Raw genomic sequence first — 72,089 nt, 5'->3', positions numbered from 1 at the left:
CTCTAGTCCTATCTCCTCCAGGGCCAAGACTCCCCTGGGGATTCATTTAAACCTGGTGGATTCAGCACAGACAGGTCCAGTCCCCTCCTTCCAGGATGAGCATGTGTCCCTGTGTAAGCCCAAGGTTCCAAACAGCCAGCTCATGCACTAAGGACAGGTCCCGGTCCCACAGCCTGGATGCCTACCAAATAGTTCAAGCTATTCAATTGTCTCATTTATCCAGAGGGCCTGATCCAGCTGGGGGCTCCACAGCCTTTGGTTAATAATTCATATGCTTCCATGTGTTTGGCTATTTGTCCCTGTGCTTTTTCCAATCTTGGTCTCAACAATTCACACTCTTACAGTCCCAACTATTTCTCGACAGTTGGACACCTGGAGCTCCACCTGGGGCCTGGCTGAAGATCTCTGCATCCACTTTCATCAGTTATTGGATGTGAATTCCACACAACAGTTAGGGTGTTTGGCCATCTGATCACCAGACTAGGTCATGTCAGTCTTTCTCTCAACCATTGCCAGTAGTCTACAGTGGATGTATCATTGTGGATTTCTGGGGACCTCTTTAGCATTTTGCTTCTTCCTGTTCTCATGTGGTCTTCATTTATCATGGTCTGCTATGCCTTGTTCTCCCTTTCTGTTCTTGATCCAGCTGGGATCTCCTGCTCCCCTAAGCTCTCTTTCCCTCAAAACTTGCCCTTCATTACTCCCAGTCTCTTCCAGGTTGTTCATGTAGATCTCATCCATTTCTCTGTCATTGGGTGATCCCTGGGCCTTTCCCAGCGTCCCGTTTTCCAGGTAGCCTCCCTGGAGTTGTGAGTAGCAGTCCAGTCATCTTTGTGTTACATCTAGTATCCTCCTATGAGTGAGTACATACCATGTTTGTCCTTCTGAGTCTGGGTTACCTCACTCAGGATGATTTTTTCTAGATCCTTCCATTTGCCTGCAAACCTCATGATGTCATTGTTTTTCACTGTGGAGTGATACTCCATTGTGTATATGTACCATATTTTCTTTATCCATTCTTCAGTTGAAGAGCATCTAGATTGTTTCCAGGTTCTGGCTATTACAAATAATGCTGGTAGGAACATAGCTGAGCAAATGCCCTTGTGGTATGATTGAACATTCCTTGGGTATATGCACAAGAGTGCTACAGCTGGGTCTTGGGGGAGATGGATTCCCAATTTTCTAATGAAGCACCATATTGATTTCCAAAGTGGCTGTACAAGCTTGCATTCCCACCAAGAGTGGGGGAGAGTTCCCCTTGCTCCACATCCTCTCCTGCATAAGCTGTCTTCTGTGTTTTGGATCTTAGCCATTCTGACAGGTATAAGGTAGTATCTCAGAGTCGTTTTGATTTGCATTTCCTGGATAATTAGGGAAGTTGAGCAATTCCTTAAATATCTTTCAGCCATTTGAGTTTCCTCTGTTGAGAATTCTCTGTTTAGTTCTATAGCCCATTTCTTAATTGGACTGTTGGGTATTTTGTTGTCTAATTTCTTGAGTTCTTTACATATTCTGGATATCAGCCCTCTGTCAGATGTGTGGTTGGTGAAGAGCTTTTCCCATTCTGTAGGCTGTCGCTTTGTCTTGTTGACCATGTCCTTTGCTCTACAAAAGCTTCTCAGTTTTAACATTTCCCATTGATTGATTGTTTCTCTCAGTGTCTGTGCTACTGGTGTGATATTTAGAAAGTGATCTCTGGTGCCAATGCATTCAAGAATACTTCCTAATTTCTCTTATATGAAGTACAGAGAAATTGTATTTATGTTGAGGTCTTTGACCCACTTTGACTTAAATTTTGTGCATGATGACACATATGGATCTATTTGCAGCCTTCTAAATGTTGACATCCAATTATTCCAGCACCTTTTGTTGAAGATGCTTTCTTTTTTCCATTGTACATTTTTGGCTTGTTTGTCAAAAATTATATGTTCATAGGTGTGCAGGTTAATGTCAGGGTCTTCAATTTGATTCCATTGGTCCACATGTTTTTTATGACAGTTTCTAGCTATTTTTATTACGGTAGCTCTATAACAGAGCTTAAGATCAGGGATTGTGATGCCTCCAGAGGTTGGTTTATTGTACATGATTCTTTTGGCTATCCTGAGTTTTTTGTTTTTCTACATGAAGTTGAGTATTATTCTTTCCAGATCTGTGAAGAATTGTGTTGGTAATTTGATGGGGATTGTGTTGAATCTGTAGATTCCTTTTGGTAAGATCACCATTAATACTATGTTAATCCTGCCTATCCATGAGCATGGGAGATCTTTCCATTTTCTGACATCTTGTTCAATTTCTTTTTCAGGGACTTAAAGTTCTTGTCATATAGGTAGGTCCTTCACTTGCTTACTTAGAGTTACCCCCAAGGTATTTTGTATCATTTGTGACTGTTGAAAAGTGTGATGTGTCTCAGATTTTCTTCTCAGCCTGTTTGTCAATTGTATATAGGAGGGCTACTGATTTTTTTGAGTTAATCTTGTATCCTGTTATGTTGCTGAAAGTGTTTTTAAGCTGTATGAGTTCCTTGGTCTAATTTGTGGGGTCACTCATGCATACTATCATGTCGTCTGCCAATAGCAAATGCTTGACTTCTTTCCAATTTGTATCCCCCTGATCTTCTTGTGTTGTCTTATTCTCTGGCTTGAACTTCAAGTACTATATTGAATAAATATGGACTGCAGAGAGCCTTTCCTTGTTCATGAATTTATTGGAATCTCTTTGAATTTCTCTCCATTTAATTTGATGTTGGCTGTTGGCTTGCTGTAGATTGCCTTTATTATGTTTAGTTATATTCCCTGTTTTCCTGCTCTAAGACCTTTATCATGAAGGGATGTTGGATTTTGTCAAATACCTTTTCTACATCTAGTGAGATGATCATGTGTTTTTTTTTTCCTTTGAGTTTGTTTATATGGTGTATTACATTGATGGACTTTTGTATGTTGAACCACCCTTGCATCCCTGGGATGAAGTCTACTTGATCATGGTGGATAATTGTTTTGATGTGTTCTTGGAATCTGTTTGCCAGTATTTTATGGAGTATTTTTAGATCAATGTTCATGAGGGAGATCAGTCTGTAGTTCTCTTTCTTAGTTGCATCTTTGTTTGGTTTAGGAATCAGGGTAATTGTAGCCTCATGGAAGGAGTTTGGTAATATTCCTTCTGCTGATATTGTGTGGAACAATTTAAAGACTCTGGGTATTAAGTCTTCTTTGAAGATCTGGTAGAATTCTGCAGTGAAACCATCTAGTCCTGGTCTTTTTTTGGTTGGAAGACTTGTAATGACTGATTCTATTTCCTTAGGGGTTATTGGACTATTTAAATTGTTTATCTAGTCTTGATTTAACTTAGGTATGTGGTACCTATACAGAAAATTATCCATTTCTTTTGGATTTTCCATTTTTGTGGAGTAGAGGTTTTTATTTATGACCTGATAATTCCCTGGATTTCTTCATTGTCTGTTGTTATGCCCCCCTTTTTATTTCTAATATTGTTAATTTGGATGCTCTCTCTCTCTGTCTTTTGGTTAGTTTGGATAAGGGCTTGTCTACCTTGTTTATCTTCTCGAAGAACCAACTCTTTGTTTCATCAATCCTTTCTTTTGTTTTCTTTTTTCAATTTTATTGATGTCTGCTCTCAATTTGATAACTTCCTGGCATCTGTTCCTCCTGGGAGACTTTGCTTCTTTCTGTTCTAGAGCTTTCAGCTGGGCTGTTAAGTCACTAGTGTGAGATTTCTCCAACTTCTTTAGGTGGGCATTTAGTGCTATGAATTTCCCTCTTACCACTGCTTTCATAGTGTCCCATAAGTGTGGGTATGTGGTGTATTCATTTTCATTGATCTCTAGGAAGTCTTTAATTTCTTTCTTTTTTAATTCATTAACACATTGGTGATTCTGTTGAGTGTTATTCAGTTTCCATGAGATTGTAGGTTTTCTGTAGTTTTTTTTTTTTGTTGTTGTTGAAATCTAACTTTTTAAACTATGGTTGTCTGATAGAATGCAGGAGGTTATTACACTTGTTTTGTATTAGTTTAGATTTGCTTAATAAATCGTTAAGACCGAAATTCCTGTCTGGACCAGAGGTGAGTGCCTGGGCTCACACCCAGAGAGGCACACACCTAGGTTCCAACCCTGGGCACTCACCTCTGGCCACCAGCCATCCAGGGAAGTCCTGCTCAACTTGGCACCAGTTTCTGACCATTTGGCAGAACCTGTGAGCAAGCTCCCCTTTTCTAAGACAGCAGGGAGACCCTGTAGTCTCCACACCCTGCCCCCACACCCATCTGCCTGAGACCCCAGCCACTTCCTGAGTCTCAGAGACCAGTGCCCAGATCCCATCTGCCTGGAAGTCCCATCTGAACCAGGGAGACCCCAGCCACTTCCAGAGACTTAGAAACCAGCCCCCAGTTTCCATCCTTCCCTGGAACTCCCATCTGGACTCGAGCCTCTAGCTACAATCTGCCCTGAAACTCCCATCTGGACCAGAGCTTTCATCCTGCCTGGAACTCCCATCTTGACAAGAGGAGCTCCCATCTGGACAAAATAAGAAGACCCCAGGGACTTTCTGAGACTCAGAGTCCAGAACCCATCTCCCATTCTGCCAGCAACCTCATCTGGACCATAGCTCCCATCTGGCCCAGAGCTTCTATCTGGACCAGAGAGAGGCTCCCTAAAAATCTGTCAGTCTGTCTGGACCAAGTGCACTGATAAGACCAAGAATGTATCCAGGAGGAGATGGGCAGACATAAAGAAGTACATACAACAAAATAAAGAGCAATACAGTATCACCAGAACCTAGCCCTTCTCCAACAGCAAGACATGAACATCACATAATGGAAGAAGCAGAAGAAAACAACTTTATAAGTAACATCACGAAGAGGCTAGGGCCTTATATAGAAGAAATCAAAAATGAAGTGGAGGAACAGACAAAGAAAAAATGGGAAGAATGCTATAAAAAACTAGAGGAAAGGACAATTAAAGCAGAAGAAAACAGTAAGTCCTTGAAAGAAAATCATGAAAAAGCAAGGGAGACAGTCAAAGACCTGAAGAGGGAAATAGAAAAAATGAAGAAGCCACTAGCAGAAGGAATGTTGGAAATAGAAAATTTGAGTAAACAAACAGGAACTTCAGAGGCAAGTATAACCAACAGAATGCAAGAGATGGAAGAGAGGATCTCTGGTGTTGAAGATATGGTAGAAGAAATAGGTTCATCAGTCAAAGAAAACACTAAAGCCAACAAAGTCATGACCCAAAATGTCCAGGAAATTTGGGACACCATGAAAAGACCAAACCTATGAATAATAGGGATAGAGGAAGGAGAAGAATACCAACTCAAAGGCACAGAAAGTATATTTAACAAGGTCATAGAAGAAAACTTTCCCAACTTAAAGAAGGAAATGCCTATGAAGATACAAGAAGCCTATAGAACACCAAACAGACTAAACCCCCCCCCCAAAATCCCCTTGCCACATAATAATTAAACAACTAAATGTACAAAATAAAAAAGAATATTAAGAGCAGCAAAGGAAAAAGGCCAAGTGACTTATAAAGGCAAACCCATCAGAATAACACCTGATTTCTCAAAGGAGACTTTGAAAGCAGGAAGGACCTGGACTGATATAATGCAGACACTAAGAGACCATGGATGCCAGCCTAGATTAATATACCCACCAAAACTCTCAATCATCATAGATGGAGTGAACAAGACCTTCCAAGACAAAACCAGATTTAAACAATACTTATCCACAAACCCAGCCCTACAGAAAGCACTAGAAGGAAAATTCCAACCTAAGGAAGGCAGATACACCCATGAAAACACAGGCAATAGATAACACCACAGCAGAAAACCTCAAAGAAGAGAAGTACACACACACTACCACCAAAACAAACAAACAAACAAACAAACAAACACAAATAAAAAGACATAGACTAACAGAATGGATATGAAAACACGACCTGACTTTCTGTGGCATACAAGAAACACCCCTGAAATTCAAAGATAGACACCTCCTAAGAATAAAAGGCTGGGAAAAGACTTTCCAATCAAATGGTCTTAAGAAGCAAGCTGATGTAGCCATCCTAATATCCAGCAAAATAGACTTCAAACTAAAATCAATCAAAAGTGATCAAGAAGTACATTACATACTCATTGCAGGGAAGATCCCCTAAGATGAAGTTTCAGTTCTGAATATTTATGCCCCAAACACAAGGGCACCAACATATGTAAAAGAAACATTACTAAAGCTTAAATCACATATAAAACCCCACACATTAATAGTGGGAGACTTCAACACTCCAACTTTCACCTCTGGACAGATCGGCCAAAGTGAAACTTAACAGAGACATAATGGACTTAACTGATGTTATGGCTTAAATGGACTTAATCGATATCTACAGAACATTCCACCTGAACAAAAAAGAATATGCCTTCTTCTCAGCACCCCATGGAACCTTATCTAAAATTGACCACATACTTGGCCACAAAGCAAATTGCAACAGATACAAAACAATTGGAATAACCTCCAGTGTTCTATCAGTCCCCCATGGTCTAAAGTTAGATTTCAACAACAAGAAAACCTACAGAAAACCTACAATCTCATGGAAACTGAATAATGCTCAATTGAATCACCAATGGGTTAAGGAAGAAATAAAGAAAGAAATTAAAGACTTCCTAGAGATCAATGAAAATGAATACACCACATACCCAAACTTATGGGACACTATGAAAGCAGTGCCAAGAGTGAAATTCATAGCACTAAATGCCCACATAAATAAGTTGGAGAAATCTCACACTAGTGACTTAACAGCACAGCTGAACCTCTAGAACAAGAAGAAGCAAAGTCTCTCAGGAGGAACAGGCACCAGGAAATTAACAAATTGAGAGCTGAAATCAATAAAATAGAAATAAATAGAGCAATCTCTTTCTAAAGAAGAAAGGGTGATAGTATTGATAATGATAGGATGAAAGGGTAGATTATTAAACCTACTTTTAAAGATCAACTTGTTTAAAAATGTTTTATATTGCTATGGAGTTTTGTTAATTGATACAAATTTAAAGTTAATTTTATTTTACTGTATGTTTATTTTTACTCTTTTTAAAGATATTATGTTTATACATCTCATTTAAATTGTAATGGAACAATTAGTCTTCTATGATAGTCTAACTTATAGTGATGTTAAGTTTTCTAGGTATGCATAGATATATTTCAGATAGATAGCTGATCTTCAAACACCTCAAAGACCTACAGAATACGGCATTTTAAATGTTTTTAAAAATTTAGACTTTCTGGACAGTGAGACATGTCTGCTCCTGGTAGCACGAAGTTACTTAAGAGAGGAAGATGGGCATTGAAGACACTCTATATGGAGTTTATCTTCTTCTTGGCAAAAATAGCCATTTGGGCAACAAACTTTTCTTGCCCGGACTGCTTGAAAAAATTTATCGACTGGACATACATGACCCATAAGAAGATGACCACTGAACTTTGCTTGGTGAAATGGTCCTTAGGTTCCTACTTCACAGAGGGAACTGCCAGACATTCTACAGGACAGAGAAAGAAATGCCTGAGAGACTCTAACCCTGTGGGCTTAAGACTGCTGCCCCAACTTTACAAAGGAACATTTATTGGTGAAATTAGGTGACTGTCCAGGCTGCCAGCTGTCTCTGTCTACCCTGCAAGACTCTTGAAAGTTGCTTGCATCCTTCTCCCATTTCTCAGATAATAGTATATCCTTCTGGGGTCTTTGATGTAGTTGAAGCTAGATAGTTACAATTTTCCTTAGTTATGATAAAAGATAAGTTAGATATGAAACCTTAGACTCACAAATATAAGATAGATAGGGTATCTTCTTTAGTTTTGCCAAATAGACTTCTTATTATAAATAGACTAGATATTATAACTATAATTCTTGCTTGATAATTCTTTTGTTATCTGTGATTTTACTATGTGAAAGTTAAAACCTTGCTTTTTGAAAAAAAAAAGGGGGGGGAAGTGCTGTGGGATGTTCTGTATGTCAAATGTTTTGCTCTGATTGGTTAATAAATAAAACACTGGTTGGCCAGTAGCCAGGCAGGAAGTATATGTGGGATAAGCAGAGAGGAATATTCTGGGAAGTGGAAGGCTGAGGCAGAAAGACACTGCCAGCCACCTCCATGACAAGCAAGATGTAAGGTACTGGTAAGCCACAATTCATGTGGCAAAGTATAGATTAATAGAAAATGTGTTAATTTAAGATAGAAGAAGTAGATAACAAGAAGTCTGCCATGTCCTTACAGTTTATAAGTAATATAAGCATCTGAGTGATTATTTTATTAGTGGGTTGTGGGACTGCTGGGGCTTGGCGGGAGATGGAGAGAAGAACTCCAGCTACAGCTACACTTGTGTACATTCCCACAAACAGTGCAGAAACATTCACCTTTTCCTCCATCCTTGCCAACATTTATTGTCTTTTTTTCTAGAGAAGGCTGTTACTGAGTCTCACAGAAACATTGATTTGCAATTACCTGTTGGCTAGAGACATATAATAATTTCTTCAATGTTTTCATAATATTTTTATATATTTAATATAATTACACCATTTCCCATCTTCCTCACATACACCTCATTGGTCCTTTCAAACTCATGACCACTTTTTATTTAATGATTGTTACATATACATGTGTATATATATATTCTTAAATAAATAAATACAGTCTGCTCACAGGAGTGGGCAGAGCATTGGAGAAGTCCCCTGAGGTACACAGTGATGCATCCTCTGTAGACTGCTGGCAGTGGTTGAGAGAATGCCTGATATGACCTAGTCTGGTGATCAGAATGCCAAACACCCTGACGGTCGGGCTGGAACTCTCATCCAGTGACTGATGGAAGTGGATGCAGAAATCCTGACCCAGGCCCCAGGTAGAGCTCTGTGTGTCCTGTTGTCAAGAAGGAGGAGGGACTGTGGGAGCATGAATTGTTGAGCCCAGGATTGGAAAAATCATGGGGACAAAAGACCAGACGAATGGAAGCACATGAATTGTGAACCAAAGGCTGTGGAGCCCCCAGCTGGATCAGGCCCTCTGGATAAGTAAGACAGTTAAGTGGCTTGGACTTTTTTTTAATGTTACCTGCATGTATGTATAGGGTTGGCCACTTGGTATTGAATAGCTAGTTGGGGCTCTCTCATCTGTAGTTCCTAGCTACAAGTTTTCAGATATAAAGATGTAACCTGGAGTTACTCCAGAAACCAGGAAAGTCAATGAGGACCATGGAATTTCCAAGGAGCAATAGAGAGGGAAATAATGGGGTATGGGGTATAAGTGATTTGAAGAAGAAAAATTTTTAAAAATGAGGGACTAGAATTAGGGAGAGGGAAGATGACTTCAATATTCATTAGCTATGAGTGTTTCATCTTTAAAATTATATATTGTTATGCTTTGTGATTCTACTGTAATCATATTCTTTTCCCCCTTTTGACCCTCTAACCCCTCTCATGTATTACTTTTGCTCTCTTTCAAATTCATGGTCTCTTTTTTTCTGTAATTGTTGTTATGCACATATACAGAGAGATACATTCCTAAACTCAATCTATACAAATGTATTTTTAAGTATATGTTTTCAGGGTTTACCCTTTTGTATTATATAACCAATTGATGATCTCTTTCTCAGGTTAGACTATTTTTCCTGCTCTCAGCATTTCTTAGTTGCCAATAGTCCTTTGCCTAGAACTGAGGTCTCATGAGCTTTCTTTCATTTTAGCAGGTTTATAGATATCATCCCTGTTCAGGTTATGGTTAGACAGCCACGTTAGTGAGACTTCACTGGTGTAGCATTTCTAACATTTGTAGAAGACACAATCTCCCAGCAAACTTATTGCTCATCTAGGTGTTACAGTCTTTCTACATGATCCTACCCAATGATCCCCAAGCCTTAGGAACAGGAGCTGTATTGTATAGGTATCCATCAGGCCTGGGCTTCACACTCTGAATTCTGATTAGTTGTGGTTCTCTGTATTGGTCTCTGCCTGTTGCAAAGAGAGGTCTCCCTGATGAGTTGTGAGAACTGCACTTAATCTGTCAGTATAAGGATGAATATTTAAATGTAGTTGGAGATTATAAAGGCTGGCTTAGTAAAATGGCTCTTGTAAGTTCTCCTCTGAAATCTAAGTCTTCACTAACTCTGGGTAGTTGGCTAGGTTTCCAGTACTAGGCATGATCTCCCTCTTCTTGATCAGGTCTCAGTCCAATTAGAGAGTGGTTAATTACTGTCAAGGTTATTTGTGCCACTGCTGTACCCTTAGGGTTATTGTGCTATGCTGGTCATTGGTGTTTCATAAGCATCATAGCTGGATAGGACTGTTTCTTGCTTCTCTCCTTCAGAAGTTTGCAGGATACCTTCTGGTGCCATAAATCTAGTCCTCAGGGAGAAAGGTTTCAGGTCAACTCCAGTTCAGGAACATCTAGGTCCTGAGTCCTAAGAAAGTGGTGTCTATAGCAATGGGGATTTGCCTTCTAACTCTAGTCCCCAGTTAGGGTTGGGACTTCATGAGGCCCCTCCTTCAGACATGCTGGGATTTTGGTTCATTTGATCTTCTGTAGCTCATGTGAATGTAGTCACAGACACTGTGAGTTCACGTTGCAACAAATACAGTCCTTTGGTAATGGTATTAGTTCATCCTTGAGAGTAAACCAAACATTTACTCTTTGTCAACTTTCCTCTCTTTCTTAATCAAGGTTTGTAAATTTCTTTTATTCCAAGCAGTTTTTGTATTTTAACGACAATAAGTATTTAAAATTACATTTCCTCCACTTTATATGTGAAATAATTTTAGAAATGTATTAATCTTTTAAAGCAAATTTCCCTTTTTTGTTCCAGTATTTTCAGTCCATATAAAAGACTGGGTGACTATTTACATAGTTTGCCTCTACCAGAATTATCTACTTTGAAATAAAGGTCTTTTAGAGTCACTGCTTGCCAATAAAAAGACATGTGGCTTGTCCTTTCATCTTCAATATCTGCATGAGCAATGTTGCCAGATTGTTTCAAAAGAAAATAATGACATTGGAAAGGACGAACACTTATTAACCACACAGTACTTGGCATGACATTACACAGCATAAGTTTCTAGGTATGGAGAAAGCTTCTGTACAGATTCCCTCAGAACACGGCCGCTTCCTGTGACAGGACAATTTAAATTTCAGACTCTTTTGAAAATCATTCAGGAGAAAATATCTCTATCTTGCAAGGTTAGTAAAACCTTCCTCCTTCATCTTCCTTTGATGAAAAGACGATTTACCTATGTGCTAATTTCAGTTTTAGTGGGACACTGTTGAATTGAGGTTTGACTGCCTGTCTCTCTTTTCAAGATTTATTTATTTTTATTTTGTGCAGATGAATGTTTTTCCTGAATGTTTGCCAATGTGCTGCATGTATGACAGGTGTCTGTGAAGGCCACAAGAGGACTCTGGATCCCCCGGAACTGGAACTGTAAGCCATTTGATGGGAAATGAAGCCATATTCTCAACATGAACATCAAGTACTCTTAAGTGTTGTGCTATCTTTCCATCTCTGTAATTGTCTGCCTCTTATACCTCAATCCTTATATGATGGTGCCTGGTCATTTCACATGTACACACACAGGTCTTATAAAAAGATGCTTGCTGACATTGTGATGCTCCTGTGATGGAAGAGGATAGGAACCCTGTGAAGAGGTACCACTACCTACTCATCTGTCTCTAGTTTTGCTTCACCTAGCATATTCTACTAAAGTAAATCTGTCACCTTCAGAATAAAGCTGCAGTCTTTATCACTTTTTCTTCTCAAGATTTTGATTACTTTTACTTTCATTTAAGTGTTAATGTCTGTATATGTGCATGCACGCATGAGTGCATGTAGCTTTAGAGACCAGGAAAATGGGATCTTCTGGAGTTACAGTTACACATGGTTGTGGGCTACCCAAAAATGATGTTTGGAACTTGACTTAGATCCTCTGGAAGACCATTGAGTGCTCTTTTACACTGAGCATATCTCCAGCATCTGCAATACTTCTTTGCCACAGTCTAGAACTGGATTTCCAACAGTCATATATCCTTCCACTTGTGGTGTCATCAGTTGACCACCTTTGTGGATGACACAGCAATCATGGGGATGTGGCATTTTTCGTTACTCTTCTCTTTCTACATAAGTAAATGATTGTTGGAATTTCCAAAGGACATTTTGTATACTACCCAGGCAAATTAGTGATGCCCTGGCTTTACTGTAGTATCACCCATCTCCAGAGATTGGCACTTCCTCTGGTGCCCACAGCTGAAAGAGTCACTAAAGTATCTCCAGACCCAGTATGTGTGCAATAGTGGGATGGCCTGCAGTTTCAGCAGTGCGTGCATATTTAGTACAGGAGGTGGAAATTAGAATGTTTTCTTTTTCTCCTTTAAGACATTTGGTTTACAATTCCTCAAGTCAGCCTGTAGTAATCAGCATGGGTTCCATTTTAAAAGAAAAAAATTTCTACTTAGCAAAGAAGTAATGACATGATATGACAATAGGTAGGCTGTTGATCAGGGTAATTGGAGCAAGAGATGTAATTATAAACATGAAGTCTTATCAGCAATGTTTTAAAATTTTTATTCACTTGTAATTCTTTAACAGCTTCATCCATCTGTATAATTCATTTTAATCCTCCTTTCCCTCATTATACTATCTCAATACTCTTTATGCTCCTATTGTAACCATTCTTCTCAGTAAGTCCCTCTCCTACATTCAGATGTGTGTGTGTATGTGTGTGTGTGTGTGTGTGTGTGTGTGTGTGTGTGTGTGTGTGAGAGAGAGAGAGAGAGAGAGAGAGAGAGAAGGGAGAGAACAAGAGAGAGAGAGTTTAAAACAGCTGTCTGTATGAGAATGGATGGGAAGTTTATTTATTGGAGCATGAGCAACTTAAAAGCTGCTGTATCACTAAAGAAAATGACATCCCTTCTGTTAGCCAACATTAACTGTCAATAATCCCTCAGGGAATGGTGGGGATTCAGGAACCATTTGCCTTTCCATGATGAAATGTTGATGGGCTCAATCTTGTGTAGGTCAGTATCAAATCAACACAGCTGCCAGAAGTCCCTGAGTGCATTGGCTATGTCACGTCTGGAAGCCAGCCTTTCACAGTGTCCTTCTCCAGTGTCTAATTCTTCAATTCTACTGCCCCTCTCCTGCCATGTTCCCTTCACCTGGGGAACAGAGTGTGTATGGAGGGGATCTAGAAACCTCATTTACGATTAAGAGCTCTAAAAATAATTTATCTTCTATTCTTACAAGCAACAATTTAATAAGAATAGGTAGAATTAATTGAGGACTTACAGTGTATCCGACATTATGTTACAAGCTTCACATGTATTCCTGACTTTAGTTCTCTCAATAACCTTGTGAGTCTTTGTCACCTTTATTGTCTGAATTTTAATCACGAGAAAACTGAGGATTTAATGAAGGTGCATGACATATGTGATGATTATGATATGAAGGCATTAGCCATGTCTGAGTGAAAATCGTCGTCCTAACAGCAGCTGTTCATTAAAATAATAATTGACATGTTGTTCTGATTTTATAAGTCAAGCTCCATGATGTGGACTTGTTTATTCCAAATGTGATATGGCATCCATTGTTAGAGAATTCACCTTAATACACTTAAATAAAACTTTTATTTTACTAACTCTTTAGTATAGTAGAGATGCAAGGACATTTATACCATACACCTATGTGGCTTGCACTAGTTTCAAATAATTATGTTGTCAGTAATCTTTTGTGCAAGTCAGGAAAATGGCCATCTCTAGGTCTAAATACCCTTTCTAAGCAAGCCACCAGATAGGGCTTTTGTTAAAACTTGCATTTTACTCTTCATATAGCTATTGAGGAAAGTAGAATGTGGCTGATGAATTCTTAAGTACCCACATCCATTGTTTTGAAGTGGAAACTTTAATTTTGATGTAAACTTCAGAGAAATGGAATTAGCGCATTTATTTACTCCCTATCAAATTCGCCCTTCACTTGTTCACCCTGCCCAGACAAGCAGAAAAGACTCACTATTTACAAAAGATAATAACCTGGCAGGGCCAACTTACTGCTATCTCGGGTCTCTGAGGTGTCAGTGATGCATTGTGCTGATCTTCTCAGGGTCCATTGCCCTTTATGGGAAGCTCTTGGAGAGAGATTGCTTATCCCAACTGGAATGTCTCTCCAAAGCCCTCTCATAATGTTGTTCAGAGCAGAACCTGGGTGCTCTGCACTTGTATACTTTAATCTCTGCTTCAACAACAACAATTGCACTTTCTACCACTCCTTCACCTTTAACACTCACAGTTTTCTTAACCATCAAATGGAGATATCACTAGCTTTTATCTCATATGATGACAAATACTGAACATATTCACAGGCAGTTGGCAAGCACTCAAAAATAATTTAAAAGATAATCTCCAATCTCCCTGGGTCACAAAACAAAAGCAACATGAAAAGGCAATACAGGCATTGGAGGAAAAGGATAATTAGAATGCATTATATATGTAAATCATGAGGAATACATTTAATTAAAATATTTAAAAAGCAAAGAATAGGTATCATTATTGTAAAATATGTTTCTCTTCTCCAACAGACTCAAGAATTTGCCATAGACTCATGAATAATAGTGGTTAAATTAGTAGCTGTGATTCCTGATGAATCAAAGCTTGACTGATGAAATATAAGACCAAGTTTCAGGCAGAGACAACTGAAAATACAAACAAGACAAGATAGTCCAGAATATTCTCCATATTTATATGTATTCCTGACTTTATTTCTCTCAATAACCTTGTGAGAAATTCATCTGTCATGAGGGCAATATCATGCAGCAATAGGGAAATTACAGAGCATTGACACAATGTTTATTTGAAAACTTCCAGATAGCTAGAAATCATGTGCATGTCATTTCTCAAGATATGGTCTGTGGGACACCTTCAAGGGCTTTTTTGAGGAAAGTGGCAGAAAAATTAAAAATAAACACAGAATTCTAAGATCCTCGCCAGACCAAAACTACTGCTGTGGCATCATCTCTGTAGTTAAGGCCCCACTGCTCTAAGTTATTTAATAAGCTTCAAGATGGATTCTTCCTAACTAAGGCCTGAGACTCACTGAGGAGTTCATTTGTTATTCTGCCTGTTGGACAGGCTGATCTGAGCCCTGGGAGAAGTAATTAATTACCTCCATCTATAATCAATATAGCAGTAATAAAGATGTATTTTTGCATGGCTCTTTGCCCTAGTATAGACTTTGTTGAGAAAAGAAACTATATATATTACATATTTGATTTGATTTTTATCTGTTAGAGTTCCAGATCTTCTCAGTTACAAGTCCCCTCATTATTCTATTCAATGTTATATACCTAGTTTGCTTCCTAAAATGCACAAGATGGTATGTTTTCTGCTCCTCATTCTGTTTATCTGTCTTGGCCTCAGTCTAAGCTGCAATACAGGTGTATCACATACATAAACATCCCCTCAGGGTATATGTTGTTTACCTCCAATCTGGATGTCTCCTCCTTATTTTTCTACTTTAATCTATATAATTGATATAGAAAATGTTGTATTTCCTTATGAAATTTTTAGGCATCATTGTGCTATTATTGCTGATCCTAATCTTCCCCTTCTCCCCCATCTGCTTGCTCCACCATGTTGCTTCCAGTCTGCATAGCCTCTTTGAAAGTCTCCTGTCGTGTATACTATTCCACGCCTCTCCTCCTAACATCTGTCCCACCTCTTTCTTAGTCCTACTTTCAGTTCTGTGACCCCAACTAAAAGAAAGGACCATATCTGAGAGAGTTAATGTCATATTTCCCAGCCCCATCCTTTTCTTTGCAAATTTCATTTTTTATTACCAAATTACATTCCATAAGAATACTCCAGTTTTTTTTTTAATTCTTCATCAGCTGATGGCCATCTAAGCTGACTTTATTTCCTTATTATTGTGAATACTGAAACAATGAATATTTCAAAAATTTCCTGGGGTGGGATATGAAGTCTTGGCCTGTGTTAGCATTCCTGGTTCATATAAAAGGATCCTTTCCTAGTATTTGTGAGAAATTTCAGCTTGATTTTCTTAGTAGCTACATCAGTTTACATAACTACCTACAGTGTACAGGGTTCTCTTTTCCTCACCAGCATTTGTTGTCATTTTTTGGCTTGGTAATAGCCATTCTTACTGGAGTGAGAAGGACAAAAGAAAGCATCTTCAACAAGCAGTACTGGCAAAACTGGATGACAACATGTAGAAGGCTGCAAACAGGTCCATATCTGTCACCATGTACAAACTTAAGTCCAAGTGGATCAAAGACCACAACATAAATCCAGTTACTCTGAACCTGATAGAAGAGAAAGTAGGAAGTACTCTTGAATGCATTGGCACTGGAGATCCCTTTCTAAATATAACACCAGTAGCACAGACACTGAAAGAAACAATCAATCAATCTCAGTTGAAACTGAGAAGCTTTTGTAGAGCAAAGGATACAATCAACAAGACAAAGCGACAGCCTACAGAATGGGAAAAGGTCTTCACCATCTTCCACAGAGGAAATTCAAATGGCTGAAAGACATTTAAGGAATTTCTCAACATCCCTAATTATCCAGGAAATGCAAATCAAAATGACTCCGAGGTACCACCTTACACTTGTCAGAATGGCTAAGATCAAAAACACAGAAGACAGCTTAGGCTGGAGAGGATGTGGAGCAAGGGGAACTCTCCTCCACTGCTGGTGGGAATGCAAGCTTGTACAGCCACTTTGGAAATCAAAATGGCACTTCCTTAGAAAACTGGGAATCCATCTCCCCCAATACCCAGCTGTAGTATTCTTGGGCATATACCCAAGGAATGCTCAATCATACCACAAGGGCATTTGCTCAGCTATGTTCATATCAGCATTGCTTGTAATAGCCAGAACCTGGAAACAACCTAGATGCCCTTCAACTGAAGAATGGATAAAGAAAATATGGTACATATACACAATGGAGTACTACCGAGCAGAGAAAAACAATGACATCATGAGGTTTGCAGGCAAATGGATAGATCTAGAAAAAATCATCCTGAGTGAGGTAACCCAGACTCAGAAGGACAAACATGGTATGTACTCACTCATAGTAGGATACAAGATGTATAACAAACATGACTAGACTGCTATACAACTCCAGTGAGGCTACCTAGAAAATGGGACCCTAGAAAAGATCCAATGACAGATTAATGGATGAGATCTACATGAACAACATGGACGATAGTGGGAGAAATGAAGGACAAGTTTTGAGGGAAGGGAGGCTTGGGGGAGCAGGAGATCCCAGCTGGTTTGGTTCAGGAACAGAAAGGGAGAACAATGAATGGTTTGCCATGATGGATGAGGACCACATGAGAACAGGAGTGGGCAGACTGCTGGAGAGGTCCCCTTATGTCCACCATGATGCATACTCTATGGACTGCTGGCAGTGGTCGAGAGAAAGCCTGATCTGACCTAGTCTGGTGATAAGATGGCCAAACACCCTGACGGTCGGGCTAGAACTCTCATCCAGTAACTGATGGAAGTGGATGCAGAGATCCTCAGCCAGGCTCCAGGTGGTGCTCTGTGTGTCCAGTTGTTGAGAAGGAGGAGGGACTGTGGGAGCATGAATTGTTGAGCCCAGGATTGGAAAAAGCATGGGGACGAAAGTCCAGATGAATGGAAGCACATGAATTGTGAACCAAAGGCTGTGGAGCCCCCAGCTGGATCAGGCCCTCTGGATAAGTGAGACAGTTGAGTGGCTTGGACTGTTTGGGAGGCATCCAGGCTGTGGGACCGGGACCTGTCTTTAGTGCATGAGCTGGCTGTTTGGAACCTGGGGCTTACACAGGGACATTTTGCTCAGCCTGGAAGGAGGGGACTGGACCTGCCTGTACTGAATCCACCAAGTTTAAATGTATCCTCAGGGGAGTCTTGGCCTTGGAAGAGATGGGAATGGAGGGGAGGCGTTGGGGGCAAGGGGGGAAGGATGCGGGAGGGGGGAGAACAGGGGAACCCATGGCTGATGTGTAAAATTAAAACACAAATATAATAAAAAAATAAGTTTCTGTCTGTTTACTTGGTTGGGCCTGGTGGGTGACATAGATTTGTCCTGACTGTTGGCCAGGCAGAAAAACTCCAACAACAGTGATACTTAGGAAGGTGTCCTAATTTTTGTTTAGATTTTCATTATTATCAATTTAAAATTTCTTTTTCCTATTTCTTTTGGTCGTTGTTGTTTTCTGACATTTTCTCATTCTGTAGACCACTGTGGCCTAGACCTCACTATGTAGGCTTCATATTCATGTAATCCTCTTGCCACCTGAGAGCTAGAATTAAAGGCCCAAGCTATCAGACTAAGCTTGTTGCTTTATATATGTATGTATTTATTTTTTAAATACTGTGTATATGTATGTATCCTGCACAAGGTTTGAAATTGTCTATTACTATAATGACGAATTCCACTCCCAATTGCTTATATTTTGCTCATTGATATTCCAAATTCTTTAGCTTTGATAAAACATTTAATCTTAAAATAAATGTTTGATGGTTTTCACTATACTTTGAAAGATGAAATTAAACTGTACAGTAGTTAAGTTTCTTATCAAAATTCAAGTGGTATATAAGTAATACAACTTCATTTAGAGATGCAGACAAACCAGATTATCCCAATTAATCTAACTTTGCACAAGAGAAATACTTTCTTCCAAGTATTTGTGGACCATGTGATTAGCCTTTTAAGTGATATTCATATTGCTTGGTACCTCTTATGTGTGCCCCTAAGAAGCTTATTATTGTTGATTTTGTTGGTTGGTCTATGAATTGCTTGACTATGTTTTTCTTGAAAAATAGTTTTTTTCCATTTACTATTTTAAATACTGTTATTTGAAAGATATAATACCTACAGTAAATAGACAGCCATTTGGAGAAAATGTAACACAAGCACAGTAACAAACAAAGCATGTATATGTGTGTGCATAGGAATTGTGAAAATATTCAATAGACATAAATATTGCCCAGTGATATTTTGAAAACTAAGGCTAGAGGTCATTAACTCAAGGCAAGACTTCAATATTCTGTTGTGAGATGAGAAACAATAGAAACAATCATTGTGTGGTGGTAGGAAATATATACACCTAGCTATTTAGCAGACACAAATATGTCATAACACAAATTTAGGTTACAACTGCAACTAACTTCCTGTCACCTATTGTGAACTATTAATTAGACCTGTCAGGTGAAGACAATAGTTGTATGACATTTGAAAATTCAGTCCACAGTCTAGACATGGTTCTGTATCTTAAAATCACAAATATACTACTTTTTATTGTTGTTTTATCTAGCCACGTTGTCATTTTAAAATGCATATCCTTAATTAGTTTTATTTTATTTATATTAGCGAGTATTTTGCTTGCATATATGTCTATGCACCACATTTAGGATTGGTGTCCACAGAGGGCAGAAAAAGTCATTGGGCCCCTAAAACTAAAGTTATAGATTGTTAGTAAGCCTACATGCATGTGCTGGAAATCAAATCTTGGTTTGCTTGAAGAGCAGCTAGTACTCTTAACGGCTGAGCCATATATCTCCAGCCTTTCATATTTTTTAAAAATGGAATTAAGCATATTATCAGTTGCTTTTATATGATGAAAAATATATATTAATTGTTTTACATTGGGCAATGTTTATTTTATTGCTTATTTGCATGGTATCTTTATGAACATATGTACATCCTCTGTCTGAAACTATGTTTATGTTATACTTCTTCCAAATAACTGTATTTGTGCTCTGTCTGAGTCAATCAGAATAAGGGTTACTGTGGAAAAATATTAAATGGTTAGGAGACCAATAAAAAATAAGAATTTATATTTATTTTTAAATAAAATAAAAATGATGGTGCCAACCATATTTGGGGACCTTGAAATGGCTTGTGAAGAAAAATGTTTTCTAGGAGACAAATTGAATCTAACCTACAGAAGTAATCTCTTGACTTGAGGATTCATGCTTCATTCAGTAATACATCTTGGAGTATTATTTCCTGAATGGTAAAGGTAAGAAGAAATATAAAAATAAGTGGATTACTAGCTCCCAGATATCACATGTTCCCTGCTATGATTCCTATGATACCATGACTAAGGATGCAAGTGAATCAATCACCAATTGATGTTGGCCTTGGCAAGGAAATTAATATTTCTCATGACACATCAATTATATAGAAATGCTACTTTTGTTTGAAGTGGAACTAGAAAAGGATGCAACTGAAGAAGCTAGTAAGCCTTTTACTTCACTATGTTGTATATGATGGGTGATACTTACAAATGAAAATCCAATGAAATTGGTCCATATGCTGTGTATTGAGTGAATTCAAGATTTATATACTTAGAATTCTGTGAACAACAGAGAAGCAGTTGAATATAAACCTGAAGCACAGGTGATAGAGTACACCACTCGAATTATAACTACAGAACATAAATAGAGTTTTTAAATTTTAGTGTATTTGCCATTTTTATTAGCATGAATTAATTATTTCTAATCATGGATTTAGTTATGCCATTTTTATACATGTATAGAGTATATTTCAGTCAAATTCACCCCTTATCACTGATGGAATTTAGCAATTTCCATTTCTCTTATTCTTCTGGAATAGAACACTCAAGGCTCAGGTTGTCACATCCCAAGCTCTGTCTATACTTTTCCCCTGATATCCACTGTCATCTTTTCCTCCCAAGTAGAACCAACTTCTGATTCTTCTTAAAATACCTTGCTTATCGGTTTTTATATTACTCAAAATGTCCTATAGACATCTTGACCTGCCCTACCTAATTAGACTAAGATTATCTCAAGGAATGATGACTATGACTTTTTATGGTTCATTTCAATTTCATCTCATCTAGCACAATGCCTGATGTATAAGTTATATAAAAATTAGTATTGACTAATGTATAAGTAAATACGCAATATTTTATAGTAGGTAATTGAAGGAACTGAAAATATGTGTTAGAGGGAAAGAAGAAATATTAACTGTTGTCAGCACATATTTAAAAAGTTGTTGTGAAAAAGGGATTGGATGTGCTTATAGTTGCTACTAAGATGAGTAAAGAAAAACTAATGGATAGAAGAGTGCATTTAAATGGAGAAATAGTTTACCAAGCATTCTTTGAAAACAGTGAATGGGATATTACTCTCTTCAAAACTACTAATAGCAACTTTGTGCCATTCAAAGTGCATACTATGGAAATGGGGGGCTGCCTCTGTGCTGGGGATGTATTGTCCATAGTATGTATATAATGTTTGCATATTGGAGCTTCATGTTATTAACGGTTCTTACCTAGAACCACAGTTCAGTGGTTGAAAATTTTCTTAGCATGTATAAAATTCTGGGCTCAATCTCCAGGACTATAAACTTTGTATTGACCTGGACCATTTCATAATATGTAGATGTAAACAGCTTGTTCAATAAGAAACACAGAACCGATTGCAGAGTTAAAAACCAAGAGGTCAGAGCAAAAGCGGAAAACCTTACCCTTCAATAATATGTGAAAATTTTGGAAATTATTAGTTGAATACATGCTTTGAGATCAATAGACCATGGCCATAGCAACTTGATCTCAAAAATATGAAAGTACAATCAGCATTGAAGTTAGGAAACAAATATTCAGAATGTACAATTAAGTCTGAATTACAGATGAACAAAGTCTTTTAGTATACATATATTTCATGACCAATTAGGGATATATTAATGCTAAAAATCATTATTTTGTAAAAGATTATTTAACTGGCTTTTTAAAAAATATGCTTTGGACCCTTCTAAAATCCTGTTGAGATATCTAAATATCTTATTATATTAACAGGTAGGGCCAGATATGATTAGTGTTCTGTCCTTATGGAAAACTCAAATCACTACTGTTATAATAGCTTAATGGATTCTAATCAGATTGAGTCTACTCACATGCCAGTTTGGCTAGTTTTATTATAAGACCTCTATATTTTTTTTACACTGATTCAGAACTTTCACAACAAGGAAACTTCATGGGATTAGGCACCTCAGCTTTGTAACAAAACTCTGAACCACAATATACTTGTTTTGTTTATAAGCCAGGCCTTCTCATTATATTAGTGATAAAGAATGGAGTAATATAACCTGTTATACTGAATTTTATTTGACATCAGTGCTGTCTTGCATATTGATCAAGTATAAAGTATTAATATTCAACTGCTACTATCATTAATAATGAGACAAACAGCTGGGCGGTTTTGGTGTATGCCTTTAGTCCCAGCACTCAGGAGGAAGAGGCAGATAGATCTTTGTGAGTTCGAGGCCAGCCTGGGCTACCAAGTGAGTTCCAGGAAAGTCGCAAAGCTATGCAGAGAAACCCTGCTCAAAAAACAAAAAACAAAAAACAAACAAACAAAAAAAGACAAACTAGACTTTAATGCTGTGTCATAAGATCTGCCATTATTCTAAGGCAAGAATTTATATTAAAATCCTTGAAGGAAGAAATAAGCAGCACAGTACAAATAGAGAATAGGAGAAAACTTACACACAAAGGACTATCTATCCCAATAGACAGATATTGATCAAATCTACAAATGGACTTAAAAGGTAAGCTAATAGAAATGTTTTCAGAATACAAAGTGTTTGTATCTAATTTTCAAATATCATTCCATTTATAAAGAGAGATTATATATTTGAAACGATTGAGATGTCATTAACTATCTTTCAGAATGAATAACCCATCATTAGTGGGTCTGTGGCACAGGGAAATGAGTATTCTCATATTATTGATAGAAATGCAAGTAGCATAATCCAAATGCAATTTAACCTGATGATCTCCTTCAATATTCAAATACAGATATTCTCATCCACTGTGTAAACCTATACTTATTTTGCTATTTGCTTTTGCTTGCTAATTATAGTATTATTTGTAATATCAAAGAAATGTAAATGGCTACCTTCAGTTGACTGATTAAATTGGGATGAATTCACAATGACCTATTAGGCATGAATGAGGAAATGTTACTGATGAAATGAAGATTTATAGTTAGGTGTGTTAATTGAGTACAGAAGTGTATACTTAGTATAGTGCCATTCTTATAAAATCTGAGGAAAATAAGAATTACTCATATTTTATGTTCCTTGAAGACCATAAATTGACACAGGGAACTAAAAAGTCCAGTTACCTGTTTATCCACCAACTTGTGGTTGGGCATGGCCAGAAGGTATGCTTAATTTTTTTATCACATGAATGATAATTAGGAAAACCATTGTAGGAGCAATGTCATAATCATATTTAATTGAGTGACAGAGCTTTCATAAGAAATTCTGTCATAATATATTGGAACTATCTACCTTAAAAAGAGAGATAGACAGGCCCTTGAGCAACGTATTGAGTTAATTTTTCACATTGACAGTGACACTTATAAGGATTGAAAAGAGCTCACCCTTTTATACTCATGTGTTAGTATTTAAAACTACAGTAAGGCTAAACTCCATTTGTTTCTCTGTATACATGTTTATGTGAAATTAGGGATCATGATTTTTATGTGCTGTGATATCACAATTTTCCTCATATGAGTTATTATTAACCTAATCCTACTGACATAATTTTTAAAAGTCTATTACTTCTATCTCACATTTTTTCTACATCATCTTTCCACATTTCATTTAAGCATATTATCTCTATTCAGCTACTACTTCCATTGTGTATATGTATATATATCTGAAACATGTACATCTGTGTGGAGCTATGCAGGCTCATCTCATAATTATGTAGGCCTGAGCCTACATCAACTTCCATCTCTTATTTTCCAGCTTCTTTGCACTCAAAAATGTCAGCACACTAGCAGTTTAGTGTTATAGCATCTTCCATATGTGAAATCTGATTCTTATGGCTTAGAATGTGTATTACTGAAAAGAGATCTTTATCTCTCATGATTGCACAAATATAGTAATAAGGATCAATATTAGTAATGCGATTATTGATTGTTAGTAAAATTTAGGAAACTGGAATGCTTAACTAAACAGATAACTCTATCAGATGAGGAAATGTACTATTGATAAAGTCAAAGCTGAGACTGGAAATGTTTTCATGGGCTATGGATTGATGTTGGTTGTCTCATATACTTTTGTCTAAATCAATGTCCTTAAATTGAAGATATTGCGTTTACTCTGCGCTTTATGCCACCAACCTACATGCAGCAAAATATATTGTAAGGATAGGGAAAGACCAGCGTGTAGCTGGAGTTTTTCTGTTCCTTGCCTGGCTCACAGTCAGAACAAATCTCTCTCGCCACCAGACCCACAGCCTCTCAGACCCAACCAAGTAAACACACAGAGACATATATTGCTTATAAACTGTATGGCCATGGCAGACTTCCTGTTATCTACTTCTTCTATCTTAAATTAACCCATTTCTAATAATCTATACTTTGCCACATGGCTTGTGGCTTACAGGTACCTTACATCTCGCTTGTCATGGCAGCGGCAGCTGACAGTGTCTCTCTGTCTCAGCCTTCCACTTCCCAGAATTCATCTCTCTACTTGTCCCACCTAAAATTCCTGCCTGGCTACTGGCCAATCAGTGTTTTATTTATTAACCAATCAGAGCAACACATTTGACATATAGAATATGCCACAGCACCAGTGTTACAGTTTGGATAGTAAAGACTCATTTAAAGATGCATGTAGCCAGGCAGTGGTAGTGCACACCTTTAATCCAAGCACTCGGGAGGCAGAGCCAGGCGGATCTCTGTGAGTTTGAGGCCAGCCTGGTCTACAAAGTGAGTTCTAGGAAAGACGTAAAGCTACACAGAGAAACCCTGTCACAAAAAACCTAAATAAATAAATAAATACATAAATAAATAAAATAAAGACACATGTATTGAAAGCTTGCTTCACACTATCTTGGAACATTTTATAACATAAGGGGTGAGATCTAGCTGGTCTTTGTGGGAAGGTATTTATGAGCTGTATTTTATTTTACAGACCTGTCTATCACTCTTTTGCTCCTGTCCTTCATGTGTTCAAGAGGGTAACCCACAGTTCCCATTGCCAGCCATGATGTTCTTCCTTACTATGGTACCAGAATCTATTAAGTCAAAGACTATGGATTGAAAGTATTGAATGTGAGCCACAAAGAACCCTTCCTTCTCTTGGGTTGTTACTACAAAACACCTAATATAAAAATGGTGGTGATATTCCCATACTTTTGAAATACACTTAGATTTTTGCTTCTACCAAATATATTAATCTCCATTCACCTGTTGACTTAAGAAAGCAAAAAAGTGGTGGGGATTTTGGGAAGCAAATCCTCAAACATGGTGATTAGCCTAACATTTTGTCACATGAATTAGACACAACTGACCCAATATTAAAGAGACAATAAAAGAAAGGTATTGGTTGGAATCTTGTTGCAAGGTCCTATATGAGTTTTCAATCAACTGTCCTTATAGCTGAGAGGACAGATATTGAAGGAAACAGTTTCTAAATATTTTCTTCCTAGCCACCCATTGTTCTGGTTACAGTTGAAGAAAGACTCTAGATCTATAAGAGGGTTCTGAGCAGTTTATATAGATGATAAGGGTTAACATTTAGCTTAACTGTCTCATGTGAAGATGCAATGATAAGTAAATGAAATACAAATCTATTTAATCTTTTGAATAACTAAGAGGCACTTATTATTCTAATTTTTAGTACTGATAATTTAATTATTGTCACAAATTCTCTTAGGTAATTAATGAAAGATTTGGGATATTGGCTAGTATGGTCTGACCCTAGAGAAGTAAACTTCAAAGCTGGAAGCAAAACTTACAGAGCCTTGTAGGTGAAACAAGCTTGGCAACTAGTTATTTTGTGCACCAAATCATATCTGATAGCCAAGTAAGTAGAAGTGAGAAACTCACTGAGAGTCCCTACCTTGTAACTGGAATCTAACCTGGGGATGGTTGTGTACTTAATGAAATATGTCAGTCAGGAGTTGGTTCAACCCTGTCTCAAAAAAAAAAAAAACCAAAAAAAGAAAAGAAAAAACCAAAAAAACAAAAAAAGTTGAGCTGTGAGCTTCATGGGAGCGATGGGAGTCTTTAATCTGAGCACTCAGGAGGAAGTCAGGCAGATCTCTGTAATTTGTCACTATGGACATTAAGGTTCTAGGCCACCCACAGCTACATAGTGAGAACCTGTCCTCCAAAATAAATCAGCTTTGAAAAAGTGAGGGAATTAAAACTACATTATATGGTCAGAATACTTCCTCTCCCTACCTAATGCAAGTCCTTTTTACACACACACACACACACACACACCACACACACACACACATACACAGAGAGAGCGAGAGAGAGAGAGAGAGAGAAATCTGAAGTCATATTAAGATTGGAGGGAGGAATTTTTGTTCTAATGGTTTTGGCCTAGAAATTCTGTTCTATATTTGTTGCTCAGTTTCAATTGCTTTCCTTTAGATATATGCATCTTTCCTTGATACAGATTATATCACCTGGGTCATCGTGGTCCATGACAATAAATAACAGTGTTCATTTAATTTAATTATGTATGTACTATAAGACTAAGTATAACTAAGTATATAAAAAACCTAGGTAACCCAAAACTTCTGGTCCTAAAGGAAATCATTCCATTATATCTGATTTATAGCCACTTAGAACCACCAAACAAAAGTATCCATTGATAGAAGATTGTGGTTTTCTCTAATGGTAAAAAGGCTACAGACACTTACAAAAGAGATACCAAATGACACATTAGAATGTTCACTGGGGTCAGTACATTTCTGAAGCTTCTGTGCCTTTGCATTAACGTATAGCATGTCTTTGTTGGTGCTGATTAGAACTCCCACCAATGGCAAATAATCAGGAGGCACACACGTCTGTAGCCTTGACTTTTCTAAGTTTGGATAAGCAGAAGATATATAAATAAGTATTACTATATGACCTGAGTCATCATGTGCCTTTTTTTTTCTTTTTATTTTTTTAGTACTACAGTGTAAAGACAGGCTGAAATCAGCATAGCAGTGAAACGCATGGGGTTCAGGGTTCGCAGATAATGGGCACACCCATTGAGAACATTTCCACTTCTCATGCCCTGTCAGCTGAGAGGGGAAAAACAAGATCATCTCCATAGGTATGGACTTTGAGCACTTTTTCTCCTTAGAAACTTCTGCAAATTCTCATAGTTTATCTTATTTGATAGTTGCCTTGAGAGGTGACATTATTAATAGGTGATGTAGACAGTTACCAAAGTAGAAACTTAGCCCCCATCTCACTCCCTTTTGCAGTGCTTTTTTGACAAGCACAAATTCCTCCACATTGTAGAGGTGATTGGTCAGTTCTATGTTCTAGGGGGACAGGAAATATAAGATGTCACACTGATAGAGGAAGGTAGAAAGACTACCTCAAATATCACTTGCTACCTTTAAGCAGCCATAGAAAAATCATGGGTTTCAATGACCTGAAATCTTGACAAACATAAATTATCTGAGGGGGAGGTGGGGCTAGGATCTCCAACACCATTATCATATTAAACAGAAGATTGAAATTCATTCTAAATACTTCATTCTTTCAGAATATGGCCATATATGTTTTAGAACATCTACAGACACCCCCCACACACACCCAAAAATCAGGAAAAATGAATGAAAATTGTAGTTAGAGTTTTCCTGCCTGGCCCACAGTCAGGACAAATCTCTCTTACCCGCCAGTCCCACAGTCGCTCAGACCCAACCAAGAAAGCACACAGAAACTTATATTGCTTACAAACTGTATGGCCATGGCAGGCTGCTTGTTATCTACCTTTTCTATCTTAAATTAACCCATTTCTGTTATTCTATACTTTGCCACATGGCTTGTGGCTTACCAGTGTCTTTACATGTTGCTTTTCATGGCGGCGGCTGGCGGTGTCTCCCTCCAGTCTTCTACTTCCCAGAATTCTCTACTCTCTTGTCCCGCCTATACTTCCTGCCTGGCCACTGGCCAATCAGAACTTTACACAGAGCGATATCCACAGCAGAAAATCTAGACCCCCTTCCAGATTGCATCAAACTTACCTGATAAAATGGTTTTCAGGCAAGTCAATCTTGATATACTATGTAGGCAGCTGAATTTAAGGGATGGTAGTCTGTAACACGGAATTCTAAACGGTCTTATTAATTAAAAAAAAAACAAACCTCAGTGCCAGCTATTGATGTAAATTCTGAAAGATCAGAGAAGCAGAACAAACCACAGCTAACCTCATCTTGCCAACTTCTCAGCTGATCCTGTTTCCTCAAACTAGAAGACTCTGAGTCTTCATCCAAATGGAACTCAGCTGAGCTGCTCCTAAAAGCCTAAAAGCTTAAAAAGCCTAAAAAGTCTCTAGTTCCTGGTCCTCATGCCTTATATACCTTTCTGCCTCCACATGTCACTTCCTGGAATTAAAGGTGTGTGTCTCCATGCCTGGCTGCTTTTGTGGCCTTGAAATCACAGAGATCCAGATGAATCTCTGCCTCCAGAATGCTAGGATTAAAGGCATGTGCTACCACTGCCTAACCTCTATGTTTAATATAGTGGCTATTCTGTTCTCTGACCCCCAGATAAGTTTGTTGGGGTGCACAATATATCAACCACAACAGTCATATTGTCATCTTCAAAACACAGATGATAAAACATGGAACAACTTGGAGACTAGCTCTATGAATCTAGAGCAACAATTCCCATGCATAAGGACAGAAATACAGAGGTATAAAGACATGATTCTAAATAGGCTGGTCAAAACAGAACGCTTGATAAAATATCTCTTTCATAAAGTTTGTTAACAAAACAAAATTAAAATCCTATATATGGCAATTCATGTCCACATTTAAATGCAAATATTTGCTGATACAATTATATATCTAAGAGTTTGTCTAAAAGATATCCCTCAACAAAATATTCTATATATACATTAGCATTACCGTGAATATATTTTGGGATACAATAAGATGTCTCATAGTATGCATATTTACAGTGTAGTATGGTCAAATCAAGATTTAGTGTTTCTATAACCACACATATCACACTTCTTGACCTAGAGCCTTCTATATAGGCTTTGTATATGTAATATATAATATAATATAATATAATATAATATAGTAGAATATAATAATCTTTGTATATATAATAAGGTTAAATAGAATTTTTTGGTGGCTATGTAAATAGTGAAATCTTAATATGAAACATTTAAAAATTCATATGCAATGTATCTTGACTGATAAGTTTCATTTATAGGTATCTGCTATGTACTAGAAATATAACTGGAGGTAGAAGACAAAATATCAAAAGTCACAGATCATTTCTTGAGTTAAACTTTGTACAGCCAAAGAAAAAAAGGAAAACTATTATTTTACAATGATAATATTTTTGCTATTACTTTGAAAATGCTGTGAATGGAGTATAGTTTTCATGATTTATATATCTGGAACACAAATTATGAGTTTTATTAGCATACAATAATTCAACAAAGTAAGAGGTTTCATTATGAATTTCCATATATGAATGTAATAAATGTTGATCATACTCTTTCCCTCTATTACTCTTGTGACACCCCTATGTCCATTTTCACCTTCCCTTCTTTTTAGCATCAGAAATGTTAGAAACACTATTAATTTATATCAAAAAGGAATAATACTACATAGGAAATACTAGTATGAGGAATTTTATATAATGCTTAAAAAGAGAGCAACAGTCTTTTTTATGTGTGCTAAACATGACCAGATCTGATTATTCTGCACTTACAGTCTGTCACTGTCTTAGTGAAACATTAACAGTTATCAAAAGAGACATGGTGATCATTCCTGTGAAATTTAAATTGTGGAAGAGGCACTATAAAGTATTATAAGGAGTGTAATATCAACTAAATTAAAAGTCTTTTCTTGGTGATTCAGAAAATCATTGTGTCACAAGCAATCAATTAATTTTAGGTTTTATGAGCTATGTGGACTAAATGAAAGAAAGTCATAAGAACTAAAAGGGGAGGAGTGAAAAGGGATGAAAAAAGGGCAGTCTCAGGAATGAAAGCTGTCTCTGAGGTGAGCACATGGAAACACTCCTAAAATTTGGGAAGGGTTGTGTACAACAACAATTTCAAGCATTATCATTTTGTTTGATTATAGTTTTTTTTAGAGAATAGCCATATATCATTGTCTAGCTCAAGTATATTTTGACAATGAGCTATTAAATATACCATCTCTACTTTTAATTTATGTTTGATATCTATTATTTAAATTCATAAAAATGCACCAGTTGATCTATTTTCACAAATAAACATTAGGGACTACCTGGTTTCATTTTATACTTAGACTTGAAAAAAGGCTTCTTAACGACTTTCATACTAGATTTTTGATATCTGACATGGATTCCATCAATAGCATGTGGTGTTTGATGAAACTGAGCCCAGCATGTAGTTGGGGTAGGGCATCATGTGCAGGGGTATAATCAAAGCTTTTGTTCCAATTCCCTGAAGGAGTTAGTGAAGTGGAAAAGTTTTGAGTGTTTAATTTCTGTTTTGTTCAGTTTTTATGATATTTGCAGATTTGGGAGACCAAACTCATTTGCTATCATTGTTTTCAAACATTAAAGGGAATCCTTAGGCCTGATGTTTGTATATTCTCCATGAGACCTGCTTTGTAATTGTGTTCATGAAGTTTTGCATACAAAACTGGGTAAACCGGTTTGCAGGAACTCTTGGCATGGTTTGAAAACATTTCCAGTGAATTTGATTACTTCCTTATGGAAATAAGCTCTACTAACTTGAAGCCCCATTGAGGAATATCCAGAACCCTTCTGAGGGAACCAGCCATGTTATGATCTCTGTATTCAGTCTTCTCAATCTGGACTTGAATTCTGATCTCCACCACCCATACAAAAAAAGGCATACATGGCAATGAGTACCTTTAATGCCAATGCTGAGGGATAGAATGTTCCCAGAAACTAACCAATCAGTAAACTCCTGGTTCAGTGAGAGACCTTTCAAAAACAAAGTGGAGAAATTATCTCTTTGCCATCAGTCACCTGATGTCAAATTATGGCCTCAACACCCATACACATATGTTTGTGCACCTACTCTCTCTCTCTCCCCATGTGTGCATGCATAATTATATGTGTGTGTCTCATTTGCACATGCACATATACACACAAACACATATATACCACACACATAGCACACACAAAACAAATTTTAATGGCAGACAGCAACAGAGACAGAGAGTTTATAAGTTTGAAAAGACCATGTGAAGAACTTAATCTCTCAGCTGTTTGCAGACACTTGGGACTTTCCTAATTTAGCCTTTACTACATCTTGTAAATCCTATGTAGGGAATAGGTTTATAAATAGCTTTCACTAATTTAATTACAAGCAAGGGTGTACTGGTCAATGTTTGACAATGGTCTGGAATGGATAAAAGGAGTGGGCTGATTAAGCTTTTGTTAGGCAAGATGCAATGGTCGATTTCAATCTACTAGCACAGAATCATGGAATAAAAAATGGGAAGATATGTGGACAGTCAGCTTGTGAGGTCACTATGGATTATCATAGAACAAAGGTGGGAGGCAGTCCCGTAATGGCCAATTATATTAGTTTTAAATCATCACCATGTCAAGCTATACTCCTAGGGAAAACAAAAAAGACAACCTCTTGGACACTTTTGCCTGCACCCTCAAGATATTTGCTAAAGCATGTTAATACTTACTGAACTCATATCATGAAGCAATGATATTCTTGGTGTTGTTTGTATTTATGTTGGTTCATGGTATTCTCACAGCAACAGAGAGTATGATTAAGTATGATTATACTTAAGAAGACTACAACTTAGCTGATTTAGTTTCTCTTGTGTTGCACAGTTTTTATACTGGTGCAGCTGAAATGATAGCACAGTTCTATCTGAGTTGGATGCTCCTATGTTCTCAGCAGTGTTCAAAGGGATTATGGACCTGTGTTTTCTGGCTTAGTGCTTCATGGCTTTCATTCATAGTATTTGCAGGTACAGACTCAGCCTGGGGGCCTGTAAGTTGTTTCATTAGATGTCCAACTGAGCTTTCCAAATTTCTCTCCAGACACAATATGTTAGTCCGGCCCACATGCCTTGACCTGCCTCACTGTCCTGGCTTTCCCTCCATTAGAGAAGGCAAATACAATTAGACTTATCCTCATACAATGGCCATCTGCTCACCAGTGACTTTTCAGCTGTTTGGGAGCCAAGGGCATTTTGAAAACCAGCATTCAGCTACTAGGGGGATGTTTGAACACCATGATGCTCTGTACTAATGGCATGATGTCTGAATATGCAAATTAGAAAGCCCAGAGTCTATCATATCCTCAGTAGGTGTCCAAGCGATGCATTTTGTGCTTTATTGTCCACAAGAAAAACAACTATATATAGAAGCCAATTCTGGATCAAGTTCCCTAACCAACATGGATACTTTCTTCCCTTCTTTTCCCATCAGACCTATTTTACGTTGATGAGAACATCTTAATTTTCTGACCAAGAGCTCAGCAGTTCACCAAGAATGATCTTGTCACTGATGCTTTATCAAAAGGTAGTTGAGTTGACCTTCAAGCACCAGTGAAAATCATTTAATTTAAGAACATGTCAAAAAGCAATACATCCAGACCTTGTATGTTTAATAAAATCTATTAGACATTTTTGCCTTAAGGATTTGCTGACCTTCCTGGACAAAGGTGTTCGTCAAAACACAGGTTCTATTCATACTTATTCAGAAAGATTGGCAACCAATTCATTTTACTAAATCATAAATTGAGTCAGCAATTAGTAACTGCAGCAATGAAGTTTTCAATTTCATCCTTTTATATAACATTGAGAACAGAACATTACATCATTTATTTTTATTATTAAAATAGAGAATGTTATTTTTCCATGGCTTCTTTTGCTATACCTAAGGAGAAAAACAAATCATCTTTGATAGAATATTGATGTTAGATTTAAAATAGTCTCAAGGGTAAGTACATAAATTGATAGAAAGTCAATTCTGAAATGCTGAATATTTAATAATAAAGTGTATTTAATAGGGAAGTCACTCAATTATTTTTCAGTTATCATACAATGGACAAAATGTCATGAGAATTTAACATTTTTCAATTTTTAATTTAGTATGATAAGGTCTGAAAATGGAGTTTCTTAGCATTCTAGGCTTTTGAAACTCAGATATAGATTAATTTCAGACCTTTGGAAGAGAGAATTTTTAACTCTAGGGGAAAATGGCCTCTCTTTTTTCCTAATATAAGTGAAAGAAAATTTAAATATACATTTAAACATGAAAAATGAATCTATAAAACTTTCCATCTAATAACTTCTATTGGCATCTAAAAGTAATTTAAATAATCCCCAAGTAGAAATGTACAATAAAGCCTTATTGAGATCAATTGTTTACAAACTTTGGTGATATTTACAATACAATGTATAAAGTATATCAAGAAGTTCAGTTAGATGTGTGATGTGTGCATTAAGATAAACAGCATCAATAAAGCCTTTAATGACTGCATAATATTGATTTATTTCATTGACTATAATTTTCCCATTTTAGACAATAAGCACCATGCAAAATTCAAGTAATAGTATACATTTTAGAGGTTTTAATATTTTAAAATTAGTACAAAACCACATATCTCTGATATCTCTGTTACTAAGATAGAACCTGAACATGCACCAAAACACTGAACAGATGGCTTGCAGAAAGGAGTTTGCATAGTGAAAAGCCTTACAGAAAATTTTAAATAAAGAGTTTTTATGAGTCCCCATGAATTATCTGAGAGAGCCATTAATTTTCATTTATCTCAAATTCTACATAAATATGACAAATTTCTATCTGATATGATTTTGCCAGAAGTCCTTCCAAAATTTATTGCCAAAACACAATGTAGATGTCTATTATTCATATAAAAACATAAATATTAAGTTATATGAAATTATCCATCCCAAACTACACTTTAAAATTTTTTAACCACTCTATTATGATACTTCAATAAACTCATTTTCACTTCCCTTTTTTGAGGCAGGGTCTCTCTACATAGTGCTGGCTGTCCTGGCACTCCCTATGTAGACCAGGCTGGCCTCAAACTCACAGAGATCCACCTGCCTAAGCCACTTGGGTTCTGGAATTATAGGCATGCATCACTATGCCTGACTTTCACTTCCTTCTGTGACCGGCTTCCAAACTACTTAATTTCTTAATTATATAGCAAGTTTACTTTTTTGTGAAATGTCTCCTCCTTTTCAAAACAGAAAACATAACCAAGAAGGTAACTTTTTAAAGAAATGACAGCCATCAATTAGTATGTTTCAATCAGAGCTGAAATCATGACCATATGTGTGAAAGTATGCTAAACTTTATGAATTTGACTGCATCTGATTAACTTTATAGAACTATAAGGTAGAATCATTTGGATATATTTCATTCACCCAAGGATACCTTAAAATGCAGAGTGCAGGGCTCTAGATTCAGTGATTTTAAAAATAAATTATTATGAAATATAATGAGATATAAACAAGGAAAACAATACAAAGAATCAATAAATTTAAGAGCTAGTCCTTTGACAAGATAAGCAAGTTTGACTGACCCTATTAACCAAAAGAAAGTAACAGATGACCCAAATTAACAGAATCAAAGTGAATGGATAAATATTACAATAGTCTCTAAAGAGACACAGAATATTATAAGAGAATACTTTAAAAACATATACTTGCCCCAACCCTGGGCACCAGCGATCCTGGGGAAGAACTGCCCAACTTGGACCCAGATTCTGGCCATTTGGCGTGCCCCAAGGAAAGGTTCCCCTTTTCCAAGACTGCAGGCAGACCCTGCAATCTCCACACCCTGTCCCACACCCATCTGCTGGAGACCCCAGCCACTTCCTGAGACTCAGAGACCAGCCCCCAGCTTCCATCCACCCCGGAAGCCCCACCTGGACCAGAGACCCCCGAGTTCCCATCTGCCCCGGAACTCCCATCTGGACGAGAGGTGAGTGCCTGGGGTCACACCCAGAGAGGCCCACCCCTAAGTCCCAGCTATGGGTACCAGCCATTCAGGGGAAGACCTGTCTAACTTGGCCCCAGGTTCTGGGCATAGGGCAGGACGCCCACCATCACCAGGAAGGTTCCCCTTCTGCAAGACCCACTGCTACACTACAATCTCCATGCCCTGCCCCCACACCCATCCACCAGGACCCCAGCCACTTCCTGAGACTTAGAAACCAGCTCCCAGCTTCCATCCTGCCCCAGAACTCCCATCTGGACCAGAGGTGAGTGCCTGGGGTCATAAGCAGAGAGGTCCACCCCTATGTACCAGCCCATCCAGGGGAAGACCTGCCCAACTTGGCCCCAGTATATGGCGATCCAGCGCCCCAAGGAAAGGTTCCCAGTTTCCAAAACTATAGGCAGACACTGCAATCTCCATACCCTGCCCCCACACCCATCTACAGGAGCCCCCAGCCACTTCCTGAGACTCAGAGAACAGCCCCCAGCTCCCATCTCACCCCTGAGCTTCCATCTGGACAAGATATGGAGACCCCAAACACTTCCTGATACTCAGAGACCAGGCCCATCTGGAACAGAGCTTCCATCTGGACCAGAGAGAGGCTCCCAAAATCTGTCAGCTCTGTCTGGACCAAGTGCTCTGATAAGACCAACAATGAATCCACAAGGAGATGGGCAGACGTCAAGGCAGAAGAAGTACATACAACAAAATAAAGAGCAATACAGAATCAACAGAACCTAGCCTTCTTCCAACAGCTAGACCTGAAGATCACAGAATGGAAAAAGCAGAAGAAAACAAGCTTATGAATAAAATCATGAAAAGGCTAGAGGAACAGACAAACCAAAAAAAAAAAAAAAAAATGGGAAGAATGCTATAAAAAACTAGAGGAAAGGACAAATAAAGCAGAAGAAAAAAATAAGTCCCTGAAAGAAAATGAAAAAGCAATGAAACAGATGAGGGAAACAGTCCAAGACCTGAAGAGGGAAATAGAAAAAAATGAAGAAGACACAGCAGAGGGAATGCTGGAAATAGAAAATCTGAGTAAACGAATAGGAACTAAAGATGCAAGTATAACCAACATACAAGAGATGGAAGAGAGGATCTCTGGTGTTGAAGATGCTATAGAAGAAATAGATTCATCAGTCAAAGAAAACACTAAAACCAACAAAGTCATGACCCAAAATGTCCAAGAAATTTGGGACACCATGAAAAGACCAAACCTATGAATAATAGGGATAGAGGAAGGAGAAGAATACCAACTCAAAGGCACAGAAAATATATTTAACAAGATCATAGAAGAAAACTTTCCCAATTTAAAGAAGGAAATGCCTATGAAGATACAAGAAGCCTACAGAACACCAAACAGACTAGACCCCTAAAAAAGTCCCCTCATCACATAATAATTAAACAACTAATTGTACAGAATAAAGAAAGAATATTAAGAGCAGCAATGGAAAAAGGCCAAGTGACTTATAAAGGCAAACCCATCAGAATAACACCTGATTTCTCAATGAAGACATTGAAAGCCAGAAGGACCTGGACAAATGTAATGCAGAAACTAAGAGACCATGGATACCAGCCTAGACTAATATACCCAGCAAAACTCTCAGTCATCATAGATGGAGTGAACAAGATCTTCCAAGACAAAGCCAGATTTAAACAATACTTTCCACAAACCCAGGCCTACAGAAAGCACTAGAAGGAAAATTCCAAACTAAGGAAGTCAGACATAGCCTCGAAAACACAGGCAATAGATAACACCACAGCAGTAAACCCCAAAGAAGAGAAGTACATACACACTACCACCAAAACAAACAAACAAAAAAAACAAATAAAATAACAGGAATGAACAATCACTGTTAATTAATATCCCATAATATCAATGGGCTTATTTCACCTATGAAAAGACACAGACTAACAGAATAGATATGAAAACAGAACCCATTTCTCTGCTGCATACAAGAAACACACCTCAAATTCAAAGATAGATACGACCTAAGAATAAAAGGTTGGGAAAAGACTTTCCAATCAAATGGTCTTAAGAAGCAAGCTGGTGTAGCCATCCTAAAATCCAGCAAAATAGGCTTCAAACTAAAATCAGTCAAAAGAGATGATGAAGGACATTACATACTCATCGCAGGAAAGATCGACCAAGATGAAGTCTCAATTCTGAACATTTATGCCCCAAACAAAAGGGCACCCACATATGTAAAAGAAACATTACTAAAGTTTAAATCACATATAAAACCCCACACATTAATAGTGGGAGACTTCAACAACCCACTTTCATCTCTGGACATATCAGCCAAATTGAAACTTAACAGAGAAATAAAGTACTTAACTGATATTATGACTCAAATGGACATAATCAATATCTACAGAACATTCCACCCAAACAAAAAAGAATACACCTTCTCAGCACCCCATGGAACCTTCTCTAAAATCGACCACATACTTGGCCACAAAGCAAATCTCAACAGATACAAAACAATTGGAATAACCACCTGTGTTCTATCAGACCCACCATGGTCTAAAGCTAGATTTCAACAACAAAACCTACAGAAAAACTACAAGCTCATGGAAATTGAATAATGCTCAACTTAATCACCAGTGTGTTAAGGAAGAAATAACGAAAGAAATTAAAGACTTTCTAGAGATCAATGAAAATGAATACACCACATACCCAAACTTATGGGACACTATGAAAGCAGTGCCAAGAGTGAAATTCATAGCACTAAATGCCCACATAAAGAAGTTGAAGAAATCTAGTGACTTAACAGCACACCTGAAAGCTCTAGAACAAGAAGAAGCAAAGTCTCCCAGGAAGAATAGACGCCAGGAAATTATCAGATTGAGAGCTGAAATCACTAAAATAGAAACAAAGACAACAATGCAGAAAATTAATAAAACAAAGAGTTGGTTCTTTGAGAAAATCAACAAGATAGACAACCCCTCCTTATCCAAACTAACCAAAAGACAGAGGGAGAGCATCCAAATTAACAAAATCAGAAATGAAAAGGGGGACATAACAACAGACAATGAGGAAATCCAGAGAATCATCAGGTCATCCTTCAAACACCTCTACTCCACAAAACTGGAAAATCTAAAAGAAAGGGATAATTTTCTGGATAGGTACCACATACCTAAGTTAAATCAAGACCAGATAAACCATTTAAATAGTCCAATAACCCCTAAGGAAATAGAATCAGTCAGTGGTGGTGCATGCCTTTAATCCCAGCACTCCTAGATGCCCTTCAACTGAAGAATGGATAAAGAAATAAAAGAAAATAAAGAAAGGATAGGTGGGACTGGCAGGCAGAGAGAATAAATTGAAAGAGAAATCTAGGAGGAACACGAAGAAATATCAAGGAACGAGAGAGGAAGGAGCAGGGTTTTATTGGCCAGCTATCCAGTCACAAACCCAGACACAGAATAAGAAAGAAAGAAAAGGTACATAGGAATAGAGAAATATAAAACCCCTAAGGCAAAAGGTAAATGGGATAATGTAAGAAAAGATGCCTAGAAATAGGCCAAGCTAATGGCAGTCATTTATAATTAAGAAAAAGCCTCAGTGTATGATTTATTTAGAAGTTGGGTGGTAGGCTCCCCACAAGAGTAAAAAACAACCAATGACAATCTACCATGATCAAATTGACTTTATCCCAGAAATTCAGGATAGGTTTAGCACACATAAATTAATAAATACAGTAAATAATATAAATGTACTTAAAGATACAAATCAATAGATACAGAAAAAGCCTTTGAAAAAATCCAACATGCCTTCATGATAAAAAGTCATCTGACTGAAGGGAACAAACCTCAACATAATAAAGACTATACATAGCTGAAGTTTTTCTGTGTCCTGCCCACTCCACAGCAGCTCAGACCCAAGTAAGCACATAAAGGCTTATATTAATTAAAACTGCTCTGCCATTAGCTCAGGCTTACTACTGACTAGCTCTTACACTTAAACTCAGCCCATTTCTGTTAATCTATATGTCACCACATTTTCCTTGGCTTTACCTGTGTGCCATTTCATGCTGCTCCCTGGACTATGTGCTGGCATCTCCTCACTCAGCCTTCCTCTTCCCAGAATTCTCCTTGTCTGCTTATCCTGCCTATACTTCCTGCCTGGCTACTGGCCAATCAATGTTTCATTAAACTAGTGTACATTATTCTACAGCAACTATATATGACAAACCCATAACTAGTATCATCCTAAATTGAGAAAAAAATCAAAGCAATACCATCAAAATCAGGAATGATACAGGGCTGCCCACTATCTGCACTTCTTTTCAATATATTTATGGAAACATTAGCCTGCACAGTAAGTCAATAGAAGGAAATTAGGGGACACAAATAGGAAAAAGAAGAAGTCAGACTATCCCTATTATCAGATCTTATGATATTCATAAGATATACAATTAATCCAACCACAGAAATTCTAGAGACAATCAGCAATTTCAGAGAAGTGGCAAGGTACAAAACTAAACTCAAAAAAATCAGCAGCCTGTCTAAACACCACCAACAAATACATTAAGAGATCATGGCTCATTCCCATTTACAATAGCATCAAAGACAATAAAGCAACTTTGAAATTTAACCAAGAAAGTTCAAGATCTCTACAATGAAAAGTTCAAGCATCTGAAGAACAAGATTGGGAAATACACTAAAAAATGGAAAGACATGTCATGTTCTTAGATTGGTAAAATTAATATTGTGAAATTAACCATTTTACCAAAAGCCATTTGCAGTTTCAATGGAATCCCTGTCAAAATACCAACAATATTCTCCATAGAAATAGAAAAAAAAAAACTCCTAAAACTCATATGGAACTAGAAAAATCCCAGGATAACCAGAGCAATCAAAAGCAAAAAGAATACTGGAGGTGTTGTCATTCATGAACTTCAAGTTACATTATACAACTATAATAATAAAAACAGTATGGTATTGGCACAAACCAGACATGTAGATCAATGGAATAAAATTGAAGTTACAAATATGAATAGTTGTAACTATGGACATTTAATATTGACAAAATAAGATACAATAAAAACAAACAAACAACAACAACAAAACAAATGGTGTTGGGAAAACTGGATGCCCACATGCAGAAAATAGAAATGAGACTCTCGTTTATTACACTGCAACAAAATGAGATCCAAGAGGATGAAAGAATTTAATATGAACCTTGAAACACTAAAACTTCTATAAGAAAGCAAAGGCAGTATCTACAAGATACAGTTATAGGAAAGGACTTTCTGAACAGGCTTCCATTTGCCCAGGAATTAAGATGAATATTTGAAAACTGGGACCACATAAAGCTAAAAGGCTTCTGTATGGTCAAGGAAGTAATCAGTTGAGTGAAAAAGAAACTCAAAGAATCAGAGGGAGTCTCTGCCAAATATTCAACTGACATATTCAATGAACCAAAAAACAAAAGGAGGTGAGGAATCAAATCAGCCAATAGAAATGGACTAGGGATCTAAACAAAAGACCCAGTTAAAATAGATGCCCCAACGTTGCAGAGGAACCTTGGGTCAATATCCAGGCAGCCAGCTGTTTCTGTCATTTCTCACATATTTTGGAAGCAGCTTGCACTTCCTGCTTAATTAGGTAATATTATTTCCTTCTTGGGATTCTGAGGGAGTTGAAGATTGGATAGTTATACAGTTTTCCTTGTTAACAAATTCAGAAAAGAAACTCACTAAGAAGGTGTAAAGTATATAAGTTTGAAAGACATCAAAAGATAGTTTTCAGTTGGTAATACAAGTTAGGATAGAAAGTGAATTTGGTACATTTCAGACTCACCAAAATAGGATAAATACTGGTGTATTTTCTCTGAATTTGTCAAATGTTTATGGACTGAACATTGTTAATGTAATTCTTGACTGTATATATTATATATACTTATTGTATACAGTTTTTCTTATATTAATTATAATCTTTTTTTATTATTTTAGACAAAAAAGGGGAAATGTGATGATATATTGTGTACCCTGATGAAATTTACCTGAATATCAGAGAACAGAACAAGCCACTAAATTAAATATAGAGGCCAGGCAGTGATGGCACATACCTTTAATCCCAGTACTTGAAGCACACATGTCTTTAATCTCAGGAAGTGATGGATGGGTGTAGAAAGATATATAAGGCTTGAGGAGACAGGAATTAAAGGCTTTTTGGCAGAAGTGTGCCTTTCAGCTACAGGCGTTTTCAGCTGGAGCCTTTTGGGTGAGGACTCAGAGACATTCAAATAGAGGATTTGTGGAGTTAGCAAGACCTTTAGAAATCTGAGCAACAAAGGAGTCATCAACTTTTACCATCTTGCCCAATCATATAACTCCTGAACTGCTCTTTCAAATTCATAGCCTCTTTTTTTCATTATTTGTTGTTATGTACACATATACACATATTTCTAAATAGATAAATACAACCTGCTGAGTCTGTATAATGTTACTTGTATTATGTGTTTTCAGGCTGACCATTTGGTATTGGATAACCAATTGAGGTGCTCCTTCTCTCAGGAGTCCTTAGTTCTTTGTGAAGGGCTGAGGCTTCATGGTCTTTCCTCCATCCATGTTAGCATGCCTATTGTTCTTGTTACACTCATGTTTATGTTGTCATGTTGGTGAGAATTTATGGGTATAACTCCTAGTAATATTAAAAACTGAATAATTTTAAGAAGAAAGTCAAATTATGTCACCATTTTATTTAATACCCTTCAATAAGTTTTCCTTCAGTACTAATGGTCATTATAACTGCCTACAATATTCTACAGAATCTGTTCCTTAATTTGACTACATCTTCCCATTATCTTCTTTCACCAAACTTCAGCTACAACTCTCTCTATAACATTTTCAAAGTGCCATACACATTCTTCCTGTATCTTAGTTCATTTAAACAGCCTCATGTCAGAAACATAATAAAGTTCAACTCAAGTGATAAATATCTGTGGTGACAAACTAACACTATTTACTCTAATCTGATTACCTATTGCATATATATTTCTACCCACATATATGTACAATTAGGATGTGATGCTGAGTGTGGCAGTGCATGCCTTTAAGCCCAGTACTTGGGAGACAGCGGCAGCCATGTATTTGAGTTCAAGAACAAAGTCTGAGAATATTGTTATTTTTTTAAAGTTCTTTAAATAATAACACCTAAAGTATGGAATATCTAGTTAAGAAAGTAATTGAAAACATTAAATCCCCAATATACTTTTAGCTACAGATCTAATTGTCAACTCATTATTTGCACAGAGGTCTCATTTTCAATTTTTCAGGTTACATGCATTAGTCATATTGATTTACTTTCTGTTTTTGTTTCTTCAGAAAATTAAAAGAAATCAAACACTTAAAATATGAGTTCTGGGTCTGATGTTTTCATTAAGTTTGTAACTGAGTGTCTTCAAGTGGATTCTTTATGTGTATGCATATGTCTTTTTCTAATGATGAAAAATCTTGAAAGATGACATCGGATTATATTCATTATTCTTGATACTATATTGCATATTCATAAATTAACAATATTGACTTTTGGAGTATCTATATACAATAATATTGTTGTTTTAGTAAGGAAATCAGAGTAGAAAGCTAAGGCCCAGTTAACATTTTTCCCTATGTGGTACTACTTGAGCACACTTTCCAGACTGCAGATGCAAGTAATCACTATATAGATTAGCACAATCAATAGCTCAGTTTCGTGTTGCATGGATTTACAATCTATGAAATCAAAGAGATTTGTCAAGTACTCATGCTTAATGACAGAACCCATCAATTTCAAAGCTATTTTACAACTCCTAGATTTCTCTCTCTGAGTTTGAATACAATACTGTCTCTCCCTCAGTGGACACTCATAAGTCTTTAAATTTATAGTAATTACACACACACACATACATACATATATATATATATTCATGACATATAACTGCCTTAACTCTAAATAAACTGATGTTCATAAAGTTATGTTTTTGTATCACCACTAAGTGATAGGCATTTTATTTCTTTAAATGTCTTTTTAAAACAACATCACTATGTTAGACCTGTATGTGTTGTAGTGGTAAATTATTTCTGAGGACTGACCATTTATGCACAAGCAAATAAATCCTCCCATATCTCATCAACCATTTACTGCTTTGTATTTTCATGATGGGTGATGACTGGATTTGCATAGGATTTGCTAGCATTTACCAGTTAGTACAACTTGTTTGTTTATTTGAGTAAGTATAATAGAACACACAGATGTGAAAGCACCTTACACTGCTTTTCCATTTGATAGTGTTCTAGAGACATGTTCATAAAATATTTCCAGAAACTAAGAGAACCAGTATTCTTGTGGTCATACAAGTTCAAAGAAATTTTTCCTTGGAGAATTAAAAGTGAAATAGAATTTGAGAAGGGCACATGAAAGGAAATGCTTTCAACAAGCTTGTGTGCATGTCTTAACAACAATCTAATCTAATGTGACCTTTTCTTTTTTTGGCAGGGAGTGTTCTTCACTAACAGCTCAGCATTAATCATTATTTTAGAGAAACATCCTGGTCACATGGTAGACCTACAAGGTCCTAAAAATAGTCTCTCTGTCTCTGTCTCTGTCTCTCTGTCTCTGTCTCTCTCTCTCTCTCTTCCCAGGTTGAAGCTCATGCCCATCTCTTTCTCTAGTAGAAGGTTAATACATCTAAGAGTACATGTGCAGTGCAAATTGGACTTGATGAAGAAGACAAAGAGAATGATTATGAGGGAGTAAAAAGACAAAAGTGGGTATGTAGGTATGAGGTGGTGGATCTGTCAGGTGCTGGGGAGGAAGGTATTATCAAAATACAACTGTGTAAAATTCTCAAAGAACTAAGAAAAAAATCAAAACTACAAATTTTTGAGAAAATATTTTTCTTGTTTATTTAAAATATTTTATAGACTGTATTTTTATTGTGTTTCCCCCCCTCAACTCCTCCAAGATCTATACAAAAATGATTTGTATATTCAAGACATTTCTCCAAAATAACAACTGTATAGGAAATGTTAGGTTGTTTCCTTTTCACTAATTGTTGGAATCAGAGAGAAATGACATGGATCATATTCTTAAATAAACAAGTTTTGGTTACAACTACTTCTGGCTCCTTAATCTATATGCTGTTTGATAGTGAATAATAATAAAAAAAACCAAACTCAGCATAATAATTTCATTGTCAAGCCATATTTTTCTGATGAATTAACTCCATAACATTATTTGTGGCAAAATATTCAGTTTTACTGTTTGGGAAGAGTTTTCTGACTTGAAAGGGAAATTATGCTCCTAAATATTCTATTACAAAAGTAGGAGGTATGTCATGTAGATATTGACTGTATTTTAAATTCTACCAACATTTATATGATTTTCTGTCTTCCCATCTATATATGTATTTTTCCTTTCATCCCTTCTCTCATACATGCCAATTTTACTCTCTGTGACTTCTATACTCACACAGGCACAATATTTTTAGAGTTCATCATAGGGAATGTTGAAATTGAGTAATTTGAGTCCTCCATTGACCAGTGAGGCAACACATATACAACCTTGTGATCTCTACCTTCTCATCCTCCCCTCCCCCATCCATTGCTTTCGTTCTAATTATTAAATTAAAATGTGCGGTTAAATACAGCTTTTTCCTATCTTGATTATGTACTGGGGATTTAAACAATTTTATGAGACATTTATATATCTCTTTCATTTTTCTAGTCATCTTTTGTCTAAATATTCCCTTCTAACTAAACTAAAATGTATTACCAAGGGAGACATCAGTGGCTACAGGTAAGATTTGGAGGATCCAAGCTGCCTCTTTAAGAGTTTCACTAGGCTCTGGGTACTTAGTCAGGCCTATGCCTATTAAAACTCTAACACTCTAATTATATTCAACTGAAAAACCTTGCAGTCATGGAATATTTGGAGAACAATTTACTCTGCCCTTTGGGAAAAGTTCCATAGTCTCACTGGCCTTGGTTTTGTTTCTATATTGCTAGGCATCTGGATAAAGACTGAAAAAAAATGTAGTAACTTACCCAAAGTTTTTTTTTACAACATCTTAGTTTGTAGTATGATAGATAAGGTCTGTCTTTGTCTATGTAAAGTTAAATGATGTTTTGAGTTATTTCTTCATGTCATTTTGGTTAAGGTATACCTTAGTCTAAGTACTCAGTTAATTATAACTAAGTTATGAAACTTCTGGAATTATTTAAAAATTACCCTGTATCTTCTCACTTTGCATGTTTAGACACAGTCTTTGCCAATATCAGTTCCAGCTGCTAGAACGCTTTACATTTTTGGCTTTTTTCCCCTCGGCATTGAATTGGAGCTCTTTGATGTAAAATTTGTTTCCATTTGAGAACAGCAATTTTCACTTTCTAAAAATGGAATGCAATACTTCATCTCAGTTACAGAAGATGTTCAAAACTTTTAGATTATAAAAATCAAGAAGTTTTTGAAAGAAAAAGAAGTTGGCAGTATAGGTAGCCCACAAAAAATGTTACATGCATAAACAAATTTGGTCAAAACTGCCTCATGAACATTCAATGGAAATCTCTCCCTGCACAACAAACCTGCCATCTATGCTGAGTATGCTTTGTGAGATGCTCACTGTAAGATGTCCTGAGAAGTCAAGATGGGATTGTGTGACATACTTCCTCTGATGATTGAAGGTCATCTCCCCTCCAAGTCTTCTGAAAGTCAACATTTTGCAGTATGAGTCCCTTTACTCAATGGAACATTTATGAGATGCTCTTGATTTCCAAAGTACAAAATTAGGCCCTGACCAGAAATTTAAAATACATTACTAATGCTGGACAGTGGTGGCACAGACTTTTAATCCCAGCACTCAGGAGGCAGAGGCAGGTGAATCTCTGAGTTTGAGGCCAGCCTGGTCTACAAAGTGAGTTCTAAGACAGCCAGGGCTACACAGAGAAACCCTGTGTCAAAAGAGAAAAGGGAAAAATATATTACTAATGGTATGGAGAGAGGGTGCAGTGGTGAAAATCTTCTAGAAGAGCCAGGTTCAGTCTCCGGCACCATCAGGTGGCTAACAGCTGCCTGTGACTCCAATTCCAGGTGACCTGACATCCTATGGTCCTTGGGCACTTGTCCACATGTGGCACACCTAATTGAAAGAAAGAACAAAGAAAACATTGGACAAAAACAGAAATAACTTATCAACAAGTTTCTGGGTTCCAGCTAAGTTCTCTAAATGAGATATCCAGTGTATACTAAATTTGGCATATTCATCTTCTCTCCTCTTTGCATTAGATGAGATTATTAATAAAGTACTAACCTGATAGTCAGGCTCTCAATTATTAGTGATAGGCAAATATAGACTTTATATTAGTTTTTCCTTATATGTAATAATAAACTATTGTCAGGTTCAAAACCTATTTAATTTATGACCTTTTGCCTCATTGGAAATACATGACATGTATGAGAATTAAAAATCTAGCACACTGACTTATAGTTTCTCAAGATATTAACCACCTACCATGTCAAAGTTTTGTCAAGTTCTGAACATGTATTTGAGATATTATTCACTATCGATGAGAATTTAGATAGTCAATTTTTTTTAGTAACACCCAATAGGCAAAAGTGAAATTGAAATCATTAAGCAAAGCAATATTGGTGGAGGAAGTGAGTGGTAATGAACTCATTAAAATTAAGAAATAAAGAACATAAGCACAAAGTTGGGCAACAGTAAAAAAACAAAGCAAAAGGCATAAACATATTGGTGAAGGGAAACTATTCTATTCTATTCATTTATTTATTTATTTAGCAAATATTGTCTGTTTTGTGCAAAGCTCTTTGTAATTTTAGGAACACCGTCCTCTAAAACTTCCTTCCTCAGTGAGAGAAACTGTCTGATAGAAGCTTCCTTTGGGGTCCATGTCACACAATGGAAGTTCAAACCAATGGAAGAAAAGAACAGTAAATGAGCTTGGACAATAACCTGTTCCAACTTAAAGATCTGGAAACTGAATTAAAACAGGATCTAGACCTCTTAGGACATGAACTAGCATGCCCCCCCCAACACCATGATGTACTATAATATACATATAATTGGTAAACTGATCCAAATTAAGCCCTTGTTGCCTTTAGTTGCTTGAGTCATGTATTTTGTCCCAATGATGTGAAAACCAACTAAGACAGAGAGCTGAGATCACTTGCCTTGTAGTTACCTTTAAATCACAGTAATATAGCAGGAAGAAAGTCATGGGTCACTTTGTGAATTCACCTCATATGGTCTCTACCCTGGGAATTCAACAAGTTCAGCAGAGATTATTTGATATATTAGGATGAACTCTAAAGAAAATGTTGTGAGGGAGTTGTCACCAACAAGAAAAATATATGAAAATATCATATATCAGAATTGCAATGATAACAACATTTGCCAACCTTCCACTTCTGTGTACTTCTTAAGCACTAGGTATTATTCCAATACAATTACCTTATAGTCTCACTGCATCCTTAGAACAGTTGATGAGGTAAGTCCTAAGTCCCTCTTAAAGAGGGAGAGAACTAGTAACATTTCCAGAATCAAATATTGACTTTGAACACATTAACAATAAACACAGAGTCACCAATAATGTGTCAGTGCCACAATAAGGAAAAGAAATCAATAAAGTACTTCCCTTGGTGTAATGTGACAAAGAATTACAACAGACTTAAATCCCCTGCTTCTCTCTGCTTTAATCGTCCATCACCCCCATCTATGTTTTATTTATATCTGTGCCTGCTTGTAATGTTGTCTTGTGAATCTGTCCCTGTGTCTGTGACTGTCTGAGTGTCCTTCTGTGTGCATCCCTAGCAAATGACTTTGCTCTTTTACTGAACACCACTGAAAGCATCACAAAGTAAAGGAATGGGATACTTTACAGAAATCTTTAACAGAGTTTTACATGGGATTAAGTGCTGGTTTCAGATGACCTAGACAACCCAGATAATGAACAAACATGCTATCAAGCAATATCTGTATGCTGTGTCCAACATTTATATTGGATATTCATTTTATAAGACTGATTTCATCATATTTTCTGTTTTCAGGAAATGATTATCATAACACACACACACACACACACGCATTACTCATGGGTCAGGTGGCCTAGAAGTATACACATAATTTAAGATTACAGCTATGCATTAATAATGTTGTAAAAGCTAATTACATGGGAAATCCAAGGCAAGTAAGATTGGTTGTTATATTGTCTTTAAGGCAGGTTAAACAAATAGAATAGCTATTTTAAGACTTACTGACCTCAAGGTGTTTTATTAACTTCGGCTTTGAGGTCAAGAAAAAGTTCCAGTCTCTTAAAATGTGAGAGATACTTTTATAGTAATATATTGCTACAACATAGTTAATAGATTGTGGATTTGGAAATTAAGCCCCCAAACTTGGGCTCTACAGTCCAACCTACAACTTCTAAATTCAGTTTTTGTTTCCACATAGTACAAATAGTTTATTTAAGAAAGTCTAAAACACCATTTTATAATGAATTAAACTTACTTCTCTTTGGCAAAGTTGAAATACAAATATCTTAAAAGAAAATAGAATGTCTATTTCACACTCTTCCCATCAAGGTTCAGGGATCTTCTTGGAACAGAGGGTGGAAAGATTTTAAGAGCCAGAGGCAGAGAATTAAAGTAAGTAGTGCTTTCCATACATAAGAAGGCAGCTGGACCTGTGAACTCACAAAGTTTGTGATAGCATGCATAAAACCGTAAGCCCAAGCCAGACAAAATCCCAGAATGGAGGCAGGAAGGTGAGCACAAAGTCCTAACTCTGTCTGAGAAACCATTGGCATTTGATTGATGTGTGGAGAGAGAAAGTCACACTTCTTATGACACCCAGTATATCAACCACACTCCATGGCTGTTCTCATGTCCACATATAGTTGGCCAGCACAAACTGGGATAGCTGGGGGTGCGTAAAAGTGGTTGAGTATGGAGATGGAGGGGGAATCTAGAAAGAGTTGGGAGGATGAATATGATCAAAGTGTATTGTATAAAATTCTTAAAGAATTAATAACATTATTTTAAAAACAACAGAATCATAGATACCTATCAGAATGGGACAATTCTTTTCAAACCCATGTTGATGCTTTGCTTTTAAGAAAAATTGAAGTGCTTTCTTCTCTCATAGCTATCTGGATACATAAATATGTCCATATACAATATTTGTTTATTAAGTCATTAGTGATCAGGTCAATAAAACTTACTTCCTGGCACTCACCAAAAGAGTCAATATAACTGTTAGTTTAATGAAACAACTAAAGTAAAACTGACTATGATTATAGCAATAACTTATGGTGGTGATGCTGATTAAATACTGGCTTTTAGACATACTTTTCTTTTTAAATGCCATTAAAACAAGTATTTAAATATTCAGTGGGAAAGGACAATTACAGAATATTGAATCCTCATTTGAGGCATTTATTCAGAGAGTTTACAAAGTAATTTTTGATATTTCAGAGTTTTAGTCTAATAGGTTGATTTTGATTAGGATAATTAGCTTTCAAAAATAATAATTAGCTTTCTCTTTTCAGAACATTGCACCATTTGTTTTTTTCCCCAAACTAATATTGCCTCTGCTATTTCTATACCTAGCCTCCACTAAAAATGTCCCAATTGTTAAGGGAAACTTCTTTTTACTTTTTCTAAAATGCTTTCCTTCAAATATGAATATCATTGTAGGGAACTGCTCCCAATTTTACAACATTAATGAAGACCAATTTCATGACCAGTTTAAAATTAAATATGTGTCATGCAAAGAGCTCCTAGCACAATGGTTCAGGCAGTGTTGAAAAGTTAGTATGGTAAGAAATGGATGGTGGGAGGAACAGGTCTGTCATCTAGGTGGTTGTAATTTTTACATTCACAGGAGAATGTCACAGGTTTGTTTCTGAAAATTATTTTTATGTTAGCATACCCACTAATGGATTTCATCATAATATTTTCATAATACCGTGTTATACCCACAGTGTATAAAATAATTACACATGTGTGTGTGTGTGCGTGTGTGTGTGTGTGTGTGTGTGTGTGTATGTGTGTGTGCGTATGTGTGTGTGTGCGTGTGTGTGTGTGTGTGTGTGTGTGTGTATGTGTGTGTGCGTATGTGTGTGTGTATGGGCACATGATGTCTGTGTGTGAGCATGGAAATCAAAAGACAACTTTGTGGAAGAGCTTATCTGCTTCCATTTTTATGTGAGTTCATTGGATCAAATTCTGACCATTGAGTGTTGCAGGCTTGCTTCCTCGACAAGCAAGCACCACTACACACTGAGCTATCTCAGTACTCTTTGAGAGATATGCTTCCTTTCTTTCCTTCTTTTCTTTCTTTCTTTCTTTCTTTCTTTCTTTCTTTCTTTCTTTCTTTCTTTCTTTCTTTCTTTCTTTCCTCTCTCTCTCTTTATTCCTTCATCCCTCCTTTTCATTCTTTCTTATCATCATCATCATCATCATCATCATCATCATTATCATCATCATCACAATCTTCCTTCTGTGTAGGGGACTTTCAAGACAAGGTTTCTCTGTGTAACAGATCCCTGGCTGTCCTGGAACTGGATTTGTAGACCAGTCTGTCCTTGAACTCCCAGAGATTTGCCTGCCTCTACCTCCAGGGTGCTGGGATTTTAGGTGTGCACTACCACAACTGCCAAAGACACCCTTTTTTTAAAGAAAAAATTTAGGTGGTGTCCTATGTAGGCAAGGCTTGCCACAAACTTGTCATACAGACAAAGATAACCCTGAACTTTTGATCCCTCTTCCTCTACCTCCTATATAGTGGGATTAATGGCTTGTGTCACCAAACCTGATTTTTGTGGTGCTGGTGACTGAACCCAGCAGGGGCTTTGTGCTTAGAAATCAAATTTCCACCTGGTTGTTGATTTAGCAAATGAAATATAGTTCTTAGTGTCCTTCTAGTTAAATTTAATATCAGGTATATAGGAAAAGTTTCTTTTTTATAGATAGATCCTCTACGTGTTTAGGAAATACTTATGCCAAACTTATCTGTTGTCTAATAAATTTTTTAAGTGGTACTTCTTGATCTGGCAACATATGATGAGGAAATTAACATTCAGAGAAATGGAGTGAATCCCACAATGCTATGTTATCCTTATGCTTTTCTTTGACCATTAGTCAAGGTTTTCTGCCTACCAAAGGAGGAAGGCTGTCTTTTATGATAACATACACTCATATCTATAGAAGTATATAATAGATATAGATACTTATCTACAGCATCAACTAAATTTCAAATGCTTAGAGCCTTAAAGTATTTGTTTTGTAACAGAGAAATGAGTATATATCAAAACATCTTTTCATAATTCAACTAATTTTCATAAGAAGAAAAGGTGAAATTATCTTTGAACACAATTAAGATGATTTTATATGGATTTCTCCTTCATACTAATTGTTTCAACTGTCTTCTTTCTAACCTTCCTGTCTCCAAAACATCCAGTATGTAAAAATAGTCTATTAATAGTATTTGAGACTCCATTATCAGGAACTTACAGATCTTAAGGCAGGATGCTATGAAGACAGGAATTTGTGTTGTTTTAGTGTTAAAATACAAATTTTCTTTTATACAAAAAAAAAAGACTTGAAACAGGCTTAACGAATTATACAGGATATGTCATGCCATTGCTCTTTTTTATATTAATTATCAAAAGTGCTAGACAGCTTGTCAAGTGGTCTTTTTTCTAGCATTTGATTTTAAATTAATTTCTTCATTCCATTCATGGGTTTAGTCTTTTGGGGATAATTCATTAAAAATCAGTCTGATATATTTGATATTTAGTATAATTGATTCTCAGAGAAAATGATCTAATTTAATAAACTCACTGAAATTGTATAAGCCTCTAAAGAATTCACATAGTTTTGGAAGGGATAATTTTTGTATATAGATAAGGATGTTCATTGTATTGAATTTAGAACAGTATCCTATAATCTGATTCATGTATAACTCAACTAACTCCATTGCTTCATCTGGCTTGTAGAAAACCTTCTGGTGGGGGACTGGGAGATGGCTCAGTCATTGAAATCATTGCTGTGAAAACATAAAGACATGAGTTCAAGCCCAAGAATGCATATTTTAGTAAAAAAAAAAAAAATAAAAAAAAAATAAAAAAAAAAACCAAAGCTGGGCATGATGTTGCTCACTTGTCTGGGAAAACAGAGACACATATATCACTGACCATCTAGCCTAGACCAGCTAATAAATAGCAGGCCATGTGAGAAACAAAGAAGCTATTTGAAATTGATACCTGCTGGAAAAGGAGTAGTTGGTGTTCTCTAGTAGAGTGTCATTAGGCATAGCAACCACACTGCAAGGTAGGACCATTGCCTAGGAGTAGTTGGGACTGCATATAGGAGATAGTTGTGTAGCTTGGTCTGTTTGAGGGGTCCCTAGCAGTAGGATCAGGATCTATCCCTGGTACATAAGCTGGCTTTTTGGAGCCCATAACCTATGCTGGGACACCTTGCTCAGACTTGATACCGGGAGAAGGAGTTTGGTACTCAACTGAATGTACCAGTCTTTCCTGACACCCCATGGGAGCCCTTACACTTTGGAGGAGGGGATGGAGGTGGGCTTGGGATGGAGGTGGAGAGCAGGAAGAGGGATGAGAGGGGGGTCTTTGGTTGCCTTGAACACCCAGAATCTGCACAAAGTAATTGGGATTATTATCCATGGAAGTTTTGTCTCTTTTCTTTCATTTGTATACTGAATGGCTTATGTATATGAGTAAGAACTTGTGGTTATTTTACATTTGGGGTAGTATTTTACTAAAATTTTGGTGTGTTATTCAATTGTTTCTCCACTCTTGCTATGACTACAGAGAGTTAGAACCAGTATAACAGTGACAAATGAAGAGAATCAGGAAGCCATGAGATCTGAGAGCCATGGAGAGAGCAAAAATGTGAACAACTTAAAATAGTTCTCATGTTTCTCACTTCTAGAACTGCATGAGATTGGACTATATCTCTTTCCTTGGGGGCCAAGAAAAATAAAGTCATTTTATATAATAAAATCCCTCTGTAATGTTAGCGTAAGATGTCATTACACAACAAACACCCCTAGTATAAAATTTCTCTTTGGGTACATAAATATCATGTAGGATTGCAAACTCTAGAAAACAATGTGGAGAAGAATCAAAAAGCAAAAAGCTAAAAATAAATCTATCATGTGACCTACCTATACTACTCATTAGTAAATACCCATAGTACTAAGATATGTTCATTGCTCAGCCATGCTTATTGCTTGCTCTATTCACAATAGCTAGGTAATGGAAACAACCTAAGTGCCCATTAATTGATAAATGGATAATGAAAATGTACCTATATGCTACAGAATACTATTCATCTTAAAAAAAACAAAATCATGAAATTTTCAGGCAAATAGATGAAACCAGAAAAGATTGTGTTGTGTGAGGTACTTCAGACCCAGAAAGACAGACATCATTTGTTCTCTCTCATTGGAAGCTCCTAGCTCCAAGGCTTTACATGTGCATACATATCCTATAGTAATGGCTTAGTAAATATTTTATCTCTATCCACGGCTCACTTTCTCACATCTACATAGATTACTTTTGGGAAGCAAAGTCAGTCTAATATCTGTGATTTTGAAGCCAACCTGGTCTACAAATCAAGTTCCAGGACAGCCAGGGGTATTACACAGAGAAACTCTGTCTCAAAAAACAAACAAACAAACAACCAGAAACAAAACAAAATAAATAAGAATACAAAGTAGAAAACAAATAAAAGCAGCTTTGGGGTCAGGGAGACAACTCAATCAGTAAAGAGCTGGCCACACAAACATAAGGACCTGTTTTTTTTTTTGGTTTGTTTGTTTGTTTGTTTTACTTATAAACTGTATGGGCAGGCTTCTTGTAATCTACTTCTTCTATCTTAAATTAACCCATTTCTATTAATCTATAACTTGCCACGTAGCTCATGGCTTACCTGTACCTTACATCTCGCTTGTCATGGCTTCAACTGGCAGCTCTTTCTGCCTCAGTCTTCCTGTTCCCAGAATTCTTTTCTCTGTTTGTCCTGCCTATACTTCCTGCCTGGCTTCTAGCCATTCAGCATTTTATTTATACAGAGCAATATCCACAGCACTTCCCCCTTTTTATAAAGGAATATTTTAACTTTTACATAATAAAATTACATATAAAAACAATTATTAAGCAAGAATTACAGTTACAATATTAAGGAAGATATCCTATCTATCTTATATTTGTGAGTCTAAGGTTTTTATATCTAACTTATCTTTTATCATAACTAAGGAAAATTTTAAGGTTTTTATATCTAACTTATCTTTTATCATAACTAAGTAACTATCTAGCTTCAACTACATCAAAGATCTCAGAAGGATATAATACTACCTGAGAAACAGGAGAAGGACGCAAGCAACTTTTGGGAGTCTTGCAACAATAGACAGAGACAGCTGGCAGCCTAGACAGTCATCCAATGTTCTTTTGTAAAGTTGGGGCATCTGTCTTCAGCCTACAGGGCTAGACTCTCAGTCATTTCTCTCTGTGTCCTCTAGAACATCTGGCATTTTCCTCTGTAAAGCAGGTACCTGAAGGACGATTTCACCAAGCAAGTTCAGTGGTCACCTTCTATGGGTCCTGCATTTCCAGTTGATCAAGCAATCCAGGCAAGAACAGTTTCTTGCCACATGGCTACTGAAGAATGGATGAAGAAAATATGGTACATATACACAATGGAGTACCACTCAGCAGAGAAAAACAATGACATCATGAGGTTTGCAGGCAAATGGCTGGATCTAGAAAAAATCATCCTGAGTGAGGTAACCCAGACTCAGAAGGACAAACATGGTATGTACTCACTCATAAGAGGATACTAGATGTAAAACAAAGATGACTAGACTGCTACACAACTCCAGGGAGGCTACCTAGAAAACGGGACCCTAGAAAAGACCCAGGGATCACCAAATGACAGAGAAATGGATGAGATCTACATGAACAACCTGGACAAGAGTGGGAGTAATGAAGGGCAAGGTTTGAGGGAGAGAGCTTAGGGGAGCAGGAGATCCCAGCTGGATCAAGAACAGAAAGGGAGAACAAGGAATAACAGACCATGATAAATGAAGACCACATAAGAACAGGAAGAAGCAAAGTGCTAGAGAAGTTCCCAGAAATCAACAATGATACATCCACTGTAGACTACTGGCAATGGTCGAGAGAAAGCCTGATCTGACCTAGTCTGGTGATCAGATAGCCAAACACCCTAACTGACATGTTGGAACTCTCATCCAATAACTGATGGAAGTGGATGCAGAGATCCTTGGCCAGGCCTCATGTGGAGCTCCATGAGTCCAATTGTCTAGAAATAGGAGGAATTGTTGAGACCATGATTGGAAAAGCCCAGGGACAAATAGCCAAACTAATGTAAACATATGAATTATGAACCAAAACCTGTGGAGTCCCCAACTGGATCAGGCCCTCTGGATAAGTGAGACAACTGAATAGCTTGAACTGTTTGGGAGGCACCCAGGCAGTGGGTCCTGGACCTATCCTTAGTGCATGAGCTGGCTGTTTGGAACCTTGGGCTTACACAGGGACACTTTTCTCAGCCTGGAAGGAGGGGACTGGACCTGCCTGCACTGAATCCATCAGGATGAATTGAATCCCCGAGGGGAGTCTTGGCCCTGGAGTAGATGGGAATGGAGGGGAGGGGCTGGGGCAAGGTGGGGTCGGGGGTGGGAGTGGGAGGACAGGGGAACCCATGGCTGATGTGTAAAATTAAAATACAAATATAATAAGTAAAAAAGTAGAATAAAATTTGATCATAAAAGCTGTTGAGTTAAAGAAATATGCAAATTTTAAAGGTACCTTGACTTCAAAATTTGGATATAAGGATATGTTGTTTTGGAAAAGAGGCTCTGCTTTTGTTTCCACAGAAAGCAAGAGGCTATGGATTTGTTCCAGATTAAGATACATCAGGTTTGACCAAACAAGTCCCCTGTAAGGTCTTTGATGACACCATGGCCCAGATAATGCAAAATCCAGAATGGTTTCAAGGCAACTGGCTCAAAAGATATACCCTCATGGACTACTCCATAATCCTAAAATTTTCTTTGTGTCCCCATAAGAGTCAGCGGCCCCTCCAACAGGAAGTAGTAAGAGAAGCTATGCACAAATTCCCAAATATACCAAGCTGGCTTTGGAGATAGAATTGGCTCACTCCTTCTCTAAACCCAGGCATATTGCTAAAAGAAAAGGTTAAGAGATTTGTGTGTCCCAAATCAAAAGAGCCCTCTGGTGTGGGACAGAGAAAAACCAATGTTTTTATTTAAAACAGGTTGACTACAAATGAGCAGAGAGAAAAACAATGACATAATGAGGTTTGCAGGCAAATGGATGGATCTAGAAAAAAATCATCCTGAGTGAGGTAACCCAGACTCAGAAAGACAAACATGATATGTACTCACTCATAGTAGTACAATCTCTTTCAAAAAAGAAAAGGGGACAGTTTAGATATGATAGAATGAAAGGGTAGATTAATGAACCTACTTTTAAAGACCAACAACTTGTTTGCAATTTTTACATTGGTATAGATTTTAGTTTATTGATACAAGTTTAAACTTAATTTTGTTATATTGTATATATATATATATATACTCTCATTTGAGGTATTATGTTTATGTAACTCATTTAGATTGTAATGAATAATTAAGAAATACATATCAATTAGTCTTCTATGATAGTCAAACTTATAGTCATGTTAAGTTTTCTAGGTATACATAGATATATTTCAGATAGACAGGTAATCTTCAAACACTTCAAAGGTCTACAGAATATGGCATTCAAAATATATTTTAAAAATTTAGACTTTCTGGACAGTGAGACATGTCTGATCCTGGCAGCACTGATTTACTTCAGAGAGGAGGATGGTCATCAAAGACACTCTATGTAGAGTTTGTCTTTACCTTGACAAAAATAGGACCTGGTTTTGATCCATCCCTAGCATCCATGTAAAAAAACTAGGTCGGGTGTCATGTGCCTGTAATCTTAGCTGTGTGGGGGCTTGTTGACCATCCAATGTAGCTAAATCCCTGAGATCTAAATTCTGTGTGAGATGCTATCTGGAAAAATATGGTAGAGAATGACTGGCTTCCACAAGCGTGCTAACCTATGTGTAAGCACATGCCCATGCACAGATACTAGATAACAGAATAAAATCTTTAAATCTGATCAGTTGTGATTTATTTATTGGTTTTTCCATTAAGATGCTTTTCTTGTATTTAAGATTTCTAATTTTTGATTTTGTTTTATTCTTTTTGAGATAGGGTATTTCTACATAGCCTTGGCTGTCCCAGAACTCACTATGTGCAAACTAGGCTGGCTTTAAACTCACAGAGTTCTGTCTACGTCTGCCAAGTATGAGGATCAAAGATGTGTGCCACTATGCCTGGCTTCCCCTTAATTTTTTTTTTGTATTATTAGACAGGGTTTCTCTGTGTAGCCCTGGTTGTCCTGGAACTCATTCTGTAGACCAGGCTGGCCTTATACTCACAGAGATCTGCCCACCTCTACCTTGGTGAGTGCCGGGATTAAAGGTGTATGCCACTACTGCCTGGCTTCTCCTAATTTTTTTAGATCACATTTATTCTTGTATTTTGGCCAATGACATCATCTACACATTTTTATGTAATACAGATAAAATGAAGTTTTCTTCTTTGTTTTTTATATGGTTTGCTTCTCTATCCAAATTTTAGCACATTTTTATAAGAATATCACTCTCCCATGAATTACCATAGCAAATTTCTTAAAAACCAATTCATTACAGATCTCTGAGGGTTTTTTAGAATCTGTTCTATTGCACTGACCTCTATAAATGTAGTCTGAGGAATACTAAGCTACCTCAATTATAATATCTTTAGAATAAGTCTTGAAATCCAGGAGCAACTTCTATGACTTTGTTTTTGTTGCAAAGTTGTATATATAATTAATACAGGAGGAAAGGACACACTAAGTTAATTAGCAAGATAAGTCTGATGATTTTCATTATTTTGTTTCTGCTAAAAGCCACTGTTAGTAATTTTCCTAATGAAAAGATGAATATGTATAGCATGGAGGACAAAGATAATGAATAGTATCCTCCTGAATGGGATACTTAATTCTAATTGCTGTAGATCATGGATAGGAAAGTAAGTAAACTCCCACACCTAACCATGAAGCTATTTGCAATCTATACCTGATGGGAGGGGGATATTACTTTTCTTCATTGAAGTGTTGGTGGGTGTGTCAGCCATAGTCCAGAAATAGTTGGGCAACAACAATCAGACTCCATGTTTTACTCTGTGCTTGCTTTTTGTTTTGTATTGATATTTCTTTTCTTATTGGTTTTCATTTATTTAGTTTGTTTGTTTTTTATTTTTTTCTCTTCTTTTCTTGTTTTGATTTTTTGAGAGAGAAAGAGAAGGAGAAAGAGCACTGATTGTGGTGGGTAGAGAGGTGGGAAGGATCTGGGAAGAGTTGGGGGTAGGAGAGAATATAATTAAATATATTATATAAAAAATATTAAAAAAGAAGTTAAACCAGAGAATTCATCTGCTGTTGAATTCTTTAATACTATATTATTCTATTTTTGTTAGTTTCAATAGTGATTCCAGCTTTCTGTTTTAAAGTTTCTGACTGATGTGATAACACTGGCTACTGATAAATAGCTATACTGTGCCTCTCTCTTAACTCTTCTCAATATTGAAAATAACTTTAGTGCTATGTCTATACAAGTGTAAAAGCAACCAGCTGCCATTTGAATAATTCATTCAATCAAGTGACTGATATTTTTTTATGACATCCAATGACCAGTTTGACTTTCACTAAATTGACTGGTTGGATGGTGCTTTGAGGAGCATTAACTTGTCATCATCACCATTACCATGAAATAGCATTTATTAAGCTTCTACTGTCACAAGTGATAGAAAGTTAGCCAAATAATTGTAGACTTTGCCCTTTAGGAGTTTATGATCTGGAAACTCAACACTCAGATGAGCTGGATGCCATTTATCTGGATACTGCTGTAGAATTTTGAGATAAGCTACTAAATGGTTGTAAAAGTTCAATTTTCTTGTCCAAGTACCAAACTAGCAAGTAAAGTAGTACACATGTTGAGTGGATGTAAATGATCTTCTTGGCTGGATTTGGAGTTTGAACTCTATATCTCCATTTCTCTCAAAACACTGAAACAACACTCTGAAGAGTGAAAATTGCATATTTGAGCTTAACACAAATTAGTCCTTCAGTATTATGGACACTGATAATGTTAACACCTGGGGAAAAATGGAAAATTTCACATCAGAATAATTGTACTCAATTCCAACTTTGTCAATCAGGGGAGGTATTTGGTATCTTCCTTAAATGAAGAAACAGTAAATAAACTCTACCTTTATGATATTTGTAACTTCTGTACAAATCCTGCCATGAAAAGTGAACTGAAAACTAGTTTCTGGAAGAACCACCATGACGAAGAATGTTTCTTTCTAACTAAATAGAGTAGGCAGTCTTTTTGAAAAAAAATGATTGTGTGAATAAAATACAGCTTTAATTTCTGGTAGTTGCAGGTTAGAATAGTTTCAGCTAGTAAAAAAATTTCCCAATTCTTTCACGTGATTCACTTTGCATCATAGTTTTTTTTCTATACAAATGAACTATTAGGTCTAATCAAAGGTTTTTATGCTGTAATTTCCATTTTTAAAATTAAAAATATATTTATTTATTAGTGTGTGTGTGCATGTGTGTGCGTGTGTGTGTGTGTGTGTGCTCATGAACGTATGTGAATGGAAGCCACAATGTACATGTGGAGGTTAAATCAAGACCAGATAAACCATTTAAATTGTCCAATAACCCCTGAGGAAATAGAATCAGTCATTAAAAGTCTCCCAACCAAAAAAAAAAAAAAACAAAAACCCAGGACCAGATGATTTCACTGCAGAATTCTACCAGATCTTCAAAGAAGACTTAATACCAATACTCTTTAAATTGTACCACACAATAGAAGCAGAACAAATATTACCGAACTCCTTCTATGAGGCTACAATTACCCTGATTGATAAACCAAACAAACATGCAACAAAGAAAGAGAATGACAGACTGATCTCCCTCATGAACATTGATGCAAAAATACTCAATAAAATACTGGCAAACAGACTCCAAGAACACATCAAAACAATTACCCACCATGATCAAGTAGGCTTCATCCGAGGGATGCAAGGGTGGTTCAACATACAAAACTCCATCAATGTAATACACCATATAAACAAACTCAAAGGAAGAAAAAAAAACACATGATCATCTCACTAGATTCAGAAAAGGCATTTGACAAAATCTAATACCCCTTCATGTCTTGGAGCGATCAGGAATACAAGGAATATACCTAAACATAATAAAGGCAATCTACAGCAAGCCAACAGCCAACATCAAATTAAATGGAGAGAAACTCAAAGCAATACCACTAAAATCAGGAACAAGGTAAGGCTCTCCCCTCTCCCCATACTTATTCAATATAGTACTTGAAATTCTAGCCAGAGCTATAAGACAACATAAGGAGATTGAGGGGATACAAATTGGAAAGGAAGAAGTCAAGCTTTCCCTATTTGCAGATGACAAGATAGTATACATGACTGACCCCCAAAATTCAACCAAGAAACTGATACAGCTTATAAAACCCTTCAGCAACATAGCAGGATACAAGATCAACTAAAAAAAATCATTAGCCCTCCTATATACAATAGACAAACAGGCTGAGAAGGAAATCAGAGATACATAACCCTTTACAATAGCAACAAATGATATAAAATACCTTGGTGTTACTCTAACTAAGCATGTGAAGGACCTATATGACAAGAACTTTAAGTCCCTGAAAAACATAAATTGAAGATGTCAGAAAATGGAAAGATCTCCCATGCTCATGTATAGGCAGGATTAACATAGTAAAAATGGCAATCTTGCCAAAAGCAATCTACACTTTCAACGCAATTCCCATCAAATTACCAACACAATACTTCACAGATCTTGAAAGAATAATACTCAACTTCATATGGAAAAACAAAAAACCCAGGATAGCCAAAAGAATCCTGTACAATAAAACAACCTCTGGAGGCATCGCAATTCCCGACCTCAAGCTCTACTATAGAGCTACCATAATAAAAACAGATTGGTACTGGTATAAAAACCGACATGTGGACCAATGGAATCGAATTGAAGACCTTGACATTAACTGCAAACCTATGAACATATAATTTTTGACAAAGAAGCCAAAAATGTACAATGGAAAAAAGAAAGCATCTTCAACACATGGTGCTGGAATAACTGGATGTCAATGTGTAGAAGGCTGCAAATAGATCCATATCTGTCACCTTGCACAAAACTTAAGTCCAAGTGGATCAAAGACCTCAACATAAATCCAGTTACTCTGAACCTGATAGAAGAGAAAGTGTGAAGTAGTCTTGAATGCATTGGCACCAGAGATAACTTTCTAAATGTCACACCAGTAGCACAGACACTGAGAGAAACAATCAATGGGACCTGTTGAAACTGAGAAGCTTTTGTAGAGCAAAGGACACAGTCAACAAGACAAAGCGACAGCCTACAGAATGGGAAAAGGTCTTCACCAACCCCACATCTGACAGAGGGCTGATATCCAGAATATATAAAGAACTCAAGAAATTAGACATCAAAATGCCCAACAGTCCAATTAAGAAATGGGCTATAGAACTAAACATAGAATTCTCAGCAGAGGAAGCTCAAATGGCTGAAAGACATTTAAGGAATTGCTCAACATCACTAATTATCCAGGAAATGCAAATCAAAAATGACTCTGAGATACCACCTTACAACTGTCAGAGTGGCTAAGATCAAAAACACAGAAGACAGCTTATGCTGGAGAGGATGTGAAGCAAGGGGAACTCTCCTCCACTGCTGGTGGGAATGCAAGCTTGTACAGCCACTTTGGAAATCAACATGGCACTTCCTTAGAAAATTGGGAATCAATCTCCCCCAAGACCCAGCTGTAGCACTCTTGGGCATATACCCAAGGAATGCTCAATCATACCACAAGGGCATTTGCTCAGCTATGTTCATATCAACATTGTTTGTAATAGTCAGAACCTGGAAACAACCTAGATGCCCTTCAACTGAAGAATGGATAAAGAAAATATGGTACATATACACAATGGACTATTACTTGGCAGAGAAAAACAATGACATCATGAGGTTTGCAGGCAAATGGATGGATCTAGAAAAAAAATCATCCTGAGTGAGATAACCCAGACTCAGAAGGACAAACATGGTATGTACTCACTCATAAGAGGATACTAGATGTAAAACAAAGATGACTACACTGCTACACAACTCCAGGGAGGCCACCTAGAAAATGGGACCCTAGGAAAGACACAGGGATTACCCAATGACTGAGAAATGGATGAGATCTACATGAACAACCTGGATGACAGTGGGAGTAATGAAGGGCAAGGTTTGAGGGAAAGAGAGCTTAGGGGAGCAGGATATCCCAGCTGGATCAAGAACAGAAAGGTAGAACAAGGAATAACAGACCATGATAAATGAAGACCACATGAGAACAGGAATGGGCAGAGTGCTGGAGAGGTCCCCAGAAATCCACAATGATACATCCTCTGTAGACTGCTGGCAATGGTCAAGAGAAAGCCTGATCTGACCTAGTCTGGTGACCAGATGGCCAAACACCCTAACTGTTGTGCTGGAACTCTCATCCCATAACTGCTAGAAGTGCATGCAGAGATCCTCAGCCAGTCCCCAGGTGGAGCTCCAGGTGTCCAATTGTGGAGAAAGAGGAGGGACTGTAAGAATGTAAATTGTTGAGACCAAGACTGAAGAGGCACAGGGACAAATAGCCAAACAAATGGAAGCACATGAATTATGAACCAAAGGCTGTGGAGCCCCCAGCTGGATCAGGCCCTCTGGATAAGTGAGACAACTGAATAGCTTGAACTGTTTGGGAGGCATCCAGGCTATGGGACCAGTACCTGTCCTTAGTGCATGAGCTGGCTGTTTGGAAACTTGGGCTTACACAGGGACACTTTGCTCAGCCTGGAAGGAGGGGATTGGACCTGCCTGTACTGAATCTACCAGTTGAATTGAATCCCTAGGGGAGTCTTGGCCCTGGAGGAGATGGGAATGGAGGGGAGGGGCTTGGGGGAAGGTGCAGGTGGGTGCGGGAGGGGGGAGGGCAGGGGAACCCATGGGCTGATGTGTAAAATTAAGACACAAATATAATAAAAAAACAGTTAGTTATCTATAGTAATTTAACTTTATTCACATTTTTCTCCTCTGAAACTATTTCTCGAGTATTTGCTTGGAGAACTAAAAAAAGGCTTTTTACACTATGTAGGGATAATAAAAAGGCTTACTGTATGACTAAAAATAAACACAAGCTGAAAGAAATCTGGGAAAAACAAACTGAGAAAAATATATTCAGTTGTTGAGAAATGATGATATTAAGTAGTAGGCATTATAAATGCTTAACAATATTGTTTAAACTAAGTAAGACAATGGCTAGAAATTTCTTAGCACCTATGCAAATAAATAAGTGTCTGATTCAGTTTTTGAGTGAAAGAGAAATGTTCAGGTTTTAAAGCATTTCATGAGATAATACCGGAAGAGTTTGATTCTTAAGGGAGTAGAGTGTGAAAATTATTCAAATGCAGTATGTGTTCTAGATTGACTTCTTAAATAAACTGATATGATCTCAAATTTCTCTGATATTCAAGATAAGTTAATAAAATTATCATTATCTAATGGCATAATAGCTAAATCCTAAGGCCTTTAATTGTCAAAGATCAAAGATTTTCCCTCAGGCAGATATGTGTAAGATCAAAAAAAAAATCATTGCTCATCTTCCAATGAAGCATATTAAAATGTAAGGATGAAGCCTGCAATTTGCATGCCCTGATTACTCATAATAGAAGAGAACACTGTATATTTTAATATATAATTAAATTCAGCAAATAAAGAAGTACACGTTCCCTTTCTGGTGAAAAAATAGTTTCTAAAAATACACCAAATTGTATCCACCTTGAGAAATGGAATGAGAGTGTTTATTCAGAGTCATTGATATGATTTGGTGGAAGGTTCATGCAGGGTGTATTACTTGTTAGAGGAGTATCCATGCTGCCAGAACAGACTCACCTCATTGCTGTATATATATATATATATATGTGTGTGTGTGTGTGTGTGTGTGTGTATGTATACATAGATATTTTTTCTAGAGGATTGCTAAGTGTGTATCACTAAACACAGTGATCAAACAAAATGGTGATTTGAGAAAACATCTGATTTAATTTTCACAAAGTTATGTTGTACTCAGTGATTCAAATTACCAGTATACTTTGAAAGTGTTTCAGGGGAATGAAATTGCCCATAACCTAGCTACCATCAGCTAATCAGATATTTTAGCATGATTTTGAGGCATATTTGATGATTTTGTCAATGTATATGGAAATTGAGGCTGGCAATTTGAAACCAGGTCTGACACTAGGAAGAGTCCATATGGTTCTAAAACTGTATTTTATCATATTATGACCTCACTTAGTTACCTTATAAGTGGTTTCTAAAGTATTCTGCTTTTGGAAAGGGTATAGTACAAAGCATATTTGTGTATGTACTTGTGTGTGCATGCGTGTGCATGCATGTGTGCGTGTGCGTGTGCGTGTGTGTGTGTGTGTGTGTTTTAGAGAAAGAGAAAAATTAGCAATAAGATTACTGAGAAAAATATGTCAAGACTAGTAAGAAAATCCATCTCCTTTTCTACTTCTCTCTCTTTCATCACTTCCAGTATCATGCTGCTTTTGACACAGGAGGGAATGAAGAAACAGACTGGCTAGTCATGGCTGAAATGATGCTAATAAGTTAATGAACAGACAAAAGGGCTTTCCAGTCCTTTCCCTTCATACAAGGTCCATAAAAAAGACAGTATAAAAAAGACAATGAAAAATAACCAATGTTTTCAATCATTTCCCCACTTCTGACTGGTCTTTTTGTACCAAAGCACTGTGTCAAAACTAGTCTATTTTTCCCCCAACAATGTACCTACTGTGTGGAGTCAGCATTGTGTCACTGAAAAACATGAATTTTTACAAACAGACAAGTTTAAGTTGTACTACTTCACTGTCATGCAACTTACTAAACTTTTATTGTTTATTTCTGAAAACTTTTCCAGTTTGTGAAATTTTGAGTGAAGATATTATTTCTAATTATTTGAACTAGTGTGAAATTCTGAATCACATGGGCTTCTGTTACCTTTTTCCTCAGTGCAACATATGATAAGATACATATACTGGGTATAGCATTAAGGACAACCATAAGTCCAGCTAGGACATCTCTCAGACCCTGTAGTGTTTATCATCTTCAGCAGTATAATACAATCTTCCCAGGGAAATTGCAACCCCAGCCTTAGGATTCCTGGCTTACTATAACAATAGGACACTAAAAAATGGTTTCCCAGGTTGGGGATTTAGCTCAGTGCTAGAGCACAAGGCCCTGAGTTCGATCCTCAGCCTAAAAAAAAAGTTTCCCTAGACATAAGGTATCCTCAACACAAGTTTAACTATTGTGAATCTTAAAACAAAGTTGATGCTTACAAAAAAAGAATCAGTTTACATTTCCAAAGAAATGCCTGGTAATTGGTCTAAATATAAATATAAGAAATGGGAAAGAGCAGGGCGTTGGTGGCACATGCCTTTAAACCCAGCACTCGGGAGGCAGAGCCAGGCGGATCTCTGTGAGTTCAAGGCCAGCCTGGTCTCCAAAGCGAGTTCCAGGAAGGGCACAAAACTACACAGAGAAACCCTGTCTCAAAAAACCAAAAAAAGAAAGAAAGAAAGAAATGGGAAAGAATCTCCCTAAATGGCTAATAGAGGGAAACCATTGGCCTATTCCCACTATTTATATTGTGTGTAGACACTTGCTAAACATGAGATGGTATCTGATAATCCTTTTTAAGGAATCAGACTAAAGAAGAGAAGTAGCCCTTGGGGATGATGAACAACAAAGACCACCCCAAAACCCTAAACATGACACTCAGTGGTAAGAATTTCAGTTTAAGTATCTAAATTTTGACTCATATCAGACTGGGTTAATTTTAAATAAGAGTCAATAAGGATTCATTATGAAAACCTGAGGAAAGCAATAGAAAAGTGAAGAAAAATGATTTTGAACTCACTCTTTATGCAACATAAAGTACGGAAAACACACCCAGTTAGGCCTTGTGTCACAGGCATGAATCCTCAGTTATTCCAGAAGCTGAGGCAGGAGATTATAAATTCAAGATTTGACTGAGCATCTTAAACCCTGACTCAAAATAAAAATTTAAAAGTTGTGCTGGAGTTTCATCTCAGTGTATAGTACTTGCCTAACATGAATGAGACCCCACATTAAATCCATAGTATCTGTTGCAAACAATAGAAATACAAGAAATGGTTTGTTTCTTTTCCTCTGTGCTAGACATGAGAAACCCAAAATGTAGAGCCAAGTCCCTCCATTACTCCACAGTCTCCAGTGCCATTCACAATTATTGTTTTCCTCAAATAAGAAGACACTTAAAATCAAAACTATGAAACAACATTAAAATTATGTAAATGTCATTTCAAGACTAGGAAAGCTTTGAAACAAGTTTGTTTCTACAAATTCACTCTGTATGGAAATTCTACAACTGCCACTGGGAAAGAGACCTATTTAACATGGATGACAACATATACTTCAGCCTGAAGTATCCAAGGAATAAACTAGTCATAATATACAAGAAGATATTGGTAAACCAACTACCATTCTAGTTAGAATGAGATTTCTATGTAGTATCAGAATGGTAAAGAGATGAGATCTAAAATTAAGGTTCCATAAGCTATGTGGCTCGGTATCTGAGAATAACTGAGATGTCACATGACCTATATACAAGGTTCTCTTTCTCATTGTTCTTTGGATTCAATCTCAAAGTGAAATAACCCTCATTACAATAGGAACCAGGAATTGCGTATCTTTTCTCTTAATAACAGATGTCAATTTCCTTCTAGCCAGTGGAATTATTACTGTGTACAGACAATAATAACATACTAGTTGCTTCAGTGTATGTTGAATGGAATATACTCCATAGGGTTGTTAGTAGAAAGGTAAACACTAACAGAACTACAAACCCTTTGATCTACAATGGTGACCTGCCTGCAAGATGTGCCAGGAAAATAGTGGCACAAAGCTTATAGGAGTAACCAACTGATATCTGACTGGATTTAAGACCCACTCCATGAGATGGGACTTATCCCTGACACTACTCAGGTGGCCAAGAACCCGAAATCAGATAGGTGAGGGATCTGGGAAAAAAACAAATGCAGTTGTTATACTAAAGGGACATAGCAAGAAAACAACTAATGACATTCTGCTATACTCATAAATCAGCCATTATCAGAGATGATTCCTCCTTCAGTAGATGGGAATTAATTTAGAGACCCCAAATTGGACAATGTGCAGACAGTGAGAGACCTTGGAACATTCAGTCCTAAAAGGGATGTTTCAATCAGTTTCATCCTTTATGTCTCAGGGAACCTTGTTGAAGAGGAGGCAGAAAAACTGTAAGAGCAAGATGAGATGGAGGATACTAAGGAAACAAGACCTTCTAAACACAGCAGAACCAATACACATATGAACTCAGAGACTGTGGCAGCATGTACCATGCCTGCACAGGTCTGGGCCAAATAAGGGCCCAGCACTAAGAGGATAAGCAGACATAAGCCCACATGCCTAACCCAGAAGTTATCTCCAATTGCTCACAAATGAAAAATTAGTTTTTCTGCAATGGAGTCTCATTGGGCATGGAAACCACACTTAAGGCTAGGCCCCACGCACAGCAGAAGATGGGCAACACAAAACAAACTTGATGGAATTTTTGAAGGTTTATTGTCTGATGTGGCTTTGTCAGGACTTTTTTTTTCTTGTGTTTTTAACCCTACATATTCTTTGTGTAGAAATTATGACGTCCTATTTTGTGTTTTTATGGGATTTGTGTGTATGAAATGGTCTGTGTCTATATGTGGTTTTGAGATTTTTGTTTGGCATTTTTTTCTTCTGTTTATTTTGTCCTATTCTGGTTTGTTTTTATTTTATCTAATTTAGTGTATCATTATTATTTTTAAATGCCTAGTTTTATCCTAATGAGAGAGAGAAAAAAAAGTATGAATGTGGGTGAGTGAGAAAGGGGGGAACACCTGGAAGGAGTTGGGGGAGGTGAAATCATAATCAGAATATATTGGATTTAAAAATACATTTTCAATTTTAAAAAAGAAAAAGGGAATTGATTGTAGACAGGAGTGGAGATTGAACTGATTTTTAGCTTTTTTGAATGATCAGAACTGATATTACAAGGACAGAGATAGTGAGAAAAAAGAGGAGAAGGAGTGAAACTGAGTAACATGGTAAGTTTTATTGTGAAAAAATACTTATATACAGGCTGATATATTTATGATAGTGTACTAGTAATAAACAATAACAACAAAAAGCAAGACTAAGACATACTTTGTAAAAATAAAATAAACAGTCCTCTTTGCTAATCCTCATGAGTGTGGCAGTGTAGTCTTTGCCCATTAAAATAATTATTCTTGCCATTTAAATCTGGTGATGAGTTGGCAGTTGGGTGAATGCAAGGTGGATAGAAGTTGCCAACTCCTGTTAAGTACTCAAGGTGAGAGTTATAGTAGATATAGAACTGATGACACCTGCGGGTGATATTAATACAGTGTTTATTTTGGTCCCTTGAGTAATGTTAAGGCTCAGCAGGGATTCAAGGAACTGCTACATTTGGAGACCCTAGCTGTGCCTGTTTCCATCTGCAAGCTACTAGCAAGCACCCTATTGTTAGATTGCCACTGTGCAATGGAACCTGCCAGGAACTAAAGTAAGACTCTGTAAAGCTTTTTCCAAATGAAGACAATGTAAAAGAGCCCGTGTAATGAGTGAAGCAAAATAGCACCTCTGTATTAAAGTCATCATGTTATTACTTTCACTAGCCAAATGGAGTCATGGTTTGCTCGAATTCTACCTACAGAGCTCTGGAGACAAATGGGAACTGAACTAATATGATGCCATAAACTCTGGAGTACAAGATAAGGAAGATTCCTGGGAATGACAAATGGAAGCTGTAATTTATTCCAAAGTGCATATATTTTTAACAAGGAAAAAAAGTAGAAGTGAAAACTGAGACTGCAAGTCGGCTTATTTCTCAAGTTCAGATGAAAGGGTAATAACTAGTTTTTGCAGTAGAGGAGACTGCACACACCAGGTAAGCACTTTACCACTGAGATAAATCCTCAGCCCCAGATATGATAATAGTTTATTATTATAATAAATAATGAAAAATATTAAGCATTATTTTCCCTCCATTAGGGTAACACTCTCCTGGTTCCCGTAATGTGTCTTACTCTAATCATTTCTGTCTTCGTCCAGATCTTTCTGTACTGGAGACTTCAGCATCTCGAGTCCCCCTTCTGCTTTGTGGTGAGTCTTTATCTGTGTGTGCCACCTAGATGAGTGTGTTTCCTCACCCCTAATAAGAGTCTTTCTTCAGCTGCTGAAAAACAAAACAAAACACTGACTTCCTATTACCTTTCCATATTAGCAAATACTTGTAAAGTGATGTTTAAAACTCTGCCTACTTATGTACTTCTTTTATACTTCTACAAACATGTTTATAATTTTCTTAACCATTAATGGCACAGTCTCATATCTTTTTATATGTTTTTAAAAAATTTCTAAAATGCAATTTCAGTATGATTCTTCCTGCATAATTCCTATTTTATCTCCTTATGAATCTCTTGTAATTTTCCCTTGTTTTTGACATTTCTTCCAATCATACTGTCACTGTTAGGTGCCTAAGCTTCTTTTGCTTTACATTGGATTGTGAAATGCCCACTTGATAATTTCCATGATACAATGCAAGTTTTTTGAGGACAAGGACCTCTTTAGATACCAGAAATTCAGTACGTGATGAAATCTGACCCATGTGGTCCACTGTGAATCTCATCAGTACAACAAGGAATAATGCCAGATACACAGATGAGAGTGATGTCTTGTAAGAAATGTGCATTGGCACATACATTATGGAAAGAGTATCTTCAAAAACTAAGAAATAAAAAAATCAGAACTACCATGTGGCACAGCAACCTATTTGGGATATATATTCAAAAGAAAAAGAGGGATAGTGAAGTGTGAAAAGACATTAACATGTTAGAATGATAAGATTCAGCTATTTGCTGGTAGAGGTGGTGCACGCCTTTAATCCCAGCACTCAGAAGGCAGAGGCAGGCAGATCTCTGTGAGTTCAAGGCCAGCTCGGTCTACAGAGCAAGTTCAAGGACAGCCAGGGTTACACAGAGAAATCCTGTCTTAAAAAGGACCCCCCCCCATTCAGCTACTTATTAATCATGAGGCTTTATGCAATTGATCATTCCACTTTTAGTTAAATTGATTTTTTTATATTAAGAAACCAAAAATAACTACCTCAGAGGTATTTGAGAAAATAAAATTAAACGGAAATAAAGCTAAATTTTAATTTATGAAACAACATTTCACTCAGTGTTGATAAATAACCATCAGACCAGTCAGATAAGAGTGATTTGACTCTTTGAGCTATTGATAAATGGTGACCATCTGTGTATAGAGTAGGTATTATGATTTATTCACACAACAATTTCCTTTTTGATAAATGCATATTCCATATATATACTGTGTTCAGCAGTGTTAAGGGTTGGGGGAAATTGATAGCTTGTGAGGAAATTAACTACTTGCTAAGTTTTAATGACATCATATTTTTAGAAAATGGATATGAACTACTTTTGCTATCTAGAGGGAAAATGGCAGCAAAATTTTCAGATACCAAATGACAAGAAAAACTTGAGGTACCTTAGAAGCAAGCACAAATTATGTATGGAATCTGCTGCTAAGTTATTCAAATAGTTTTAGTTGCAATATATTTTATGGAACTTTACATGCCAAAATGTAAAGCCAATGCTCTGATTAAAGTGGATAAGCAACTGTGGAAATTTTACTTTGATGTAAATAAGTAAGTTTGTGACTGTTAAAATAGTCATCCTATTTTTCTTATGTGGCCTTTGAGTTTACACTAAAGGCATTTTCATTTTAAAAGGAGGCTGAAGGATCACCTGAACCTAGAATTTTGAGTCTAGTTTAGGAAACATACTGAGAACTATTTAAAAAAGAAAAATAGGAAGAAAATATCCAAGTGAGTGACAGAGAGAGAAGAAAGAAATAGAGAGGGACTGTATCTTGGGATATATCATAATCTCATAATTGTTAGGCAAAGAGTGACTGGTTAAATGGAATAACTGTAATTTAATATATTCATTTTCTAGTGCTTTAAATTATATTTACTATAACTAACAAAACACAAAAAATGCCTATATTACTACCACCGAAACAAAATATTTTAGGTTATATTAATTGCATACTAGTCACTTATTAAAACATACTCTAATCCATTTATTTATTTTATAGATTCTCTCTTATAGATGGAATTCTATTTTGAGGTTAATTTCTCAGTTACTGAAACTCTGGATAAAACACAGACAAAACTAAACCAAAAGTCAAGCCTAGTTTGTTTAATTCTGTCATAAGACTAACCCTGATATAGTTCCCTGTCAGAATCTATGAACTTATGGTATATGCCTAAGCCTGCTTCGTGTAATTGATTTGATTAAAAGTGTGAGTTCCTGGAAAGGCGCAAAGCTACAAAGAGAAACCCTGTTTCAAAAAACCAAAAAAAAAAAAAAAAAAAAAAGGAATGCTTGTACTTCTGTCTCCTGTTGTGTGATACTTCTTGAGGAACCTGTAGCAGGTTAACTGACTGTTAGTGTAAAAGTGACTTACTACAGAGCATGTCTGACATCTCCATTAGGGATCAACATAGGTATAGTACCTGGCAAGGTACTGGAAGACACAGGAAATTCCTAATGCTGCATAAATCCAATTGTTAGTAAACTCCATGCAGTGAAAAAGTCTGG

This window comes from Onychomys torridus, chromosome X, assembly GCF_903995425.1.
Source record: "Onychomys torridus chromosome X, mOncTor1.1, whole genome shotgun sequence".
Classification (NCBI taxonomy): Eukaryota; Metazoa; Chordata; class Mammalia; order Rodentia; family Cricetidae; genus Onychomys; species Onychomys torridus.
This window is presented reverse-complemented; position numbering follows the sequence as displayed.